Raw genomic sequence first — 72,089 nt, 5'->3', positions numbered from 1 at the left:
GTCTTGGGTCACAAACGTTTTGCATGTCCGCATAAAGATGACCAACGTGCATCTACTTCTCGTGAGGATGTAAATGATACAGATCAGCGAAAGAGTGAAAGTGAAGAACAGGGAACTGAAGATCAGGATGAAGGGCCTACAGAGGAGGGGAAGATACAGGAGGTGAGTGAAATTAATGTATGTGCTTTGAGTGTGGAGCAAGCTGGATGTAGTTCTGTCCCTGATAAACATGGAGATGTGACAGATGGGATTGAAAAGAGAGAGGCACAGAGTGGTGTGGAAAATGTGTGTGAAGTTAAGGATGTGGCACAGGCTGACAACTTAGAGGAAAATATGGTTGAGGAGGTGGATAGTTTATCCCAGTATACAGATGATGGAGTAGATGAGGAACAGTGGACTGAGGGCTCGAGAGGAACAGATCAAGATTTGTACACTGTTGAAGAAATTAATGCATTTCTGGATAAAACTAAAGGTAAAGCTGGTGTTGAAGTAAGTCATTATTTTCCTGATATTGAGAAATTTACTGCTTCCGTGATGTGGGCTAGGAAGGTGAATAGCATTGATGAGCTCTCACAACAGAAGCGGTATCGTCTAAAAATACATCTTACTGGCCTTAGACAAGGCATAAAGACAGGGAAAGCGAGGGGAAAAACGAAATCTTAATGGCTTTTAACATTTCTATGTCTTTCTGTTCTTTCCTCTTCTTTTTCCCTTTGCTTATGGAGATCTTGCGGGTGGGATCAATTAATGTAAATGGAATGAGGGATGGAAAGAAAATTAGTTTACTATCAGAAATAATTCGATTGAAAGATTTGAGTGTGGTTTTTTTGCAAGAAACCCATAGTAATCAAAATAATGAGGCTGATTGGGGTTTGTGGTGGGAAGGTGAAAGAATTCTTAGTCATGGGACTAATGTAAGTGCAGGAGTAGCTGTGCTTTTTTCCCCTGTTCTCAAAACAAAAATATTATCAGAACATGAAGTGGTACCAGGGAGATTATTGGCTGTAAGAGCTGAGATTAGAAATTTGAAATTTTTGTTTGTAAACATCTACGCTCCTAATATAGGAGAAGACAGAGTACAGTTTTTTATTAAACTAGAGCACTTTTTAAAACAGCAGCAGGATGGTGATGTTATTGTACTAGGTGGAGATTGGAACTGCACTTTAAACTCTACACAAGATAGGATTGGAGAAGAACCTCATCCAAAGTCAAGTATATCTTTAGCTAATATTATAAAAAAATTTAAATTCTCAGATGTATGGAGAGAACAAAATTCATCAGTACGGCAGTATACATGGATGAAAGTCGGTAATGGAAGTGTTTCTGCTGCACGTTTGGATACATTTTATATATCACACAATATGAGAAATATGATTGTTAATACAGCCATCACCCCAATAGTTTTTTCTGATCATAAGCTTATTACAGTTGAGTATATACTAACTGAAAGAAAGCATAGGAGTTATTACTGGCATTTCAATGCTAAACTCTTGGATGATAAGCTTTTTTGTGAGAATTTTAAATGTTTTTGGGAGGCTTGGAAAAGTGAAAAGTGTACCTATGAAAGTGTTATTCAATGGTGGGAAGTCGGCAAGGTGCACATTAGAGGGTTCTGTCAACAATATACATCTCATTCCTCTTTAGTTCTGAAAAAGACTTTGGAGTGGTTGGAAAAGGAAATCATGGACATTGAAAAGAAAATGAATGATAATGATGCTGGGAATCTACAAGATCTATGGATTGAAAAGAAAAATCAGCTAAGCTCCTTTTTAAATGAGAAAGTAAAAGGAGCACTTGTAAGAAGCCGTTTTGCAACGATAAGAGATATGGACGGACCTTCTTCTTATTTTTTTAATTTGGAGCGAAAAGCAGGTCAAGAAAAGCAGATGTACATTTTAAAGGACAACAATGGACATAATACTTCAGACCCTATAGTGATGCGGAAACTTGCTGTGGAATTTTATTCTAATCTGTATGATGATGACGACTCAGATGAACAGTGCAGAAATCAACTGTTTCAAGATCTTCCTGTTTTAACATTGGAACACAGACAATCTTTAGACACTGAAATCACTTTTGAAGAGCTCACTGATGCTGTTATGGGACTTTCCTCAGGACGTACCCCAGGACTGAATGGACTACCTGCTGAATTTTATAAGTTTTTTTGGAATGTTATTGGTGCTGATTATTTTGAGGTAATCAAAAAATGTATCATAGAAGCTGTGCTTCCTCTGAGTTGTCAGCGGGCAGTTCTTACACTTCTCCCTAAAAAGGGTGACCTGACATTTTTAAAGAACTGGAGACCTGTAGCAATCTTAGGTTCCGATTATAAAAATTTTTCAAAATGTTTGGCCAATAGGGTAAATAATGTACTGCATACAATAATACATAAAGATCAGTCATATTGTATAAAAAATAGATCGATACAAGATAACTTACATCTGGTACGGGACATTTTTGACTTTGCCTCTTACAGTAAAACTAATATAGGTTTTCTGTCTTTAGACCAAGAAAAAGCTTTTGACAGAGTTAATCATCTTTTTCTTTTTGATACCTTAAAAGCTTTTGGTTTTGGAGACATTTTTATCTCCAAAATAAAACTACTGTATGCTGGAGCCACATGCATGATTAAAATGGCTGGTGGCCTCAGTATTCCTGTGAAAGTAAAACGAGGAATTCGGCAAGGCTGTCCTATCTCCGGTCAGTTGTATAGTATAGCCATAGAACCTTTACTATGCAGACTGAGAAGACAGCTGACAGGTCTACAGGTCAATACATTGGATTTTAAGTGTCCTATCAAGCTCTCTGCATATGCGGATGACGTCACAGTTTTAATTAGTAATCAAAATGATGTTGAGTGTGTAAAGTTGGCTTTGGAATGTTATGGGAATGCGTCTTCAGCCAAAGTTAACTGGCAAAAATGTGATGCTTTGTGGTGTGGCCAAGATTTTATTAGTCCATCATTACCTGGTGGATTGAAGTGGGGGAGAGAAGGGTTTAAATATTTAGGTGTTTTTCTAGGGACAGATAAATATAAAAATAAAAATTGGGAAGGACTGGTGGAAAAAGTGTGTGCTCGGTTGTCTCACTGGAAATGGTTGCTGCCCCAGCTGTCCTATAGGGGGAGAACCCTGGTCTGTAATAACCTGATCGCATCATCGTTGTGGCATAAAATGATGATTTTAGAGCCTCCGGAAGACCTGGTAAGAAGAATTCAAAAGTGCCTGGTGGATTTCTTCTGGTCAGGACAACATTGGTTGAAGGCACCAGTGCTCTATCTGCCAACACAGGAAGGAGGACAAGGGTTGGTGGACATTAAATCCAGAGTCAGAGCTTTTAGACTTCAGGCGGCTCAGAGACTCCTGTATGATGAAGATGTGAGCTGGACTGGGACAGCCTGTGCCCTTTTGAAGAGAGCAGGAAATATGGGATTAGACCGACATCTGTTTCTGATGGACACTGAAAAGCTAAACCTGACAGGATTGACACCTTTTTACAGATCAATGTTAAATATATGGAATTGTTTCAGTTTCTCTCGAGAACCAAATGGTGTGAAGGGACTATGGCTGAGAGAAGAACCACTGTTTTTTAATGCATCACTGGATTTAGATGCTTTTAAATCAGGATCCCTCAGAAAAATGCTGTGGACTGCAAATATGACCAAAATTGGACATTTTGTTTCTGAAAAAGGATGGATTTCTGCTGAACGTTTGGCTTTAAAACTGGGTATGAGATCAGTCAGAGTGGCAGACAGACTGTTGAATCAAATCTTTGAGTTTTTACCACCCGATTATAGACTGTTATTAGAGACACCGGCTGAAGAGGAAGAGCTTCCTGTCTTCCCGGACCTAATTTTGTCTGCTGATTTTAGAACATGGGAAGAAATGGAAAATGGTCTGCTTTCTTTTAAGACACCCCAGCCGGGACTTTTTAGACTTGCTGGAAAGAAAAATCTTTATGGATTGTGTGTAAAGGTATCTCATCTTCTTCAACTTCAGAATGTGAAGGAGTCGAAGTGGCAGGAGTTTTTTGGGTCAGGTGTTTCCCCTAAAGGCTGCTGGAGGACCTTGTACAAACCTCCTATTGAGAAAAGAACTGGAGACTTACAATGGAGGATTGTGCATGGTATAATAGCCACAAACAGACACAGAGCACACCTCGATCCACAAGTCCAGGAGGGCTGTCCTTTTTGTGGAACTCAAGAAACTGTTTTCCACTTATTCTTTAATTGTGAAAGATTACAACCAATATTAGATAAAATTGAAGAGTGGTGTCAAGCTCTAGGGGAAGTATTAACACCTGAAAGGTTTATTTTTGGCCCAAAATATAGCAAAAGTAAAATGAGGAGTCATGTTCTATTAAACTTTTTATTTGGGCAAGCAAAGATGGCTATATGGTTGTCAAGGAAAAGTAAACTAAATGAAAAGGGATCAACTGATGCTATTTTAATATTGAGGGGATTAATAAAATCCCGTATTAGTATAGAGTATAGCTATTATAAGTTGATAAATGATCTGCAGATGTTTAAATATAAATGGGAAGTTAATCAATGCATTTGTGAAGTTGACTCTGATGAAGTTTTGATTTTTTATGTTTGAGGAATGTTTGTTTTAATATGCTGTCAAAAAAAAAAAAAAAAAAAAAAAAATTGATGGCAATTTATAATTTTTAAACTTTTTTTTGTAATAAAGAGACCTTAAAAGTCAAGTATCTCTGTCTCTCTCTATCTCTCTCTCTCTCTCACACACACACACACACACACACACACACACACACACACACACACACACACACACACAATCAACTTTTAACTATAAATTAGTCATCCCCCTTTTTTTCTTATACAATCAACATGTTATTTATTTATACATTTTTATTTTTTGGAAGCAACTACTTTATTATGGCCTAAATGCTATATCATTCTTACCCTTTTATGGCAGTGTATGTCACTCCAAGGCTCCAAAAGATGTGTATGTATTTCAGTGATGTCCAGTTTTTTCCCAACCGATTTGACACATTTCTCCAAACTCATGCTAGTGTTCTTAAAATAGTTAACACAATGATCTGAATAATTTGTAATTGTCCTAAACAGATTGTATGTTTTAATTAGTTTCATACAAATTACAGATGATTCAAATTTTCTCAAAACAGTGAGCTCTAAACTCCGAATGTCTGAAAATATATATATATATATAAAAAATAATAATAAGTGTTTTAAACAAAATCACAAAAATCTATCTACTGTCCGAACACAACAAACAGAACTCTGTGATTTGTCATTCGATCAAATTAACAGAGTATATTCTCCATTTGCGCAAAAGTGATAACTACTATATTTGGTTAACTATATACATAACACAGGAAATGCAGTTTTCCTAATCGTTTACACATCTATCACAATTGATTTAGGGTAATAATAAAATGGAAAGTATACAAAGAGCAAGAATAAATATGCAACATAACAAAAATAATAATAAAATAAATAATAATAAAAAACGGTGGTTGGGGGGGGGTAAAGAAAGAGGTTTAACATCTGGAGGTGAACTATCACTTTAAGTCTCATTCTTTAAATACACATTGTGTGTCTGCAGCATCTGATATGCAAGAAGAAAGGAAATAGAAGGAAGGCATACTTTAAATGGCATGACTTGTCAGCAACTTTGATCCTGGTCTCAAGCATGATAACTTCACATGTATCCAAGCTATGTCATTTATTGCTTTTTACAATCTTAGCTGGATCCTATTCTTAACAGGCTGTGTTGGTTCCTAACAACTCTTAAAAGTGCACAGTTAGTCACCTTTAGTAAATCAAATGGTTTTGTTAGCACCATCAACAGGTCTATTCATGAAAAATACTTTATTCCTCTTTTGTATAATATGACTGTCTGAAAAAAACAAAACAAAAACATACATACACCCACATACATGCATACTGTACATAGTGAACTGGACTTTGTTTACTGAGGTAATTTCCAACATAACTGCAAAAACATAAAAGGAAGCAGTTAAATAAATAAAAACAAATTATGAGAACAGTGCTTATATTATTTCATGAAGAGAATATTCAGTCTTATTCAGGAATTTTGTAAACTAATATCTAAAGGGGTAACTGTGGCCTGGTGCCATCACATAGTTATTTGCTGTTAAAAGCCCCGGGGCTGCTGAGAGGTGGAAATGAGGCAGCCACTGGAAATGAGTTAGTGTCGTGATATTTCCAACACACTCATTGCAATTTTGGCAATCCACAGTTGCCACTGTAATTTTCACTTTGGCAAACTGGTGGCTATTCCATATTAAAATATGCAATCTGTTCCACGAAACCAAAAGTTCTGTTTAGGAGTCAACTTTCATGCTTAGTTATGTACACACAAGTTCATATACTGTATGTATATACATATATCATTTTGGGTATCATGTTTGGGTATAAAAGGAGCATCTCAGTCTTTGCCAACAAAGCTGGGTCGTGGCTCATCACTTTGTGCCAAATTTATGAGAGAAGTATCAAACAAATTAAAAGTCACATTTGCAATGCAAAATCACAAAGAATATTTTACCAACAACCATATATAATGTGACAAGATTCAGAGAATAAAGAAGAATAACTGTCTGCATAGGGCAAAGCAAGAAAACTCAGGTGATATGCATGACATTGGAGCCCTCAGATGGCATTGTATAAGAAACCAACATGCAATGTTAAATATAGCCACATGGGCTCAGGAGTACTTTTGAAAACTGCTGTCAATTAACACAGTCTGCTGGTTAGTGAAAGTTGGTCAGTGAAAACACTGGAATTTCTTTCCTTTGTACTTTAATTAAATTCAGTTAAATAAAAGTTAAAGAGAATGAATAGATAACATTTAAAAAAATGTATACACACATGTATATAATGTATGAATTGGTTGGTACAATATGAAACTCTGTCTCTCTTTTTTAAAACTTTACACAAAAATCCAAGAAATGCACACACAAATTGCAAAGTGCCTCACATCCATTGCACTGCACTCAAAATATCTCAAACACATCTCAAAAGCAAACATGTTTAAACACTGTTGCCATAATATTAATTTATGTTAGATTTTTGTATGTTACATTGAGAATTGTGTGTTGAGCTTGCAAAAAGTGAAATTGAAAATTGAAGGCTGAGATGTGAGAATTAGTGTATGGTTTTGCAGATTTTGTGTGTGTAAGCAGTTGAAAACAAAAAAAACAAAACAAGCATCATATTTCTATACAACCCACATTGTACAAAAGAATCAAATATATTATAATTTTTCTTTTTTTTATGAATTCATATGCTCTTATTTGTATGGAAATGTAAAATAAAAAACAAACAAACAAACATCCCTAACTGTCAGTGTAGCACAAGTGAGAAATTGTATAAAGTATATGTAATATTAAGGAATTGCAATGAGAGGGTGTTAAAATTATTCACCAAAATAAAATAAAAATAATAATAATAAATAAATGATAATAATAATAATTTGTTATAGCAATTGTATATTGTTGTTCTTTTGTTGTTTTTGATTGCTTCCATTGTCCTCAAAAGTCACTTTGGATAAAAGTGTCTGCTAAATGACTAAATGTAAATGTAATAAAAGCATGTGCCACTTGCAGTGACATTTATATTATGTAGTATCTATCATACTCTAACAATGATTTTCACTCTATGACAAATCCAGGTTTCCTTGTCTTCTCGCATGATATTACCAGCTCATATTGTAGTGTGTGTGTGTAAGTGTGCGTGCGTGTGTGTGTGTGTGTTTGCAAAACTGCCTATAGTGTTCATAACCCTTAACAGTGGTGAACAGCCTGCAACAATGCAGATATGGACTCAGGATGTGCCAGGTCACAGTCTAGTAAGGAGGGAGGCGGCAATAAACAGTCTTGTTTAACGTTCAGGACTGTCATCATTCCTTACTTGGCCTAAATATGTGACACATCCTAAGACATATACAGGATAGAATGAGGACACTGCACAATTAGAAATAGGCAACAGATACAGCTTACTGAAGTGGTGCATTAAACACCTCAAAGTGAGGGAAAGGGCAGGAGTGAGGGGAAGAATGGGAGGGAGGGCAGAAGGGAGGGCTGAAGGGAGGGAGGAATGGAGTGGTAAACACTACCAATTCAGTCATAATGACCCTCACATATCACCTGCTGATTGCAATACATTTTAAAGTATGGAAGACGTCACATTTACAGTCTGTCTGGGATTTTGCTACAGTTGCAAAGCAATTCCAGTGAGGTAAGGATCACAAGCAAATCAGATCAGAAGGCTCAGGGCGAGAGAGAGAGAGAGAGAAGAATGAAATCAAAGCAGGTATAGAATTGAGAGGAGATATAAATGAGATGGGATTACTTTATCGAGCTTGGCAGAGGAATGGCCTTTTGTGCACAGGGCTTCATCAGACCTGTGTACCCTAAAGCCTCACTTCAGGGACTTTCAACTTTACTTTGCATCCCAAAGAAATACCCCCCTGCTCATCCAGGGATGTTAAAATGGTAGGACTTACGGTGAATGGAGTGGTTTTTTTTTTTTTTTACAATTATGGGTGTTATTTGATGATATGAGCCAAAGTCATTCCGTGATACGATATATGACAATATAATTGTTTATCTTATTTTATTTTATAGTTATAAAAAAAGAATAAAGAAGCAAATACAAACAATTGACAATTTAAAAAAAATATATATAAATATTTTTCAGGCACAATAGGTTTATTTAACTTAAGTTTGACAGTCTCCACTGTATTAATTAAATATAAACCAGTTCTATTTTAAGATACAAAAGCTATTGCAAAAGTGGTTTTCTCTTTTCATCTGTTGTTTGATTAACATTAATGACACAGAGAGCAACAGGTTTATTAGGCTGCAGTCACTTTAAGACCTGATGCACAAATCTAATTTACTGACCAGCTGGTTTTCAACAACTGTTAATGTTCATTTAAATCATAACCAATAGGCACATGATTGGCATTTTGACATAATTGTGTTTGCATTTGACCTTTCCAACCAGAGAGTTGAATGTGAGATTCCATGCTGTTTAAGGGTGCTTTCATACCCGGCACATTGTTTCAGAAACAAAATCAAAGTGCATTTTTTTTGTTTGTTTGTTTGTTTGTTTGTTTTCATTTTGTAATGCTGTCATATTCCTTATTCTTTGTAGTAGGTGCCTTTTAAACAAAATAGATTCCCGATGAATCCTGGACTCCCGCTCAAAATGAAAAATGAATATATAGACAGCTACAAAAAAACACAACAATAAGCCCATAAAGCGGTTTTAGTTCCCTCCTGACAGATGACAGCTAAGTGGAATCCCGGAATATACAGTAAACCGTGGAACTTTGACCAATGAGAGAACAGTTTACTGGTGTGTGATTTTGCAGAAACTTTTAGAAACTTTTCCCTGTGAAAGCGAACTGCAACAAGAGTAAAAAGCAACATTGTAATAATTGTAATCCATGTTTCAGAACAAAGCAATCGATCTAAAGGTGTGAAAGCACCTGAAAGATGACTTTATGTGAATACCTTTTTGGCATGTGTCCGTCAACCATAGACAGTAAAAGAAATGGACACAGCGACCCCATTGGAACTCAATTGAGACAAGTGAAGCCCATTTTTAGCGTTTTTTAGCACTTCCGTTTCTGACGCGCAGACTCAAACGAAGCTTGACGACGTCAGCAACCTGTCTGACAGATGTAAATCTTCTAAGTGGCTGTGCGTGCAAAGTTCCATCGTTAATCTTGCAGAGACGGCGAGCTTGAGCAGGATGTTCTTTGTCGTGAGTGAGCAGGAGTAAGTATTCTGATTAATTATTTTGTATAGTATTTTAAAATGTAACGCCAGTACGCCATATTAAGTTAATTGCCTGCAAGCTTCTCCTCCTGTCTGTACGGTAATGCGACAGAGAGACGAGTGGTTATGACGCAATCGTTAGCCTATTTTTTACAAAAACTGTTTATACGGGGCCATAATGTAACATTGAAGGTAATGGAGCCCTTTATACATTGTCGTGTATCTTTAGAAATAAAAAATGGACAAACGGAGTCTTTAAACGCCTCAGATGTTCAGTTATTCGCTGTCAAAGTGACGCCAAAATGAATGGGAGTCAATGGGAATGCTAACGCAAGTGAAGTTCTGCTAAAAGATGGCAGCCCCCACCCGACTTCAACTTCCGGTCGAGTTCCTTGCCCCCTGCCGTCAACACGAGAGCACTTTAATTATTTATTTATTTATTTTTTTATTTTTTTTTGCATCATGCACAAGTCGGTCTTTATTTTCTTATTAATGTGTGTTTCTTCATCATTCTAATGTGCCAATAACTATGCTACTGGATATATTTGCATATAGCAATATAGAAAAATCTACACACTTGATGATACACAATGATACACACTTTATCATCACACATACATAGGCTATAGTCATGCCAGCACCCAACCCTATTTACAACAATTGTAAATTCTTCCAGAGTTCACCATGTAGGTGTTCTCTGATGTGGTTTTAATGCTCTGCCTCCTTTAGGCAATGTGGTGTCCTGCCAAATATAATCCATCCATGAGAAACCTCCATATGCACCACAACACACGCAGGACTGTCTGCAGCCTGAGAGCATATTTTGGTATGTGTTGCAGACCATTAGTGATTCCATAGTGTTACCCTGGAGGGTGTGTGGCAGGAACGATCCATAACTTTTCATAATGCTAATAATAGCTGCCATTATCAGTAATGTTGCACACCCAGACAAAAATGAATCAAGCACTCTGGTCCAGTTTTCAGCCCCAGAATCATAGTTGCGAGACAGAGAGAGCTGGTGACATGTTGAGGTTAAGCCATAATTACTGCTTTTGATTATCATTCAAAAAAAAAAAAAAAAAAAAAAAATGCAATAATGATCATTAAAAGAAGGCATTAAAACAGTATTTTCAGTGTCGCAAGGCCAGGGTTTTTAGCCTTTACAAACTCAAGGACCTCCATTATATAAAGTTAAACTTCCTGCAGCGCAGTGAGAAGAAAAAAAAAAAAAAAAAAAACTAAACACTTTAATTAACCTGCACAGAGCCCTGTATATTCACATATTGGGTGGAACCAGTTTAAAATGCTGGCTTAATGGTCATGCACCAAAATAAAAGACTGTAGATAATAGCATAATGAAAATAGCTTTTAAGTGATTTAGAGAGAAGTGTGTTTGAGGCTAAGATTAAGAGCATTTAAGACAATTTACAGCTAATAATAAATCTAATGTGCTGATTTAATAAGTGTCCTTAAGTGTCTTTTCACACTGGGATACCTATTTGAAGTAGTCATCCGCTCTGGACCTTTCAAAAATATTTCTTCATGAATATAGTGACTTAAAACTGAATTGGCTAGTGAACCGTTGACTGAGCTGTAAATGTTCTAAATGGCTTTTCAAAGTCATATTTAAATCTTTCTTGACATTCTTGCAAAAAAAAAAAAAGGAAAAGGAAAGAAAAGGAAAAAGATTAAGACTAAAAAGTAGAATAATGGTATGAACAGAAATCACCCAGTACTGCAGTGATGAACTGTGTACTATTTACAGATATTAACAGATATACCTGATCCAGCTGTGTGCTTTGTAGGTGTCAAATAGTCCCTGGGCTAACAAGGATGTGCAGGCACTCAGCAGAGTGTGGAGTGTTGTGGATGTGTCCTGAAGTGGATGGAGTTATCAGTGCTATAAACAAACACAAAATGATTCTTTCCATTAGTGAAGAGGTCAGAATCAAGAAAAGTTTTTAATGTTTTATATAAAACAGTTTAAAATAGTTTGCAGAATGCAGATATGTCGATTTTGTGAGCGAGCTGGTATGAGCATAAAACTGCATCAATTAATAGATAGGTTTGTGAAACACTGTGTTAATCAAATTAACAACATGGATAGAAATACAAAGATCTTAGCATTGCCTAATCATTTCACAAATAAATTAGAATATTAACTTAAAAGAGCAATATTTTTATATAAATTTGTCCCAAATTAAGTACAGTGAAATCACACACAAAAACCACTTGTAAATAATGTTAATCAGGACCCCAGTGGGATTTTTTTTAAAGGGCTCATAAACGTTATGCCTTATTTCTTTGAATGAACATTTTGGCTGTGTTTTAAGAAGGCACTGCCAAGTCTTAACTTTCATAAAGAATATCTCTTTGGATTTGAGACTTTATTCTTTGCAGATCGTCTTTATGCACCAAGAGCTTTTAACACTCCAACGAGAAAGGAAAAATATGACCCCTTTAAAGGCATTAAGGCGTAATCTTAGTAAGTAAGAACCTTTACAGTTTACCTTCTATTATTACTGTAATTATATTTGTAAGGTTTATGCAGAATGGCATTATTAGTCCAACTGTGCAACGCTGTAAATAAACACAATTTTCAGCATTAATAAAATAGGTTATCTGCATGAACAATATAGCATATGGAAGGCTAGCTGTTAGAAAGGATGCATGTAAAAACTGTAGCTTAATTCCTTAAACCAATCACAGTAAATTGTATTTCTTTTTTAAATAAATGAAAAAGTGTCATTCAAGATTATTTAAATAGTAGGAAAGTAAAAAGTAGTCAAATTAAAAGCTATTACAAAATAATAATAATAAATCCACATTATTTGTGAGTTATCCACATAGTCAGACTACTGTGCCAGAAGGAACACTGAGCCGAATATAAGCAAAAATCTTTATTAATCCAACACATGGGTAAATCCAACAAAGGAAACAGGAGAAAGACACACGTACTGACTTGTAGACCTGACGAAACTGAACTGAAAGGACTAGAGTTTATAAAGACAAAATAACGAGAAACAGACAGATGCAGGACATCAATTAATCAACATGGGACATGGACCACATGGAAAACACAACCTAACGAATGACAGTACTTCCCCCTCCTAGAAGGTGCGACCTTGCACTGTGGAACAACAGGGAGGGGGGACCAAGGACCAAGGAGGGGGCTTCGGTGGAGGACGGACCCCCCGGGAGGAGGCCGGCAGACAGAGACAACAGAGGGTGGAGCAAGGGAGAATAAGATGGAGGAAGGAGCCTGGGAAAGGACAGGAGGAGCTTGGATCAGGAGGAGCCATAATAGCAGCCCAAGGTGGAGCCGACAGTGGGAGGAGCCATGAAGGAGGAATGGCTGCCGACTCCAGGGGTAGAGACAGAGAGCCAATGAGATGGGGGATGCCAAGGATCTGGGGGGGCAGGGTGGAGCAGAGGGCTCTGGTGACCGAGGTGGAGATCCAGAGATCTGTGGCAGAGCCAGAGAGACTAAGGACCAAGGTGGAGCTGAGGGGATGAAGGAGCCTGACGGAGCCAGAGGGACGTGGCGAAGCCAGAGGAGTGGAGTCCCGAGGCGCAGGATGGACGATGCCAGACCAAGGGGGATCCGGAGTGAAAAGGGAGCCAGGTGGAGCTGATGGATCGATGGTTGACAGTGGAGGCAAGGGAGCTAGAAGCCAAGGTGGAGCCGTTGGGACCATGGGCCGAGGTGGAGTCTGGGCATTGGAGGCTGGAGGGGGAGGTGAGGGAGACTGCCAGATGACAGCAGTGGAAGAGGCTGGAGCAGGTGGGAGGGCAGGCATTTTCGGAAGAGTGGGCACTAGACGACACTTTCTAGGAACAGGTACTGGAGTATCAGAAGCCCCCTCAGGACTGGATGAGGAAACCAAAGATGAGGAAGGGCTGGACGGGACCAGCAGAGACGATGGAGAGAGGAGAGGGTGCAGTTCAATTTCCAGTTCTGATGGGCACTGTGGTTGGCTCTCACACCTGGTCTGACAGGTTGGGCTCTGGCTCTCCATCATCGGTGGGCTCAGGCTTATGCTCCGTACCTTAGGCAGATGGTGGGCTGGGCTCTGGGTCAGAAGTGGCACTGAAGGAGGGGAACCATAAACACAACCAAAAGGAATATGCTGGCAGCCATATCACCCTGGAGCCCAAGACCGGTTGCCCACTGAAGCTAAGCAGGGCTGAGCCTGGTGAGTACCTGGATGGGAGACCTCCTTGGAAAACTAGGTTGGTGCTGGAAGAGGTGCTAGTGAGGTCAGCAGGGGCTGCTCATCCTGTGGTCTGTGTGGGTCCTAGTGCCCCACCGTAGTGATGGGGACACTATACTGTCAACAAGCACCGTGTGCAAGCAGGTGTGAAATCGGCATCCTGGCTAAATTCACCCATTGGCCTCCTAACAATCCCCATATCTGCTGATTTGCTTCATCACTCTGTAAGCTGACACTCTGTAAGCTCACAACCAGTAAGCTGATGTGTGGTGGGCGTTCTGGCGCTATTAGGCTGCCGTCGCATCATCCAGGTGAATGCTGCACACTGGTGGTGAATGAGGAGATACCCCCAGACTATGTAATGCGCTTTGAGTGCCTAGAAAAGCGCTATATAAATGTAAGGAATTATTATTATTATTATTATTATTATTAAAAAGAACTGAGGAAAACCGGAAAACAAACCGAGGGGAGACACTCGTTTTACACTGTTTTAGGTCGGGTCTTCTGTCACACTACTGTGCCGGAACGAACACGGACCCGAAGATAAGCAAATTATTAATCCAACACATGGGTAAATCCAACAGAGGAAACAGGAGGAAGACATACGTACTGACTTGTAGACCCAACAAAACTGAACTGAAAGGACTGGGGGTTACAAAGACAGGATAACAAGGAACAGACAGGTTCCGGAAATCAATGAATAATCAACACGGAACACATGGAGGGAAAACACAACCTAATGAGTCCAGGGGCGTGACCCATATTAAGTCAAGTACAATCTCAAAATGTCAAACAGGGACTCAAGAATGTTGTGTTTAATTAGAGTTCTGAATGAAAGCATGTTGTAATTTCCCAAAAATTTACATTAAAACTGAATTTGAGTGTTGCAGTCATAGGACATAAAAAATAAGAAAATCAGTCAGACATTGTTTTCTCTCAGTTGGCTGCATTTCCATTTTAACCATAGTTATTATTTCACTTCGCTATTTTTCCCTTTCTTCTTTGACCAAGCCCACCAGTATCCATTTGTCCAGTGATTGCAGATGTGAGCAGTCTTTAAACAGATCAAATCAGGGCTCCTATTGAAAGGCAAAGCCACTTCACAGCTGAAACACTGCAGGGTTGGCCACTCTGCTTTTCTGTTACCACATGCTGCCAACAAAAATGAAGAAATTCACGCTGCCCTAACAGGCCAAATCACTAAGGAAGTGTGACGCTCCAGCTAAATCCCTGTTCTTGCTCTGCTATCTGTAACAGTCTGCCGGTAATGACGACAGTGGAATCAATTGACGAAATCCCTCTCTGCTGCCTTGATCTCTTAAACCACCCATATTGAAAATGCAAATATGATGGGGGAAGAGAAAGACAAGACTTTCTGATAGCATTCAACTGCATTCAGAATTATGAGTGACCGCCTGATAAGGATAGACAGCTGCTTGGCCAATGGAAGATATGCTGATTGATTCACACAATTTACATGGATCAAGAAAAATCGAAAGTTGCTTTGAGCTTCTTCCATCTCCAATTTCCAGCAACAAAGAGACCATTCAGATCATAAAAACAGCACAAAGGGGAGTCTGAAGCATGCCAGGAATAACTAGTGGTTCACTACATCCACATCCCAAAAAAAATTTTCAGTGTATATTTGCATTAATTTGAGCATTGCAAAATAACAATGAAGTGATATAAATTCTAACACCATGTTGGTGTTCCAAACCTGCCGGACTTTTTATCTTCTGTGGGCCACAAAATAAAATATTCTAAATAAGGATTGTAATTTATGGAGAAAAATGTACAAACTGTAAAAATAGAAGGAAAAAAAAGAAAACCAGTTTTACAAACAGATCATTATTCACCAAAAACTGTCTTACTACATGTATACAATAAATAAATAAATAAATAAATTAGTAAGTAATAAAATAAAAAATACTGAAGCCACACATATGCAAAAAGCACATACTCTGGGTGGCCTTATTATCATGTTAAATAATTTATAACATGGTTATAATATATATATATATATATATATATATATATATATATATATATATATATATATATATATATATATATATATATATATATATATATATATATATATATATAATCCATGTGATTACTAGTGAATGAGACCCATTGTATGCTTTTCTGTCCATGCAATGAAAGCCAACAGGATACAAAAAATACAAATAAATAAAGTAAAACTTTTGCAACATGTTGAAATTCATTGTTTGAACAAAACTTTCTTCAGAATACTTATTTTGTGTTCATATGGAATTGTAGAAGTAATTGGCAAAATTTTCATTTCTTGGTGAACTATCCCTTTAAGAAGAAGAGAAAGAGAGAGTTAGAGAAACTAAAATCTCTCTGTTAGTACATCTTTCACACTTAAGTGAAAAGTTAATGGTCAGTATTATTACGACGATAATGCCCTTGAAGGCAAAATCCCAGAGCAGATCATTTGTCAGATACAATACCAAGCCCACATGACTGTTCTCTGTAGGGTGAATATGTTTCTGATCATATGTTAGTATGTGTATGGGTGCAGTGACACATAAAAATGTTTCTCCAAGCATGCACCTTGGGGCCACATATGCTTTCACTTGCCACCACGGTTTTGCCACCATTACAGTAAGCTCCCTGAGTTCATTTATCACCATCCTCTCAGTGACAGCACAGTGGCATATACACATTCCCCTGTGCATTTGTCCTCTTTCTTGTTTGGGAACTCTCCTGCACAATCCGTCTCTAAAGTGCTGTGGCCCAATCCAAGACAGTTAAAGTCTTTACGACCAGTCCTGGTTTTAAGGGCCTTCTTAAATAGATATGTGCATGCCTCAAATTTCCCTGCTGGTTAATAAAGCATCACTCTGTGGTGGGCTGCGTTTGAAGTTATACACTCCATATATATTGAACCACTCATAAGTAGTAAGAGAAAAGCTTGCCCTCCTTCATTCCCATGTGAAGGTTAGCAGGCTTTATGAGGGACAGCCATACCACTATTGAGCTCATTTTAACATTCACTATTGGATTTTATCCAGGCACTTGCAACTTGGAGGTTCTGCATGTATATTCCAGCAGTCCACTGATGAAAACACAATTGTATTTATGTATTATTGTTTAATAAAGGAACTACTAAACCACTGTTCCGTTAAATGAATATTCACATGTTTTTAACATCATAAACTTACTTTTGGGTCAACAGAATTATCATAAGTTCACCTTTTTGCATACAGAACGTAGTGGAGACTAAATGCAAGTTGGAAATTATTTCACTACATACCTTCAGATCTTGAACTGTAGATAGGTGATGCATTATTCAGCAGAAGGTATTTGCAGCCACGCCAGCTGGAGTGCTGTGGGTCTGTTGTAGGTGATCAAGCATGACCTGTCGAGGTGTTTATGAGGAAATGTATACATGAGGACACTGAGCTGAATTTAAATAGGTTACAAGGAGTCAATGAATCTCGTATGGCTCAGACACTGAAACATTGGGGTTTGCACAAAAATGATACCTGTCAAGCAAGGATTAGATTTAACCTTTTGAGTGTGGGTGACGACTATAAAACAGTTATTCTTAAGACAGAATCACAAGGCACGTGATTAAAATTAAAACGCCAGATAAAATTGAGAAATTTACCATCCATGCTGAATATATATAGCTCAGAGCAGGTATAGTGTGTGCATAAGGTGAAGATAGGTCACCACACGTAGCTGCATGTATATTTTGTGTGCTACATTATAATAAATAAATAAAAAAAGTCATTATGCAACATGTTTAAATTACCTGTTGAATATTTTTCTGTAGCTATTCTTACCTTGTGCACTGCACAGTAATAAGCCTCATTAGCATAATTAGTAATTGAGTGTTATTATTTAACTTACTTCTATTAGGGACTATTTTCAGTTTACAGTCTTATTGAATTAATTTGATTGGTTAACATCAGGTGGTTACATATCATTAATTATAAATAAAATGTCTGGTGCCATCTATACTATACTTGTCATACTTTGGCTATTTAATTTTACTGAATAATATTTTTTATTCAGCAAGGATACATTAAATTGATCAAAACAGTAAATACAAATTAAATAAATTAAATATATACTTTTACTTATTCAGAATAAAAAAAAAAAAAAAAAAAAAATGTCCTGTAATAAATGTAAGTAATACAAAATATTTCTTGAGCAACAAATCAGCATATTAGAATTGTTATATTAGAATTGTTTCTGAAGGATCATGTGACACTGAAGGATGGAGTAATGACTGAAAATTCAGCATTGCCATCCCAGTAATACATTTCATACTCAATATGCCATTTATACTTTCTATAAGTTATTCTTTATTTAAAAGGTTTATGCACCTTAAGACTGTAGACTTTAAAATACAATGGGTTTGGCATTTCTGTCCTCCTCACTTTCAAGAGTTCCACAGCTATTAAACGATATTGGCTTACAAATGTGACCTATTCTCTGATCTTTTTGTATCATGACACCAAAGGGATAGGGGTTCAGACTGCCCTGATGAGTATTATCAAAGACGCTTTAAAAATAGTACACCCAGCCCTCTGACCTGGCACTTAGCATTACTAAGATGGATTAGGGTAATAGCAGAGGTTATAGAAGGCTTATGTCCCTATCAGCACTCCAGACTTCAGCCTTGAGTACCTGCTCTTCTCACCACACATTCTGACCCATTTACAACATAAAATTGCAATGGCTCATTTTCCCGAAGCACATAAGTAGTACTTAATCTCTACGACAGGTTTCCCAAATCCATCGTTAACCAAGTAGAGTAAAAAAACATTTATAAATTAACTGGAGCCTCAAACCACTCAAAAGTGCAATACATACAACTTAAATGGATCTTTCTCATTGCTTTTACAGTTTATCAAAGGGGATATATATATATATATATATATATATATATATATATATATATATATATATATATATATATATATATATATATATATATATATATATATATATATATAATTTTTTATTATTATTATTATTATTATTTTTTATTTATTTATTTTTTTGCATTATATTTGGCAGTCTTGCATGCCATGTGATAGGCTTAAATTATGAAAAGGAATAACTTTATGTAAGTTTACTTAGATAAGCATCTAATTTCAAGCGAGATGACATATTCTTAATAATGATAGATGCTTCACAAGAAAATGTGCGAAGATAAGTTTGACATATTTGGGTCACATAAGTGTGCAGTACTTTTTACAAATAAACAAACATAAATAAATGCTAACAAAGTTAATTTTGAGTGAGAGTGTGGTAAATAAGCTTTTTCATTTTCTCTTCATCATCCTCTTCTTTCTACATTGTCAAGATGAAATATGTTCCTGTAGCCTATATGCAGCATGCACTGATGCCGTTTATTGCAGTGCTTTTCAGTGTGCACATCCAGGGCCGAACCCACCATTGATGTTCCAGAGGTCAAGACCTCCGTAGTTTTTCAATAACATTAGTTGTAAAATAATTACATCTACTTTGGTGCTGCAAGGATAAAAAGCCAAGATAACAGATCTTCTCATCTGAGATGCTTCAGCAGGGTTGTGCGTTATACATTGCCTGCGATAATATCACAATTGTTGTTTTAACGATGTGCAATTTGACATGATCAAGTATTTTCCAAAGACCATTTAAAACACCAGTAGGCTACAGAGTGCACACGTACATTACATGAAGTCTGGTCTAGTGCATGTGCGCATCAAAGTGCGTTCTTCAGTCTAGTGCATGATTAAGTCTATTAAAATTAATTTAGAATGGTCACAAATTAAGACAAATAAAAAAATAAAGTTAATGAATTTCACACGAAGAGTGCTGTTTTTCTCCAAAAATGACCATGATTACAAATGTTATATTAATATTTTACAACAACTAAATAAACAAGATGTTCATTAAATACTTTTTGCATATATTTATGAAATTACAGCTTGAAAACATTTACCCTAATTTTTAATTATCTATTCATTTATTTTCTTCACCCATCAATTTTAAGCATGCTCATTATTATACATTATATTTGTAAAAACCTAGACTTGGATTTTGGGAGAAAAAAAAAGAATCGTAGTTTTAAAAATGCATAATTCAAATGCTTAAGTTGTAGGTCTGGTACAGAGGTTTATACATAAAAAAGAATAAAATACTTCTATTAATAGAAACATTAGCCATAGGCTCAAAGTTGAAGAAACACCCACACATAAGAAGTGCACATTAATGATTTGACTAATTATTATTTCAGATGAATTTATATTATTGTTGCTTATATAATGGTTTGCTAAATGGTCGGCAAGTGCAAAGTCAGGCTTAGTTAACCCTCACACATTTGAAGCTGGTTGCTGAGATGACAATACTTCTGTCTGTGAAAAAGAGCTGGCGTGCTGTTTGTGTGAAAAGAGGTGACACTTTCAGTCTGACTGTCCATGTGAGATGAGCTGTCGTTTTGCTTGTGCGCCTGCATCAGAGACAGAGCCGAGAGTTAGTGGGTTGTCAGTGGGGAAACAAGTCACCCTGTGGGTGTCACATAGGATGAGGTGCGTCCTGCTGTGTCTCCGCCAGCAGATGTCAAAGCCGATATGTTATTGAGCCCATTTCTCATGAGGGGTGACCTATAATTCACTCACCTTTCTGTACTTTGAAATCCATTGCTTCTGACAGCTCACATTTACTGAGGATTTTTAATTAGCAGTGATGGTGGATTCAACTCACAAATATCAAACGATTTCATAACAACCAACATCTGTTTTTTCAGCTTATTTTCTCTATTACAATATTTTGTAAAGTTGATCAGTTTTGTATAGCCAAATGTTTTGGCAATTCTTTGCAGCTTGGGAAAGTTGTGGCCTAATGGGTAGAGATTTTGACTCCTAATCCTAAGGTTGTCAGTTTGAATCTCCGGCTGACAATACCATGACTGAGGTGCCCTTGAGTGATGCACCATACCACCAACTGCCACAGCATCAAATGTCTGCCCACTGCTCCGGGTGTGTGTTCAAGGTGTGTGTGTGTGTTCACTGCTGTGTCTCAACACTTTGGATGGTTTAAATGCAGAGCATAAATTCTGAGTATGGGTCACCATACTTGGCTGTATGTCACTTTCACTTTTCACTTATAGGCTATGAACCACCCACTTTAGCAGGAAGATCTAATTCACATTTAAAATGACCAAGGGTATCACATGTTGTTAGTTCTTCCCCAAAGTGCTCAAATTACTAGTAATTTTCTGGCAGGACATTATTTAGAAATTGTATGGACATTTCCATAAACCTTTAAACACCACAATGAAGTACAAAAAATATTAGAAATAAAAGAAAATAAAAGGAAAGGAAAGAAAAGAAAAGAAAAGAAAAGAAAAGAAAAGAAAAGAAAAATCTTTTCAAATGTATATAGTACATTGTGCTTTTTATATAGATTAAACTTTTGTTTATTATTTTTGCAGTGTATTTAGTTAAAATTAATACAATTCTGTCTGAGATAAAATATCCTAGGTCAAATATAATATGCATCCGATGTATTGTCTGTCTATAAGGGGTTAAAGTAAACAAATGTTGTTTACTTGTGTCCATATCACATAGGTTATCGGATAAGTTGCTCCTCGCTCTTCCTGTGGTACAGGATATACAGTGCCACCGCTGCTAGCCATTTTGGTTCCCTAAGCATAATTCCTTTATGATGCCCTCCACCCCAATATATATATATATATATATATATATATATATATATATATATAGACATTATTTATAAAAATTACCTCAAGTTAGCACCAGCAAGCTTGTTAGCTAGACAGTTAGCATCAGCTAACAATATTTACTTATTTTCAGTATGGATATGAATAAACATTCATGTCTGTCTACTCGTCTAGTTAATCCAAACAATATAACGTTACTGTTGATAAACAACAGCCTATAAAAACAGACGTCACATAGGACATGGTAGCATTTTAATAAAACTGTTAATATTATGGCAGCGGGGAATTTGAACATGCACAAGTTATTTTATTTAATCTGTGTTAATTTAATGTTTTTTTTTTTTTTACCTAAAACACAGAGACGCTGATTGATGTGTCTGCATTAGAGCCCGACCGATAAATCAGCCGGGCCAATCTTATCGGCCGATATGAGCTTATTGCATTTAAATCGGCATTGGCGTTTAGAACGGCCGATGAAACATGAGAAACAGAGTCTCATCCTTCACTCATGTTATGAGTGTTGCATAGTTTGCCCACCAGACCCAGACAGCACACATACGTTGTGCCGATGTCGAGCCGACCTACAAAATTCCATCGGGACGATATCGCTCAGGAAGCGTTTGCTAATAGGCAAGATGTCTCGGCGACGTCGGCCTCTGATCGGAAATGCTCTCTGGCCGATGCTGAGACGATACATCCCGGCCGCTCTGCGTGGACGCGGTTCACCGGCGTTTTGCTCATCGTTAGGGACCACCCGCGGCTACCGCAGCTGGTTTATAATAAAACAATACACACCACTCTCAAGAACAGACGCAACTTTATTAATATTTTCATTTATTTCATATTACATGTACAAATACAATAACATTTACCAGATGCTTTGATCAAAAGTGGATAATTCGGGATTATTTGTAGTCTTTTGAACATTAACCATGATTTTACTACAGCTTTTGCAGTAAAACCATAGAAAAAACAAAAGCAACCATAGTTTTACTACAATCACCATGATTTTACTACAGCTTTTGCAGTAAACCCATAGTAAAAACAAAAATAACCATTACTACAGTACTTGCATGGTTAAATGTTGTTTGAGTATAGCACCTTTTGACAATACTTATTTCAAAGTAGGTTTACAGGAAATGCATGTTTCAAGGTTACAGTTTAAAAAGCCAGAGATGACTGAGACTCACTGGGAAGACCATCTAGTTCATAATAAAAAGTCATGTGTTCAGTGCTGTCAGCATCGCATGCGAACTTTATGCCAAGAACTTTTTAAAAAGAGTTACATAAACACAAAATAAAACCAGGCAAACAATACTAATTAAGCAATTAAAATGTTGCATGATAAAAGTTCAAAAATATTTTCTGATAAAATCTTACTAAACAAGTCTCTAGTTTTGTATTCAGTTAACATTAACATTATCTTTCAACATTTTTAAAGTGATGCTTACAAATAAAAGGGGACATGTAGGTCCACATAACTCAGAGAGTAAATATTGTTCATTTACAGATATAAGAGACGTTACAATAAAGCAGTTTGAAAATCATCAAATTTACCCTTATAGGCAAAATAAGGATAATATTTGTTTTGTGTGTCCAATGTTTTGTGTGTTCATGTACAGTTGTCGTCTGTAGTCATTGTGAGCGTTGGTGTCATCTGAAGTCTTCACAAGTGAGTTTGGATTCAGTCTGGAGCTGCTGTAATCTCTAGAAACCTTGGGATGGCCATCCTGAGATAAAAACAGGAAATAAAAAGGAGAAAGTTTAGAATAGATGCTGCTGTTCATATTATTTCAGACAAAATATTATTTATTTAATCACATATAACTGGAGTGCATGGTTATTAGATGTGTTGTGTGAATACTAAACTATGTATTTTAATTTAATTTAAACAACAACAAAAAAAAGTGTGTCCGAGCCCCAAATATTATTTGGAAGGCTATTTTCAAAGTAAAATACCAATAGGTTTTGTTTCCTTTAGTGGACTTTGATAAATTCTTGGTGTTAGAATTTAGTGACCTCACTACAGGCCATGCACCATAGATGCTGCTGCCTCAATTTGAGCTTATTTTGCTATATATATATATATATATATAACACTGATAATAGTCAGAAATGTTTCTTCAGAAGCAAATCAGAATATAAGAATGATTTCTGAAGATCATGTGACACTGAAGACTGGAGTAATGATGCTGAAAATCCAGCTTTACCATCACAGGAATAAATGACTTCTCTAAATATATTCAAATAGAAAACTATTATTTTAAATTGTAGTGAACTGTTTTCATTTCATATATTAAACTGTGGTTGCCATAAAAGACTTTCAAAAACACAAAAAAACCATACCTTCCCAAACTTATGATACAGTTGTGTATGTTCAAGATTGTACTTAATGGTCCTGCAGTTTCTAGCATCTTGGAGATGTTGTCTGACAGCAGCAGTGGGCCGTCAGGGTGAGCAGGGCTCTGCTGGCCCTATAAAAAACAAAATTGTGTGAAAAAAGCTTTTAAAGACTATTTAGTTATCATTTACATTTGTGTAATGTTCACAAATTGCTTGTGATTAGTTTAGTTGAGGTTGACCTGGAATATCCTACATTAAAAAAAGTATATGGCCAGCACTACCCTTTTGATGAAAGAAGTCACATCTGATTTGTCACGAGCATTAATGACAGAATCATCAGCCAATCAAAATTTTGACATTCAATGACAGCACACCCTCTGGGTCTAGAGACGTGCCCAGTGCTACCCCAGCGTTAGACTGCCCTTTTAGTCAGTGATTTCCAAAGTAAATTAAATGAAAAGAAAATACAGCCTACAGACCTGGTTGCCAATCTACTAAAATGCTTTTTTAAGGTGCTATTTTGCAGACAAAAAGAGAATAACTGAGAAATGAAGACCTACAACTGAGAAAGGAAGACCTACACCTAAACTGAAGGCCAGCAACATTTGTATGCACCATTTCAAAGATTGCAACTACGAGTGCTATGAGTGGCTAACAGTTAACACCAAGCACAAGTTATTTTGTTGGCCGTGATTACTTTTTAATATGAGTCAAGGGACATGAAAAGAGTTCTTTATTATTTGATGAGTATTGTATCATGCACATTGTTATAACAGAGGTCGACCGATTCATTGGTTTTGCTGGTTAATCGGCACCGATAGTTGATTTGTAGAACTATCGGTTATCTGCAAAATCCATGGAGATATTTTTCCGTGTTGCGTTTGTTTTGCCATGTGACACTGTGCGCTGCACAGAGTGGGAAACTTCAGACGCGAGTTTAAATGCAGCCGCTCACATAGTTTTCTATTAAATAACATTATATTAATCTCAAATCATTGTAAATTTACATAATGACTTCACCCTAGGCTATAAATTATGTATTGTGCATTTTACAGCAAAACGTTGGTCTTTCTGTGGCTCTAATACAGTCTGTATGCTTCATATAGAAAGCTGTAATACAGATTGCGCGTTTTCTTTCCGTTTGCTCTTTTTTTTTAACACTGAACTTTAAACATATATGCCACATAGCTCATTCCTGAAGCAAACTTATGTCCGTTTGGTGATTAAATAAACAGTTTTAGACCGCTGCTTGAATTGAATGTGACGCATCCGGTGTGTGTGATAACTGTGACTTCTCAAAGACGCTGCGCATGATTAGATAATCATGCACTGTTCTAAAATAGCAGCAAATAAAATGTGATGCGTTCGGTGTGTAGGGTTGGGTATCGTTTGAATTTTATCGATTCCAATTCCGATTCTGCTTATCGATTCCTAGTTTCGATTCCAATAAGAAAAAAAATCCAATATAAAAAATTAAGTCAAACATTTAGATGTCAAACATGTTTCTGTCTTTTTACAAAGCATTCTGTTACAGCTGAATAACATGAGCAAAAATCAGCAGCTTACAAAACACTGCAAGAGGAATTTTGCCTGTGCTTAAAAAAAAAAAAAAAATACCATAGCAAAAACGATTAATTAATAAAAATATTAAAGTGTTAAAGACAAGTAACCTGTCAGTAGTAAGATATGAACAAACAAAATCAATTAGCAATATCCTAAATACAACTAAACAAAATTTCAGGTACAGAAACTGTAATTAAAAGTTTAAAAACACTGCATAGTTTTCTTTTTATAAATAAAATAAAGATTAATCAATTAAAGTTATTAAATATATTCAGTCGAGATCAGTGAATGATTTTCTTTTGTTTCTTTTGTTCTTTGATTAACATTAATGACAGACGCATTTATTAGGCTGTTGTCTCTTTAAACAAAAATACTGTACATGTGTGTTTTCTTTCTCATCTGTTTACATTCATGTAAGACAAAAACGTTTGTGTTTATGATGATATACTGATGTAGTTTTCTGTATATTGGTCGAAAATATGAAAGAAGTCAGTTTCGGCTCGGAACAACCTTTTCTACAGTTGAAATACATGGAATGGTCCGAGAATGGACACAAACCCGGGAACCCGCAGCGCGACCTCTGCTCTCGTTCAGTATCCATTTTGTTCAGTATTCATTTTAAAAACTATTGGTTTATAAATCGGTATCGGCCAGTGTGGTCCAAACTAGCTATCAGTATTGGAAAAATCCACTATCGGTTGATCTCTAGTTGATAATACTGTGGTGCTGTGTGGATGTCCAGAAAAAAAAAAGACCAAATCAATACCGGTGGCTACTGGTGATACATTGAGGTCTAATGAAGCGAAATGATCGGTATTTAGGAGAAAATGAACACTACTTACAACAGTATTACCTTTAATCCATAGCCTGGGCAACCAGCTGTCAGCACGTTCACAACTGTCTATAGAAACTGTCTATAGAACGTGACTTCTCTGTCGCATGACAACAGATGCACGGGCAAGATACTGGAGCTGATGACGCTGTTTCCGGCGCAGCATCGTGATGTCTATCAGCCATCGGCGATGGACGATGGCATCGTCAATCAGGCCAACCCTAACCAGGATGACATAATTAAACAATTGTACACAACTGTTGTACACAGTTTATATAATTTATTAGCTAAACAAATGCACAGCTTCCACCAATAAAAAAAAATAGTTAAAGCAAGAGTACAGCACCAACTACTGTTACCCGGATGAGCCTGTGTTATTACATTTTACAGGTTTTTATCCAGGGATAACATGCATCGGAATGTCGCAACTGACCAATCAGAATCAAGTACCCACAGAGCCATGTAATAAAAGTAATTAGCTAATGGTAAACTAATCATTTACAAAACATGACTATGTGTTCATAGATGATTAATAAGTGATGTTAATATTTTTATCTATGTTCTGTAGATTAAGTTATAAATAACTTACAAAGCTTTCTGCACCCACAATCTAAAGTGTAAACTACTCATCAGTTGTAAATGTAAACTTTCCGGTTACAGGTTGGTTGATTTTGTGTGTGTGTGTGTTGGTGTGTGTGTGTATATATATATATATATATATATATATATATATATATATATATATATATATATATATATATATATACACATATATACATATATATATACATACATACGCACACACAACTGAAAACCACAAAGTTTGTAAAACATTTACAACTGATGAGTAGTTTACACCTTAGATTGGGGGGTGCAGAAAGCTTTGTAAATGATTTATACTGTTTATTGAGATAATAGTACAATGTTGACATTTCAATGATTTATAAGTGATTCATAATATATTAACTAGTAACTATTAAAAATTAAGGATCTGTTTGATTTTTTTTGTGATTTTATTTTTTTTAAGATTGCTTATGAAAGATGTGTAAATCATATCATATTACTTAATCATTAGTGAATGTATATTCATGTCACTTGTAAATTATTTATAACTTAATCTACAGAACATAGATAAAAATATTAACATCATTTATTTCTATGAACACAGTCATGTTTTGTAAATAATTAGTTAATCATAATCTAATTACTTGTAAATTACTTTTAAAATGATTTTACAAAAAGTACACAAATTATTAGTATATCACTTATTAGGCGCTTATGAATGTTTTGTAAATGATTAGTTCATCATTAACTACTCACTTAAAAGTGACTTACAACTGAACTTTATTATAAATTGTTACCAAAAAGTCACCCACACCTTGGAAGACCTGAGGGAAAGTAAATTAACAGCAAATTTTCATTTTGGGGTGAACTATCCCTTTAACCCACACTAATCTAGCCTACTGCTGAAGTTGTTGATCAGCCCTGTCATTGTTGTTGAGAGCAGGTGTGGGGCATAATATGTGCATTAAGGGGCGGTCACACTGCACTTTTCATTCCACTGACTTCCATTCATACGCATGCGAATGCGTCAGACCGGAAACCCAGTCTTATACGAAAATTTTCGCATTTCGCTGTGTTCGAAAGTTCAAGTTTGGTGAACTTTGACCTGCGAATTCGCATCACGTGAAGTCGTAGTCAGTAGATGATCGATACGTCACTGCGTGACCTCTCTGTACAGAAATTAAAAAATGAAGTGCTAATTTTAGCCGTAGCGCAGCATCATATTTTATATAATACATATTTAAAAGATAATTAAAAAAGAAGCTGCATGGTTCGCAGTGTCAATGGAAACAGGAACAGATGGCACATTTGAATGAGGACACGTTCTATATTTTTTTTATTGTTTAGTGTGTATATTTATAGAGAGAGAGAGAGACAGAGTGCAATATAATAAGACGCTTTCAACGCCATCGCCAAAGACACAGTAAAAGCACAGATTAACCCATGTTGTGATAAGGGGAAACCGTTATATCTTGCTCCCGCCCATATTCGCAGCGGCGTCCGAAATAATTTTGCACGTTCAAAGGCTAGTGTGACCGCACCTTTACACATACGGCTGCGTTAGCTGTAACAGAGATGTGTAAGATGTGTACAGGTATCTAACAGTTGTTTACTGAAGGCCCTGACTGAAACCCCACGGTACTCACTGTCTGACAGCAGGTTCACTCAGACTCTGCTCATGATCACTGAAGAATCCAGGAACAAAACAAGCAATCTGACACAGAGTCAACAATATTAACTCTGCAGTTCCAGGTTCATTAGAAGGAAACAAGCTAGAGTAGAGGTGAAATGGAGATAAAAGACAGAATAATATGTAACAATTATAATAACATGTAATATACATATTCTACTACTAAAAATATAATCTTAAAATAACACAATCTATATTTTTAGTTTTAGGTTGAGTGTGACTTACGTTATGATGTCAGGGACTTCTTAAAATTGGTGAAATGTATTCTGAAAAAGGCATATTCATGTTTTTCATGAGCTTCTTCAGGTCACCTGTATTTCTAAGTCAGAATCTCCCTTCAGAAATGTTGAAATCTTGGAGCTTCACTTCTGTTCTGTAGAGTTTCTTTCTGTCCTCCTGAAATCATAGAACAATTTGTATTAATATCTGTTTATCATGAAATATCAAAACTCATGTGAACATGATTTCAACCGATTACACTCTCACTGTAAGTGACGTCATCGATTCAGTAAATCAGCCTTTTCCAATAACATACTGACAAATCACCAGCAAAACATTCAAAGTGCCATCAAAATATCTCATACACACACGAAGATTTGATTAAAAGCCCAGCGTTTCATCAACAAGAGCTCAATCTATATAGTTAGCCTAACTTACCTGAAAACTGCTAAGATGCTAACGGACTTTTTCGAAGAAACTAAACCGTTTCTATAAAATATATTTAATTGAAACATGTCAATAACAAGCAAGAAACGTGTCAGGAACATTTGTATGTAATATTTGTGTGATTTTAGCGACTAAACTTACCCAAAACAGTGTAAACTGCAGCGAGAGACGGAGATTACTGCTTGCCAGTAACGGTTTTTGTGTTGATGCCCCGTTTCCATGGCAACTCTGCTCCCCGCTTGCGCAGGACTCAACGCGCACACAGCATTTACACAAACAAACATCTAGAGATAAAACATTACATTTATAAAGTACAGTCTCATTCAATAATCATTCAATAATTAATTTAAAAATCATTTTGTTTTAATCATCAACAAGAGCTCAATCTATATAGTTAGCCTACCTAAAAACTGCTAAAATGATAACGGACTTTTCCGAAGACACTAAACCGTTTCTATAAAATAAATTTAATTGAAACATGTCAATAACAAGCAAGAAACGTGTCAGGAACATTTGTATATAATATTTGTGTGATTTTAGCGATTAAACTTACCCAAAACAGTGTAAACCGCAGCAAGAGACGGAGATTACTGCTTGCCAGTAACGGTTTTTGTGTTGACGCCCCGTTTCCATGGCAACTCTGCTCCCCGCTCGCGCAGGACTCAACGCACACACAGCATTTACACAAACAAACATCTAGAGTTAAAGCATTACATTTATAATGTACAGTCTCATTAAATAATAAATTTAAAAATCATTTTGTAGTTCAGAAGCAACAGCAACAATAGCTCACCATATTATTTCACAGGATTATTTCTGAAAGCCTGTAAAAGAGTGAAAAACACGGTGGAAAAGCAGTCAGGACTTCTCTTTAATAACCCGCTTTTACATTTCCCCTCCGAGAAACTTCTGAAAACGCATTAAGGCGTTAACATTAATGTTAAAAAAAATCAAAAAGTTAACGGTAACATTATTTGAAAATGAGCCAGACTCTTCAGCTGCCCATAGACTGTATAAAACACACCGTGTGCCTTACTAGTACTTTTTCAGTGTCACAGAATTAACAAAGTAGTATTTTTTGTCTAATTGAGCATAAGTGAAATCGTAACGTTACCTCAGAGCCACATATGTCGCTGGGATTATCCTCTTCTCTCTCTCTCTGGGTGGCTAAAAGAGACGAAATACTGGGCACGCGCACACAGAGAAGCGCGGCATCGGCCCGCGGTCGTGAACCAACTCAGGGCCGACGATTGATGAGCTGGAGAACAGAGCACTGACCAAATTATATCGGCCTCCGCCAGGCCGATGTTTCATAGATGTTTTAGGTATAGAGGCCGACGTTTCGATATTGGGCCGACGTCGGCCAGACGTACATGTGCTGTCTGGGGAGGGAGCTCCGCAGTTGCAGAGAGTCTGCAACTCCACTAGAAGAAAGCGATCAGCTAAGCCACAGAGATGTACTGTTTTCACGGTAAGTCTGTCGTTCGTCATGTGAGATGATTTAGTTCATACACTGTATATAAAAACGGTGTGGCAGTTCTAGCTAACGGTCCTATCATTATCACTTCTAAATATTCTGTAACATCACTTACAGCCACTAATGCATTGGTATATTAGATTAGCCACAAAGCTAATACCATGTTTATCAGTGGAAGAGCGCCAACGTTAATAAGATGTCAAACTATAACTTTAGCGTTTATCTTATTCTAAATATATCTGCAGTGTTTCCCACATAATGACCGCGTAAAGGGCCGTTCACATATCGCGCCTAAAAACGCGTGGAAAACGCTAGGCGCGCCACTTTTTCCTTCTCCAAAGCGCTCGGGCAGAAGCGCTCCTGAGGCGTCTGCCTTTGCTAAGCAACCATGACGTGCTCTCTCCATGAAGACGGGGAAATTTCAGCAAAGGATACATGCAGCACTAAAAATCGCTCGCAGTACCTCTGCTACTAAATTTATTTCAAAATGGCAATCCATATACAGCTATGAACAGCTGTTCCTTCATCTTGGCTCAGTTTTCAACGTTGTTACGGGAAAGGATGAAGCTGATTGGTTAGTTCTTGTCACATGACCCGCGGTGCGCTTGCAGCATTATGAAAAGTTGAGATGTTTTTAACTCGATGCATCGCACCGCGTGCGCGTCACTTCCCTGCACAAAGAGAAGATGAGAAGATATACGGGTCTGTTGTGAATGTGTCTGTGAGAGCAAATATAATGTAGTTACAGTAACTACAGTAGGTGCGTCAGAAATGATTAAACCAGAGAGGACATGTAAATAAATATGAGCTGAACACGCGCTTTTTTCCTTTTTTTTTTCTTTCTTTTTTACAGATTGTTTCAAAGCAGCTTTACAGACATAACAGCAAAATGTTGTAATAATATGGTTAAATATAAGCAGGTAATATGTCATACCTATTGCTTGACAAAAAAAAAAAAAAAAAAAAAAAAAAAAAAAAATATATATATATATATATATATATATATATATATATATATATATATATATATATATATATATATATATGCTGTATGCTGTATGCTGTAGCAGCAAAGGGTGGGACTACTTCTGCAAATACTTTAACTTTAGTATTATAATTTATTTACAGTACACACACACAGACTGTTAAAACCAGCTTCAACTGGAAGAAAGTAAAAGTGTTAAATGTTTAAAATCAGACTGTTTTTTGATCATTAAAAAACATATACTTTTGATGTGCAATTGTTTAGTCGTTGAGACTGTAATCTAAGGCTTTTTTTAAACATAAATCTCTTCTGGAAAATGGTTTATACAGCCCACATACATAGAACAGGCAGATATTTTGCTATTGAATGTTGTGTAAGTGCAGTTTATAGGAAATGGGTCTAATATCCAGTTTATTTTCAAAATATCAGCTTATAAATCGGCTCTTTTCGAGTTAATATCGGCATCGGCCCCCAAAAATCCATATCGGTCGGGCTCTAGTCTGCATCGTCTGCACTCGAGCATTTCAGTGGGTTTAAATAGATCAGTCTTTACAGCGGATTTAGTTCCCAAACGACTGACAATTTTGACCTAAATATGATTTTCAGTTACAATAATTAGTCCTAAATTTTGACATTAATAACTTACTTTTAGCAACATCAGATGCACACGCGCTCACAAGATCTCCCGGTTCTTACTGACTCGCACTAAACGGTTCATTTGAATCAGTGAGCAGTCGACTCCAGAACAGCTGCAATCGGATGATTCTAATTCGTAAACGAATCGTTTGGTGCGATTTGCGATCCGATTTAAAAGTTTATATTGGTAAGACTCAGTTCGTTCATGATGAATCAGACACCCTGCGTGTCGGAGCACGTGATATATTATAGGGAGTAAGTGCTGCTGCTAGCCATTTTGGTGCCCTAAGCATAATTCCTTTATGATGCCCCCAACCCCGAGAAAGAAAATTTTTTTTTGTTTTTGGCAGTTTAACTTTTTATTACCAAACATAACTCAATACCAATAACACACAATAGCAGCATCACAGTATAAAACTTAAGAACACTAAAAAGAGAAAGAAAATCTTCGCAGCTTTGCTGACTTTGTAAACAGTCAAAAGAATAGCAAAATAAAAAAAAAATACATCAAAATAATCCAGACTTTTTTTTTTTTTTTTTTTTTTGCAAATTCAATGTCACTTTGAATAAATTAAATTAAATAATCATCAATAAGCACTAGGGCTGTTACTTTTGTGAAAAAATCATTTTCGATTTTTAAGACATAAGTGTTCATTGAATCGATTGTAAAATCGATTTTTAATGTCTAAAAAAAAAAAGACGTTTCCTTTTTCAACGTCAATAAACGGACGAACGTAAAGAGAGAGCTGGAAACACTCAAGTCAGCAATATTTCTTATTTATTGGCATGAAGTTTCATGGCAAAATTTTCGGGTCCAGAGAAGAGCGTTATTTATTCACTAGTATATGTCCAGCTGTTGAGAAGATGTCCCAGGACACTCAGGTAGGCTACAGCTGCGCAAGGTGGGGGTATTACTGCCAATTTTCCACCACAAAAGCCGGTCGCTATCAGCTTGCAATGGTCCTTTTCATAACTCAGAATCTCTTGTAACTAGATGCACGAATGAGGCGAATTCGCGTCTACCGTGCCGCGAAGCCTCCAGACGCATGGAAACACGACTTTACATTGTAAGTTATAATAACATAGTTTGCTGATGCTAACATTAACGTCAGGAAGTTCGAGGCACATTACGATTAGCAGCAGCACGCACAGGCAGCACATTTCACTTAATTTCTAGACTAGACCGGACTAGAGCAATTATTAAACATCTTTCTTGTTCCCCCTTTTTTGTTACATATACATGGCTAAATTGTGCCTAATATTTCTATAGGCTAATGAAATAATACCGGCATTTAAAAAAAAAAAAAAAATCATTAGGCTATTTTTGGTGCCCCCTCAGCACTTGGTGCCCTACACACAGTGCGTGATGCGCGTGTTGGGAGCGGCAGCGCTGGGAGTAACGATATGTTTTATGAATTGTAGTGAAGTTAAAAGTACGATATTATGCTATGTAGTGAAGTAAAAGTAAAAGTGACTCAAAATAAAACTACTCCAGTAAAGTACAGATACTTGAAAAATGTACTTAAGTACAGTAACGAAGTAAAGCTACTCCATTACTGTCCACCACTGTTAAATATATATATTTATTGTTCCCCCTTTTTTGTTACAAATACATGGCTAAAATGTGGCTAATATTTCTATAGGCTAATGAAATAATACCGGCAATTAAAAAAAAAAAATCATTAGGTTATTTTTGGTGGCCCCTCAGCACTTGGTGCCCTACGCACAGTGTGTGATGTGCGTGGTGGGAGCGGCGGCGCTGAGGATATATATAATATATTGTGAAATCAATCCCAAGGTTGGTGGAGAATTCGCATTATCTTTGGTCTCTCTAAAAAGTAAAATGCACTTCAGGTCTTCAAAGCTCTGGATGGATCTGTTTTTCTCCTTCAGCAGCAGATAATTGAATTGGATTTGTCAGATGAGCTGATACAGTAACAGCATCCATGAGTATTGATCCCTTAGCAATAGGCTGGACCAGAACCGATATTGCAGTTAAGTGAACTGTAAAAAAAGCCTGAAAAAAGTAAATGCCTTGCTCTCTTCTGGAGAAATGGATGGGTATCTATTTGTAGGCTTAAGAAGGCTATCAATGCCTAAATCCAGATGTCAGATTAAACTAACATAGAGCAGGATGAAGACATTCATAGATGCTAAGAGCACTAATGACCCAAATAGAAGTGGACAAGGAAAATGTGACCATATAAAATGTCCTTTCCTTAAACATAAATAAATTAATAAATATGTAATTTTATGTCAGCACTTTCTTTTCCTCTACTATGGGCACTTTTATGTCCCAGGGGTTGTTTTTTCATTATAACAAACACATTTCAGTTTGCTGTCATTTCAATTACGGCTACTAATTTTACCATTAATAAAGTTTATCAAATATTTATTTACCATGAAGAGTGCCAGTAATAAACATTTTTTTGATTAAATATAACACATATATTTGTTTTGTGCATCAGATGTAATTTTGACAAATTATTCAAACATTGCGAAAATGGGCAACTTTCAGGAGGACAAGTCCACAATGCTAAAAGTGTCTATAGATAAAGAAACATATACTGCAGTAAAAAGTTTTTTTTTTTTTTTTTTTTTTTTTTAATCAAATAACACCTGTTTCCCAAACCAGTATGTAGACTCCTCAGAACTGCATGAGTCAGGTCCCCCAAAAATATTAAATGACATTAAAACTTTGTTCCTATCACAAAATAATATGAAAAGGCTGCCAACTATGAAAATCTTTCATCTTGTAAAGTGGTATTAAGCGATTTTTGCCAAATGATGTTGAAATTTGGAAGCACAATTATTATTTATTTGTTTATTTATGTATTTTTTCTGACCTACATGTGTGTAGTTTAAGATGTTTTAAGGCTCATAAATCAGATAATAATATAGCTTTAAAGCCAAGTCTGTGGGCAGTAGGAGAATAAATAATCTTTCAAGATAACAGATTCTTAAACATGAGAATAAGATTAAATGTTTCAATGAAAGATCCATGCTACAAACTGAAATAGAGAAGTTATAGTTTGTTTGTGTTTATGAATTTAATAACTCAGTTATAATTATAATATGAACTTTAACTCAGTTATAATATAAATAATAATTATGCTGGTAGCCTTCAGTAAAATCATGTGTCTAAAATGATTAAACGTTAATATTATTTATTTATTAAATTTTATTTGCACTAATGGAAATTAATTTATTAAGTTTAAAATGATCTTTACTTTTTTGTGGTCATTCTTACCTTTATACAACTTACCTTTATAAATTTCTTAGATAATAATAATAATAATAATAATAATAATAATAAAATTAAAAAAAGAAAACATACAATTGGTCTTTTACCAAGCAAATGAAATCAACAAAGAATCTGCGTCTGAAATAGCATTTAGATCAGTGGTTCCCAAACTTTTCCATTCCACGACCCACCTAGACAAGTGCAATCTATTGCACGACCCACCAAAATATTTGAGAAAAAAAAAAAAAAAAAAGATATTACTTTAAGCCTAATTTTACTTAAAAGTTTGATGAGAGAAATTAAGTATTTAAGAAAAAAATAAAAAAAAAACATTTTATTTTAGAGTACATCTGAAAAATTTCACTACTAATATTTAAGTTTTAATTTTTTTTTTATTGTCATATATATATGATAAACATATGTGTCTCGTTTTAAATAAACCAATATATATATATATATATATATATATATATATATATATATATATATATATATATATATATATATATATACATATATATATATATGGATGACATTAAGTTCAGGCAGAAATTTATTTTTGCAATGGTTAAATAAATGTTCAGAAATATCTTCAAAAGATTTCTGAACTTTGGCAATTTTTTCTCTAAAAAGAGATGATACGTCAGGGAGTATTGCAATTTTTTCTTTACATTTTGTTATGTGGAAATTTTTAAATCTTGTAGTGTTACAATTAACCCTGTGTTTGTGCCCTGCTCATCCTGTACATGTGAAATGCTTTTTACAAACCGTTTCCCAAATGAAAAAAGTGCAGTATTCAAACGGACTATAGAAATGAAACATGGCCAACTTGAAACTGTTTTGGCATTTTCGTAACATTTGAATTTTCTGGTGTATCCAACCTCATGCAGAATATAGTGTATTGAAGTGAGCAAGTTTTTTTCTCTTTTAATAATGTGGACCGATTGAGCCTTTTAATGGCATTGCTCTTCACTATTACAGCTTGTGCAAGCCCGCGCTTCAAAACACGCAATGCACGCAGACTTCGAAAAATCACAATAAGGATATTGCTGTTCGTTATTAATGTTGGTGGGCTATATCTTTGTGATGAGTGGGTTCCCGGTTCCCACGTCCGTCTTCCCATGATTGTGAAGTTTTTAATGTGTTACACTGGTGCCGAAGCCCAGGAGGAAGGAGGGACGCGCTGCCGAAAATTATGTTTTAAGAGAGTTTATTTTCTAAAAGCTTACAATGCCAAAAGTTTGCATACTTGAAGAAACAGCCAGTTTTCAAAGTGCTTTGTGTTTTCCGCCAGTGTTCTTAAGTTTTAGACTACTACAGCTCCTTTAATTCATCACACATTTATACTTATTGAAAGGACAATGTACTGGGGCAACCAGTGGTTAAATAATTCTGTCAAAGTTAGTTGTATTAGAGCATAATGTCTGGGCCTTGGATAGCAAAGATTGACTATTGCATTAGCAAGCCTTGGGCTTGAACAGTGGGCCAATGCCCTGAATCAATCACTTATTGCAAAGAAAGTCTTACAAAGTTGTCAATGGGTAAAACTCTATTAAATCCAATAGTGCTAGACCAGAATATCTGACTTACACAAACCTGTGACTGAACCTTTACAATTCGCATTGTCAAACTTACTCCTATGCCACAATGCTGTCTTCACAAAAAAAAAAAAAAAAAAAAACAGCAGAGCTGATTCTTTCTTAAACAACTGTAAAATCACTGTGGAGTTCAAATATTCTGATATGGCAAATCTGACAACACAAACAAAGCTTTCGTAACCAGTTTGTCTTGAATAAAACCGTCACTTCTACCGTTTCATTTCCGGTGAGTGGCTTGCGTCCAAACCGAAGACGTTTTTAACACACACACACACACACACAAACAAACACTCACAGACAATGATAGCTATACTTCTGACTACTTTCACACACTCATTTTCCACTCTGCGGTCTTTTCTTGCACACATGTGGACACTTGGAAACACATCAGTTGATATGAGCGCACTCGTATTGACATACTGACAGCCGTACAATCACACACTCGCATATATACACACAGACACAGCTGCCTCAGTCAAATAATGTAAACAGAACACAAAAGCAGCCTGCTTCCATCCCACCTCCCACCCATCCACCCACACACAAACACAGCAATGTCACATATTAGTCTGAGTGGCTGGCAGCAGCCAAGGGTGAATCATGGTCTTGCCTGCAGCTGAGGATTATGGGGGAGAGATGCCAGCGTTCTTGCATTGCACAGAGGCAGGAGGGCGGACACAATCCCAGCAGGCCTAGAGGCTCCTTCCACACATTCAACACACCCACTCCCTAAGTCCTGGAAATTCAAACATCACAAACATACAAGTTAGTGACAAACAAACAAAAAATGGGCTGCATAAATTCAAATTTCAATGATATACAAAATAACAAAATCAATGTACACAGATATCAAAATCAATAGTGTAGGATCAATGACCAAATAAACATATTTGGACAGCAGATCATCATTCATAACTATAGATGTATTGTGACAAAAAACAAAAACAAAAATAAAATAAAAAATAAATTAAAAAGTTGCAACAGTTTTTTATTTTATTTTAAAACTAGGCTGCACTAGAATGGCCTCCACCTGGCCATTTCTTTCCCATCAGAAATCTGAAGAGACTTTATTTTAACAGGAAACAAACTGGTGCAAAATGTAGACCCTCAGAATGAATTAATTGAGTTTTAGTACTGGAGCCTCCTCTAGATTAAATTCATAATACACACATGCTGCATGCTGCATCCCAATTTACAACTTATAATATGTCCTAAACATATATATGCTTTTTTGGGAATAAAAAGTTTAGCTTTTTTGAGAAAGAAGCAGAAGAGAAGCATTGCCAGCACTGGAACTATACTGGGACATTGTAAAATTGCACTGTGTCACATGATACCCGCATTCTTTTACCATAAACCGGCCTGTCAATCATTCTGTGAAAATTAGCATCCTTATACTTTACTACATTTACACCACTGAAACAATTTTTCCTACCTTATTTGAGAGAAAACAAGCACCAATTTCGGCCAGATTTTTATACAGATTTTATACTGGTCCAGGAGTGTTTATGGTTGGAGGTAGTCTGTGCAAGACAGTGACCAGGATTGGGTTTCTTCTAAAATACAGATTCATTCATGGGCTAAGCACCTTTACTGCTTGCAACCTTTTTGATACAAAGAAACATGTTTTTAAAAAGTGACAAAATAACAAGTACTGTATGTTATATATCATTTTTGTGCAGTTCTCTCTCTCTCTCTCTCTCTCTCTCTCTCTCTCTCTATCTATCTATCTATCTATCTATCTATCTATATATATATATATATATATATATATATATATATATATATATATATATATATATATAAATTTCTATCTATCTATCTATCTATCTATCTATATATATATATATATATATATATATATATATATATATATATATATATATATATCTTCTTTTAAAATGGATATTTATGGTCCTTGATTATGATTAGTTGAGCTACATTCAGAGCCATTGTAAATTTACACCTAATGACCTAATTACGTCGGTATTACTGCACCCCTGTGTCTGTGTGTTGCTGCTATAATACTGCGCTAAGGAAATTGTCAGATTTGTATTTAAAAAGAGTTTTTTTTTTTTTTTTTTACAGTGACTTTAGAACAGATTAATTATCCACTCCACACTGTGTCTATTTTCTCTAACAATGTGCCTTAACTATTCTAAATTCACTGCAAACCATGGCTTCTTGGGGCTTATTGCTTTATTTAATGTTACTCCTGAAACATTTAAAATTCTGAAAGTAATTTTTGAAAGGACACTAAGCACATTTTCACTCAGTTTAGTCATACTGACTACTCCATACACTAAAAACAATATCTAATTTATCTCAGCTTTCTAAAGGGTGTTACTCCTACCATAAATACCTCACAAACTAGGTAAATTATAAACAGCCTGAGTGTGTGGGAGAGGATAAGATGTGGCCTTTTATTTAGCTGTCTGAGAAGTCTGCGATATTCCACAGCCAATGCCTCCACTCATCTCTCATCATTTTGCAAGGGGAGCCTCTGCTGGCTCAGGTTAGCTTTTTTGCACCTGCTTGTTTAGATTTTTTTTTTTTTTTTATTGTTGTGACATTACCTGACCCTTCCAGCAGTAAAGCCAGCATTCTTCAGCTTTCTGTCACAGAGTTACTTTTAATGTGTATTACTGCCTCACCCCCAGGCCAAGGTTTGGAATGAGGTCATAAATGTCATCCACATTCCCCCACACCATGCTGCCCATGTCCCATAAAGACCTGTAATGAAGGTGCCCAGCCTTCATGAACTTCCCATAACTCTTAACACACCAAAATGCATTAAAGCAGGAGTCTGAGAATAAAGGCAAATTATGTTCACCAAAGCAAGGGATTAGGGTTTCATCATGGCTGCATTTCTGAGATAATTAGGGTGGATGGTGAATATTCAAAGAGCCTAATAAACAGAAAATTTTCATATAAAGGCAGAGGCTATTTACACTGCAAATAGAGAAGATGGCAGTTATTTCCTTGCACTAGTAGCTACATGGTGAATAATGGCTCTTTTAAATGCAGCACTGAGTGCTGAACCAAATAATAATAATAATAATAATAATAAAAGGTAATTACCACTTTTCTACTACTACAATTCTGAAAAGACATTTATTCTCACTCTGAGAGAAAATAAAGTCAGATTTGCATGATATTTCTATTTTTAAAAACATTTGTTTCACTTAATTGCAAGCTTATTTTTCTTAAATCTGAGTTAACTGTTTATCATACAATTCTGACTGTTTTTCTCAGAAATGCAAGACCAAAAAAAAAATATATTATTTATGATATAAAAATTAGTAATCACCTTTTACATTTAAAAGTAATTATTGTTTTAATCAAATCTTGCAGAAACAAGCAGAAACTAAATTGGCGAAAATAAAGAAACATTAAGTTAGTGCTAATGCATAATGAATTTAATTTTGAATAAGTAGCCCTGTAACCATTTTAAAAAATATATATTTCGTCCCCTTTGAATTATAAGGTTCTATTTGACATTTTTGTCGAAATTGAGTTATTCCCATATAGTTATTCTGTGACAATTATTATTATTTTTTTTTTTACATTATGTGAAAGATTTGTGTGTGTGTGTGTGTGTTATACATTATAGGATTTCTATTTAAAAAACAATAAGGTTTTATCTACACAGTCGAATGGAATGCAAAAACTTTGAAGCTCAATATCTCAAAACTACTTGGAATGCAGATAGAACCTTTTAATTCCAAGGGGACACTTTGAGAACCCTGGTGTACAGAAGTGTTTTTCTTGCCATCAAATTAGTCTCATATTTACGGTGCCCGTAAGGGTGACATGTTCGGTTCACTTAGTTTTGTCATGGCCACAAGATATTAAAGGGATATTTCACTCAAAAATAAAAATGTTATGTTTATCTGCTTACCCCCAGGGCATCCAAGATGTTTTTTCTGTCGTGATTGTGGAATATGTCACCATTGTTTTTCATTCATGCTGCATCAAGAATTGCAAAAGTAACTCTGATCATCGTTCTGAGAGAAAACTAAATCTACGATTCTGCTTGGCCATGAGAAAATGTATATTTCATAATATATTATATATTATAATAATTATACTTTTTCATAAAAATGTTTCCAATTAAGAAATTTACTTACTGTCAGCGTGTTAAAAAAAACACTTTATTTGGATAATCTACCATACCAACACTGTCTTCACGCTAATCAGATCAAAGTAAACAAAATTCGATAAAATCTATCATGCAAAGCGATAAAATAGCTTTTCTTCCCTGCAAATGATCCAATGAAGAATGTGAATATTTAACTAAAACAGAAGATAAGTAGGTGTCCATATTAATTTCAGCAGTTGTAGCAGAGGGTGATCCTCTCAAAATGAAGGCTTCGCCCCAGCATGCAGTGCGGCGTGACATAGTTTCACACTTTCTATACTAGCATAATTATACAATACATTAACTAAGTATATAGATATGAATAAGCATTATCAACAATAAATATAAAAGTATAGCTCTAATAAGTTAATGTAATAATAATAATAATGATGATAATATACAAATATTTAATTAAAAGTTTAATGTTTGTTTACGCATTAAACTTGTGGCCACAAGAAAAATAGGTTGTTCCCTCAACCTAAGAAGTCGCAGCCACGAAAAATGCATGTCGTTCTCTCAACATAGCTGTGACGAGTGGGGTGGGGCCGAGAGCCGTGGGAACGGAGCGAGGCTGGTGGAGTGATTTGGAAATGAGTGACACCTGCGCTACTCACCGGTCTCGAGTCCCACGGAGGAGCTCCGGAAGTATAAAGAGGAGGAGTTACGACAGAGAAGGAGGAGAGAGGACCAGGCCTGATGTAGCTCATTTCCAAATCACTCCACTGGCCTCGCTCCATTCCCACGGCTCTCAGCCTTGCCCCACTCGTCACAAATATCTCGAGGCCATGACTTAAGGATGTTGTTACCTCCAAAAAATTATAATGTGGTCACAACATAATACCATGTTCCCAAGAGTTAATATGACATTCCCACAAATTAATATCTTGTGGCCACGACATATCAAGTTCCCACAAGTTATTATGTTGTGGCCACAACAAAACTAAGTGAACCAAGCATGTCACCTCCCAGGCACCATACATATTTGTATTATGTAAACCCTGATGTGTATTATGTGACTTGCCTGGAGTGAAGCTGTAACAACCTCTGGAAGAGGAAGTAATTATACCTGACTTTGCTGGAATAGATACAGAGACACAAATTCAAAGAGGTTTAAAAACCGACTAATTACTGTATATTCAATTAAAAGCAGTTGTTTAATCAAACATCAGCAGAAATGTGTAATAATTGTTTGTTTGTCTTAACTGGAATAAAATCTTCAAAAGAAGACATGTGTTACATTTTCTTTTATCTATAACAAGGTAATTTAATTACTTCAAACACTCAGACTCCCCACAGCCTGTTTTTATCACCATTGAATTCTCGGGGAGAAAAATATATAATACTAAATGATTTAGTGTGACCACTCTCTGGTGTTACTTTTAGGATGAATTAAGATGGCTTATATTACTCTGTCAGAGCCAATAAAATCCCCTGCACATTGTTTAACCCTTTCCTTTTGACAGTACTCATAAATATACAAGGACTGCTTGGCAAAGACTGTGATTTACACCTGGTGTAACACAGCGTAGGATGGCCTCTTAAAGTATTGTGAAGCAGCTCATAAAATTATCCAAATGAGCTCCTTTCTGCATCATGAGTAAAGTTAGTTATGGTAAAAGTAATCTCCAGGACTATACAACAGTATTTTTTTGAAAGTGTTTTACATATAGTGAGACTCTGCAATAGATGTGCCAGAGGATGTAGTAAATATTCTCAATGATATGTTGCTGAAGACATATGGCCTCTTGGACTGACTGCTAATGTGATCAGTGTTGGGAAGGTACATTGCATATATATCAACACTAGGTAAATTCCTTCTCATTATTATTATTATTATTATTATTATTATTATTATTATTATTATTATTTTAACAATGTAAGTTTAAGGTACTTTTTGATTAACATATGCACTGAAATAAATACTATTTATAAGCAGTGTTTTAGACCATGTTTCTTAATAACAATGTCTCTTATCACCAGTTTCCATGTCCAAGGTTACAAACAACTCTTCCTTTAAGGATGTTTCCCAAAAATGCACTTAAAGAATTAATGCTCAAAGACATAAGACATTTCAGTTTCTTCAAATATAGATTTGACAAAATCTGTGAACAAATACATTATGTGTTTTATGGTCTTTTATGACTTTTTGGTTAGACTTCTTTTTACTTTTTAGAACATTTTATATTTTTCACCAACCATACATAAGCATTTTCTCAAAAACACAAACATGTACATTCATGTTGCTTACATTTTTGTGCAGAATACAGTGTAATCTGACTTTAGAAAAAAAATATATATATTTTTTATTTTTTTAGATACTGAAAAAAACAAACAAATATTAGGGCATGTCAAAACTTCTCCAGAGCCCCAAAACCTCAGATCTTAGATGGTTAAATTTCAACCCCTTTTTGTAAAAGGTAAACCAGTATTCCCATAATTTACATGTTAGTCTGTTTAAATTATGTTTTAATGTGTAACCATCACACTGCATTAACTGCATGAACTTTATGCAGTTTTACAGTTGCTCTGTAGGTGACTACATTTGCCTTATTGGCTTACTATGGGCTCATTCATGGATTTACAAAGAGCATTAACAATAAGCAAGTTTAAAAAATTTAAGGAAACAATCCATAATAGAAATATGGTTTGTACTATGGTTTAGAATCATAACGCATAATTTAAATATATCAGTGCTTGATATGTTAAGTGACTGACAAAAAGCTTATTACCAAATTATGAAAAGTAAAGACGAGTACCATATATTATGATAATCATACTCTAATTAATAATATACTGTACTTTTAATCATAGTTCAATCTGCCAGAGTTGACTTCTGTGTCAAATGATATTGGGCTGAAGTAAGAGAGAATGGGCACAACTATAATACATTACATAATAAATATTTTGATGTATACCTTGTTAAAAAAAATGCCTTAACCACTGTTGCAGTCACCCCCTTAATTATTTCCTAATTCAAAGTTTTCGTTAGTATAAATACTCTAAGGACACTAAAAGATAATGCAAAATTAAATTAAAAAGGCCTCCTCTGTAATGTAGATGAGCAGTTGGTTAAGTCAGTCTTTTGTTAAAAATTTTCAAACAGATGTTGCCTAATTTTGACAAAGCTGCTTGCAAATGGGATGCATTGCCCCTGATCACAAAGTAGTCACCCTGTAAACATTAGTAATGTATGTGTTTTAATGTCCAATCAATAAAATTTAAAAAGCACCACACCATAAAATATTAATTAGTAAGCAAGACATAGAAGCACTGATGAATGGTAATAAGACATCAGCTTGATTTTGTAAACCAAATGTTTCTGTAATCCACCCACGGTCCAAAGCTTTGCAGTGTCATGGAGCACCGAGGTCTTAGCCCTTCACTTCACCCTGAGCTCATTTCGAGGAGGCATCAACTGACTCCCCTTCTCATCTTACTATCACTCTGTGACACTGGACAGAGCCGTACACACTGAGCCAATTTCACCTCACAGATCATACATATCACGAACCCCCCATGAAACCATCCTGGTCCTCCTCGAATTCATACTTAAATTTCATGGAATGGAAGTAAGGAATCAAAACATTAGCACAGGTGAATTTTAAAGGGCAGTATGATGCATTATGATAATTGCACCTTGTTCTTATGAATGAACAAATTTACATTACAGCCTACTCAGATTTTAATGAAAGATGTGTGAGGATCATTATTACCGGCATTTTTATATACTCCCATTGGTAGAAGCTTTTAATAAAATGCATACATTCACCTCTGACTCTGGCTGAACATCTATTAATACATTTATTTAGCATTAATGCTTCCGTGTTTCAAGGCAAATGAGAAACATCAAGTACACAATGTTCCTGATTTACTGATGAGGTCAATCACTGCTAAATCAATTAAGGCAAAAAGGTTGCTATGTTACACCGTGGTTATAATTAGAAGTTTTCAGATGCAACAGAATTGAAGTAAAGGCATACTGTACATCTAACGTCTCAGTTACGTATGTAACCCTCTTTTGGTCATGTTGGTGGCCGACCAATTGGGATCTCGCTTCAGGAGTAAATGAGCAAATACAGTAAATGAGCAAATGCACATTGGCATCCAATTCTTGCATCCAGCTGCAGCTGATCACAGCATGAGCATAAAAAGGCAGCAGGTGCAATGCGCACCAGGTTTTCGCTGAGGAACTGCCCACCTAGTGAGACTGGATAACACTGGGAAAACATACCCATTCCATTTGGAACAGGGATGCTGCGGAAGCCCCGTCCTTCCTGTCCTCATATCAGCTTTAGGGACCGACTGTATTGCAGCCTTTGTCAGCAGGACTGCAATCTCCACACACAAGACAGGGGCATCGGCAGAATTCACTGTTGTGAAGTGGATGCTGCTGAACTTGGGGGGAAGCTGGTCAAACTGAAATGCATAGCCGAGGCTGATGGTCCACAGAAGCCAGCAAGGTGGGCTGGGTATTGCTAGTCACCCAGATACCATGCAAGCAGGACCAACAGAACCACCGCCCGCAGTGGGCCAGCGAGGTTTTGAGCAGACCGGAAAGGGGTGAGTATGTGGTGCAATGCTTACATGGTTCAAAAAGTTGGCAGAGGGTGCATGAGTAGTGCCTTTGATGATGCTTTCAAATGCCTTCATCGTCCCCCAAAGAGCAGCTTTCTCCCTTTCTGGGTCACCCGCCCCGGGGCTCTTTTGCTCTTCTGCTCACCACCAGGTTTGACAGTGGCCAGGATGGGTTGGGCGGCCTGCCTATGCCCAGCTCCCCGGCTATACTTGCTGGAGGCTGCTGCCGATGTGACGCGAGAGCGGGGACAGCCATCAGCAACAAAAAGGCTGGGGTGCTGTGACCGGCGGATGGGTTGGAGGCAGCAGCTGCCTGCCGGTGTAGAGTGTGTGCCTCTGTCTGCTTCTGTGCAACCGAGAGCTGCTAGGCCAGGCTCTAGACCATTTTTGTTGAAAAAAGGCTGCTCTGGGACACAAGGGCATTAAAGCACCAAACTTGTCGGCGTCCCTCATATGGACCAGATACAGCCAGAGATGGTGCTCCTGGACCACAAGCATGGACCCGGAGAACTCGCAGTGATTCTTTCACTTGGAACGTGAATTCAGTAGTGGTTCAGAGCTCTTTCAGAACTTCTGGATCTTGACCACCCTTGTGCAGGTCTTTCAGGGCCTTGGCCTGATGAACCTGCAGTAAAACCATATTGCTGGACAAATGGTTAAGGGTTTTTATGGTCACTGTCAGCTGGATGTAATAATTGTATATCAATGTTTAGTTATACTCAAAGTAGACTGGCCTCTCGCAGCCAGATCACAATTCGTCGGTCACCACCGTGACATCGAGAGTGATTGACTGAAAGGGAATGAGATATGTATTAGGAAATAAACACAAATCCTTAAATGTTTTGACCTTACGAAGTGAGTAGTCTATTTGAGGCAAAGCTTTGAATGTGTGCAGTTTTCCAAATGCCAGCATCCAGAATTTGAATTACTGTCACAGCTGAATTTAAGGAAATCCGCCCATTGCACACAAAAAAAATCTGTAAACATGCTATCTTTCACCTGGGGGAAGAGCATGTGTTCTGCTTCAGAGAATTCATAATGAATTGGGCTGATCAAGGCAAACGGATGGAAGGAAGCTTTAGCATAGCCTGTAGTTAAACAAACAAGAAATTGTGTTTAAAGTGCCAACCTTTTGTGAGGCAGTCTGTGAAAAGCTTGTCCCCCAGGCATATTTGAATTTCTCATGCAGTAATTTGGAGGGAGGTGAAGAGAATAAAAGCAATGCCTGCATGCTTAAGTGCTGGGGTCGTGGGGGGAGTCATATAGGAGAACACAAAGTGAGTTTTGTTTTTAGCCTTTTGAACAGTCGTTTCCATCGTACATTATGTTTAAATCATTTCCTTTTCATTTCATTCATCTCCCTGCATGCTTGAAGAACCGATATAAAGGCAGAAATTGAATATATACTGGAAGTGAAGACTGAATTTTAATATGTACTGTAGTTTCCATCATATACAGAAACTTTTCTTGACTAAAAAAAAGGCCTTTTATATAAATAAATAAAACTTAAGAATTTACTTTAAAAAAACATGTCTCTGCATCTCTGATTCATTTGCTGGAACAAAATGATGGGCCGGGTGACCAGAGGGATCAAAATATTCATTAACATATCTGTGAGGCTTTTACAGCAGCCAAGTCAGTTAAGCACGTAATTATGAAGCCACCACAGTACCTTTAAGCTCCCCTGTTTTTCTTTGAGTTCAGCGAGTGCTAGCGTTCAATGTCAAGCTTTCCAAAGCATTCTGTAGAGGCAAATGAAGAGGTGAAGGATGTTATGGATTTGTACATGTATGGTGTGAATGCATGTACTATGTAAGAAAATAAATTCATAGATACTCTCGTAGCAGAAAGTCCTATTTACAGACATTTCCTTCAACCCTGAAACACAACATACAATATGTAATTCAAAATACAGCAGTATAAAATCAATAATAAAATGTTACATTGATCAACCTTTTTTTGGACATTTCTTAATGTGTGTGAAGGTACTGTAATTACAAACACTATAGGATATTTCTGGGTGCTTTTGAGTGGAGTGTGCTTAATCAATGCGCTATGGTTAAGCACAGTGCCATCCCATAAGTATTAATGTGTATTTTACATAAGTTCTATCACCTTAATTTACTTGTATATATAAAACAATGTGTTGCAGCACCTAAAACTATGGTATTTATCTTGATTATTAAGATTACGTGTTCAACTGCTTTTGTTTTACGTGTTCAACTGCATTAAGATTTGAGAAACCCTGAAATACACAATGGTAAATATGACTGCACAATTAATTTCTGTAACCACTTAATCATTACTTATCATGTAATATGTATTTTGTTTGCCATGTGATAACTTACATGTTGCTCTGTACCTCACAGAAACTATTGTAAAATGACAGAGAGGATTGTGAAAATAACACATCATAATTTTTACTTATTTGGTACTGCTGTCTTAGGATCTAAAATATAATGTTACAAAAGTAATTATGTATGATTATATGTGCAAAATAAAAAGATTTGTAAAAATGTCATGTATGTTTCAGTATCTATCCCAAAAAAAAAAAAAAAAACATACTACATTACATTTTTGCTACCTGTAATTGTTACATAGGAATACCTAAGTATAAATATAAGAGCAGGCTTTTAGGAGAGACTTAATTCTACTTCATTTTCTTGTTACTTGATCATTTAATGATCAAGTAACAAGACATTCATGGATAATTTCTTACAGTTACAGTGATTCTTTGTTTTATATATATATGATGCTGTATTTATTCCTGCTGCCAGCAGAAAGAAAAGGTTAAACATCATGATGTCATTTGACTGGACCAATGCCATGTTACATATCACAGAAGTCATCACAATTCTCAGAAGACACTGCCTTAATTTTCAACTCACTGTGCTTTGCCTCATACATCAAAATATTGCCATGTCATTTATGTTTGAATTATAATTTATCAATAATTCATTACCCATGAATTATTCCTACAAATTAGAACAATGGAAATCATTTAGTTATTAAATTCATGAGTGTGTCAGCTTTCATGGCTACATTATTATCAGCCAAATGTGGGCCCTATTTGTCTGAATGAATGCTGTTTAGGAAACAGAAAGATGTCAAGAGGATCAATTTTCACTTCCCCTTTATATATCGCCTTTATAGCAGGAATATGAATTTGAACTCATACTTGACAAAGTAAAAAACCTTGCAGATTGTTTTGGCATTGTTGCTGAAGCACTTGAATAGTTAAATAAATTACATTCATCAACATACAAAGGCCCACTGGCCACAACAGACTAGTACAGCATACTGATAAAGAGCAATCGATAAGCTATGGTTTAATAAGAGTGTGTTTTGACTTGAATGCGATTGGCTGGGACATGGGCAACACTTTAAATAAGTGTCTTACATTAATGGCTTTTACCTCAGGCAATCAGCTGTCCATCAAACTTCACATTACAACGATACATCATCTCTCATTTAAAATCCATTGGATAAACTTTTACCTCAGGATACTATTTCTGATTATCACTTTTCCTACAACAGATGTGAAAACCGTCTAGCAGATGAGCGGTTTTGGGGAGGGGTGTGGCTTCGATAAATCTGACAACACTGCTTATGCTTGGTATGAAAGAAAAATACCTATTTACACTGCTAAGATAAATGAATCATAATCATTTTGTTGTTCCCCAAGGTCATTTCAACTCTGAAAACCAATTCCTCCATCACTGCTTCTAATATCCCAAGGCTGCTTTTAAAAAATGAACTAGTCTGCTAACAGTTTGGTAGATATGAGATCTGTTGGCTTAAACCCCAGTCTGCTCAAAGGCAGTTCTAAAGCCAGGGAAAATATCCACAAACCTGTCCAATTTGCTGCTTCAAATGACCTCCAAATGCCTTTATCAACTTCTTTCTTTGAGTTTGAGTGAATTATATATTTGTTGGTTTGTGACCAGGCATGAGACTGTCATCAGCCGCCCGTCTCCAGGGAGGAGTCTGTCCATCTGTCACACACACAGGGACTGACTTGGTGAATATTCATCACTCATGTCTCCTCTTTTTCTACAACTGCTATCTGTCCCTGTGAAATGATAAAATAATCACCTTGGAAGGCTAATGTCAATGGCATATTTCCCTCCTGAATTTACCACACTGACTGTTTACTACTATTCCTCACTTCTCCTTCATATCTCTGACTTTCTGCAGCATCTTCCAGCTTCATTCTACAGATAAGTGTATTGTTTACTCAAAAAGAGCTGGTTACTCTTTTTATCACTTTTACTCAGATTGTTATTGAAAAGGACTTGCATCACTCTCCACCTTCCACTACGCCACATGTCACTGGAGACAGATTAGCAAATGTGTCTGGCTTTGAATGTCTTGAAACGTAGAAGACAAATTCAGTGAGCTGAAATTATTCATAGAAGAATATGGAGATCTGATCCATTGTGACCCACATAAAGACTCATTACCCAACTGCTAAGCAGCAAATATGCATATATTTATCATTAGCCATGCAGAACAATGTTTTTCCCCAAAAGTACTGTGTGTGATTATTTAGAGGTCTTAAGGGTAAACAAATACATGAGGCGAAGATGTTAATGTCGGTCTGGTTTGCATTGCATAAACAAAATAACAGAGCATCATTATCATACTGAGTATTCTGGAAGATAATCAAGTCTCATTTTCCAGTTGTCCTTCTTTATGGGTAAGTGGTATCATTTTAACACAAATCTTTATATCATTTTAAATGAGTTAATTATTCATAATCCTTAGAATGTTTAATAAAATATATATATGTACATTAGTGCCAGAAGTCCTGTGAGATATACACCTGATTCTTACAACAGTTGAAATGCAGAAGGACATGCTTTAAAATGCTTGATTCATGCAAATGTTGATTAAAAAGAATTATTAATTTTTGTGCAACTAGCTTTTCTTGAGGATTGTTTCTTGATGCCTTTGTGTGGCATTAGTATTCCACATGTCTACCCTTTGGCATGTGTGTGTGGTGCTCTATCTTTTACATGAATACACATTAAATAAAAACAAAAGGTTCTTCTTCTTCTTCTTCTTCTTCTTCTTCTTCTTCTTCTTCTTCTTCTTCTTTTGCAAAGGCAACTTTGATGAAGTTTAATGTTGGCTTTGCCATATTCCGGATAACTATGTCCATAGCCTCCAGGCACCGAGACTGATGTTCAGATTTCATAAATTCATTGTAGATGGAAGGTTTTAAGAAATTAAAAAAAAAAAAAAAAACATGACCTCCTTTGATACTCGCATAGCCTATAGGAACTCATTTACAAAGGTTTCTCTGTTCGTGCTGATCTACATAGATGACTCCCTCAAGAGTGTGAGCGAGAATCTATGTGCATGTGTGCATTTTTCATAAGCAAGGGGAAATTATGTCCAGATACTCCATTCCAGATAAATGACACAGACTTTAATTACAATTAATTGAGTAGATCATTAAAAGAAATGAGTTTTACTAAAAGAGCTGAGTTTTTCTGAGTTCACAGTGTCCAAATACAGTCAGAGAAAGAGAGAGAATTTGTGTGTGTGTGTGTGTGTGTGTGTGATCTGTAGCATCTGTGCATGTTAATATATGTGAGAGATGGATTAGGCATCTGCCATTTTTCTACCTCAGTGGCAATGTTTACATGCAGCCTAATATTCTGTTAATAATCCGACTGAACATGAACAGAAAAAAAGGTGATTGGATAGCGCTTGATCTGGAAAAGTTATTGAAAGAGGTTGTGCTAATCTAAAATAGTTTGTTAAATTGAGGAATAAATATCAAGTACAAATTAAATCTACGTCGAAAATCGGGTTTGAAAATAGTTTCTCATTATTATGGAAACACTGACACTACATTTGCATGCACAAAACCTTTGTTTGGAATGTAATGTAATATTCAAATGTATTATGATATTTCCATCAAATTACAGAGTTTGAGAAAAACAGAAACATTGTAAAACAATGTGGTGCGTTTCATTCGTTGACACTGGAGAATAGAGTCCTGCAGTATACATCAGTAACAAAAGTAATAGAGTCTAAATGGAGAACAATGAGTCTCAGAGATTATTAGATGGATACTACAATCTTGGACCATTAGTCCTCCCATTAGTAGAACATTAGTTCATGCTCAGCATCCTTAATGGTCTTATTGCATGAAAGCTAAAAGGTGAAGTGTGTAATTTCTGTACCAATAGCAGCACTAAATGGAACTGGGAGAAAGCAGATCTTTTTCTGAACTCACAGCACTAGCTGAGCAAGATGAAAAAGGTTTTGTTTGCACTTCTTCTGTAAGTCATTTTCCAAAATGATCATGACCATTATCATTGCACTGCAAAAGCAGAAGTCAGACGGAATCCAGAAGGTATCCAGTTAAAGATGTAGTTTACCCAAAAATTATAATTTGCTGTTAATTTACTTATCCCTAGGGCATCCAAGATGTAAATGACTTTCATCAGTAAAACATTAAACATGATTAATTGCTTAATCCATGGTCCTTAATGACTTAATGAAATGGAAATAAATAGGTTCCATCACTTTGAGAGTCAAAAAAGCAACCACATGAAAACTGACGACATTTTTGTTAACACACATCTACCCCCTCTGTTGTAAACAATAACAGCGTCTTTGATTGACCATGCATCAGAAATGCATCCGAGAGCTTGGGCTCCAGGACCGTTTGCCTGAGGCTATTGATTAATGTTGGAAATAATGTTTAGTTTCCAGTGCAGACCAATTGTTTCACTTCATAAGACTTCCAATATATTTTCGTGAGCCACAGGCATTATTTTTTTAGTTTCCTGAACCTGGCATTTGTTGTGAATATTTCACTAATATTCATGAATTAGACAGAATGCTGCAAATCTTAGTGGTGGAAAGCAAATACAATTAGTCAAAATGCAATATATTAATATTAACACAGGTTTCAGAAGTGGAAATCTGAAATCTCCTGTGAGGCTCTGCTGGTGCAGATTCTCTGTTGGTTTGTATATGGTAGGTATTCTTAAAAAAATTAATAAATAACAGAGAACATGTGAGCTCAAGCTTCATTAACCACTTCAACCCACTGCTTGTATGTGTGTGCTTTTCTGAATCATTTCTATGGTATCTCTGGGTGGTCTTTTTCCCACCAAGAGGTTTTTCTGAAGCCCTGTGTATTTATTTATTTATTTATTTAGTTAGTTAGTTAGTTAGTTAGTTAGTTAGTTAGTTAGTTAGTTAGTTAGTTAGTTAGTTATAGCATTTTAAATGTAGATATGTCTGTGTTGTCTCTGAATCCTGTGGATTGTGTGTGTGTGTGTGTGTGTGTGTGTGTGTGTGTGTGTGTGTGTGTGTGTGTGTGTGTGTGTGTGTGTGTGTGTGTGTGTGTGTTCATACAGCTCCCCTGAATGAATCTGTGTAGCTCTTGTTCTCGGGATAACTTACATTAAAACAAAAGCTGTAGGATTTAAACTAATATCTTGTTTGATCTCTTGGCACATGCTTAGAAATAGCTCCGAGGCGCTTTCTCTTTCTCTCTCTTTCCCTTTTCTCACTCTCTCCTGCTCCAACCTCTGTTAAACACTCTGAAAAAGAACCCTTCCAGTGATCCGTGAGGGTTTGATATAATCTCATTCAAACATCGACCCCCCAGGCTGTTAGCTTACTTGGATACAAGACTGCTGTCTGGGTATTTTTCTTGTGGCTGCATTTTTTATAAAGCCTTTCCTTAAAAAGAGTTTTTGTAGAGTTTTGTAGCTTTCTACCTCTCACCACACAAGCACATACAAAGACATACACACACATTCCTTGGTAAATGGGGGAAAAAAAGTAAAAAAGAAAAGGAGGAGTAAAATCATTCTGAGCCACCTATTGTTTGCGATACAGTGGCACAAGGCTGTTGAAATAAACATCTATCATTTTTAGCTGAAGAAAATGAGGCATTTAGCTTAAAAGAAAGAGAAAAAAAGATGGCCAGAGGAAGGGTCTGCTAATCTTTTTGGACTCAGCGGGAGGGTTCAGGGGTTGAAGGATCAGAAATAGTATTTCCTCTTTAAAGCACAGCAACACTGAACATGATGTACTCTAAAATCATATTGGTATGGAAATTGTTTCTTACTGTTTCTCATGCATGGCTCCTCTGTGATAAAACTCATGAGTTCAGATCACAATTATCCACAATGGAGGAACTCCCAAATTAAATTCTCACATGGTCTGTCATGTAAGTTTTATTTAAATATCTAATTTAATAATAGGAAAATTGATGTAAATGGCTTTGTCTTGCATTTTACCTTTTAAATGATAAAAGCCATTTTAAAAACGTAGACTATTAGCAAAATAAGTTAACACAAACTCATGAAGTTTGCATAAAGTGAACATTGATCCTGGCTACTAGTGCAATTTACTAAAGAGTACATTTACCACCTCTCAATTATAGCTCTAGTGCATCTTGCTTAGCTTTTTAGGTCAGTATAGTCTCTTTTGACTTGCATCAAAGTGTGCTCCACCACGCAGCCTACTCTGTCCAAGAACAGTCCACTTAAAGAGACAGTCTGACCCAAATGTAATGTGACCAACCACATTTCTTATGGTTAATATTTTTAGGGCTGAGTAAACCTGAAATAGACAAAAGAATGGGTCACATTGTCAGCACCTAGGATTCACAATCACATTACTTTTCTAGGACTCACAACTGTATTTTTGATAAAGCCCTGCTGTGTGAATGTAACCATAATGAACAACTAGTGGATTGTCAGATTATACAGTGCAAGACAGCCATTCTTCCAACATCACAAAACAGAAATGTGCTCTGTTACATCTAAAAGTTTACTGTCTTCCACCAGAGCTACTCTAAACAGTTTTGTTCAGACTCAAATGCTCCACTCTTTACTATAAACTCCCGACATTTAATTTTGAATTGACGGATGTAATCATGTCTCAATTCAACTTTAGTTGTGTAGGGCCCAATTGTGTCCACTATGTGGAAAACGAATCCAGAATCCAGTAATAATAATGGAATTTATGTATAACGCAGAATGTCACAGATTTTTCCAAATTTGAATAATGTCATAATACTAAACACTCTAAAAAATGCTGCGTTATTATTTAAGCCAAATTGGGATATATATATATATATATATATATATATATATATATATATATATATATATATATATATATATATATATATATATATATATATATAATTCATAAATTAGTGTGCTGTAAATTGTATTATTTTATGCAACGCAACATAGGAATGTGATCTCAGTCAGCTGCTTCAGCATTTTGCATGATGGAGAAGCCTTTTGCCTTGCATAACATAAATGGATTTTATTCATTATAATCCTGAGTTCAATTTAATTTGATGTTAAAATATGTTCTCTAATGCATTTTTTTATGTCTAAAATGCTTTTTAAACTTGTTTAAATATATATGTAATTTTGTAATATATGCTGCATTCACCCAAATAAATTAAATTTATCTGTCCATGTGTTCTTGCTTAATGATAAATCTTTTGATTATTGCTGTTGCCTCTAGAATTTTTTTTAGTCCATTTTAAGCCAGCAGCATAAAAAATTGTAAACAACAGTTGATTTAAATAAAACAACCCAGCATGTGTGCTAAAAATAATTAACCCAACTAGCTTGATCAAAATAACCCAGCATCGGTTTTTGTCTAATTTTTACCTTGCAACTGGGTTGCCAAATAACCCAAGCAGTGTTGTTTTTAACCCAGCAGTTTTTTGAATTTTTTATTCTTATTTATTTTTTGGAGTTTAATAAAATATTTTTTAATGTTATTTTATACAAAATAATCACATAGTTTTGCAAAAAAAAAAAAGAAGAAAAAAAAATAATAATACAAAAAATGTTGTTTAATTGTAAAAGTTTCATGATTTCAAGACATTTAGTTTTTTGTTTATAACCTTTAATATAACCATTAAAATGTAGTCCAGCTAAAAAAATTCAAATAAAAAAAAAGAAATTCAGAAAAAGCAATTGTCAATTCCAAACGCTGACAGTAGGAATGCAGCCGTAATAGCAACTAGAATACTGTCTGTATGAACAAGTAACAGAAGTCAAACAACTATTTGTGACATTAAGTATAGTAACATCAAGATGGCAATGTTGTAAAAAATGTGGCTGTGACTCCTAAAAAATTTAAGATTGTGATTTATTAAAGTATTGTGGCATCAGTTTCAGTTTCAAAAATAACTGAACTGTGTGTATTCTGCTTGTGAAACTAGTTTGCTGGCTACCAAGTGAACTGTAACCTGAATTATGAAGTGGAATGTTTTGCACATACAACCGTTATTTTGTTGTTTTGTTGTATATTGTTCTGTTGGAGTATTTGTGTTGATTAGTTTCAGAGTGATGAGACATGCACACGCTAAAAAAAGCGCATTTGGGAAAAAGTGAGTGTGCGTGTTTGAGCACTGTGGATGCATGTGTGAGTGAATTTCACAACCCTCAGCGAGACGTGGCAAAAGCACAAATGAAGGCCATTTATCTTGTCTCTCCAGAGCCAGTTATTTTTCATTTCCAGCTTATGGGAGAGATAATAAGACATGTTCAATTTATGTCAACTGACAGAGCTTCTACTGTTAACAGACATGCCTTCAAAATATTGCCTGGAAACCTAGAAGCATGCTCTCCACCTACACACGCTCAATTTATTCTGCATCAGCCACCCCAACATGCGTGTGTATGATTAGTCTTCTGACCCAAAAGCCTGTGGTGCATGAACTCCTCCAGTTCCTTATTCTCAGCAGAGCTCAGTTCCACCTGTCAGGGACGCAAATGAAGCGATCCATGAGTGATGAGCTTTGGGCAGAACATCAGACAGCACTATCATGAGGCGGAGCACGGGTAAAGGAACAAACGAAAGATAACAGGATACATGATAGTGAACTATGGGGTGTGACCCAGAGATCTTAATTCTAGCATGATGGATTGCAACCCTGCAGTTTGGTAGGTACGTGTAAGAGATATCACTGCTTTGTCTCTCTCTTAGGATTGCTGTTGAGCTTGGTCATTGCTTGATGGTTAGGATATGACCCCTTGACCCGTGATCATTTTTACAGTTTCAGTCTCAGCCTTAAGTCAATATTCGTATATTTTTCATGTTGTATTTATTCAATTAAAACAGTCATTAAAACAGATTTGCCATTATAATGACATTTCAATATATATATATATATATATATATATATATATATATATATACCTCATCAAATTCAATAATCTTTATCATTTCCATTACAATTTTGTTATCATCATGGAGCACAATTTTTATTTATTTTTATTATTATTATTATTATTATTATTATTATTATTATTATTATTATTATTATTATTATTATTATTATTATCGCTGATCAACAAAAAATTTTTTGCAGCAATTCTGTTGACAAGATTAACATAGCCAGAGTGTTGTCAAATTCACTGTGGATATTAATATTACATTGTGGGTGGCCAAAACTCTTTTCTGTTGGCAAAAAATCAGCATCAAGCTATCCTTCACCACCATACTGCTCACACATAAGTTTTATATATTTATAAAACTCTAGTAAGAGCACAAGGAAATTGGAGTAATAGTTTTCAGAGTTCTAGACTAATGTAAAGTACAGTATACAACTATTGACCTCATTTGTCTGAGGATCTTTTGATGTGCTTTTCAACAGATCCTCAGGACCAACAAGCAATCATTGACCTGAACAGCCAGTAGATAAAGCCGAAGCCTGAAAAAGATTCATAAGCTTACAATGTGCTTTTTGTGAAGATGCTGTGGCTTTAATTAAAGATGTTTTGTTAACGTGTCAAATGTTAAGGGCTTTTCAGTGCGTCTCCTGCAATCAGCCAACCAAATAATCAAAACAATGCACTTCAATGTGTGCGTTTTTTTTTTATTTATTTTTTTTTTTTTTTTTAGTTTATGTATGTGTTTAAAGTTGCATTGTCTCTGTTTGTATAATTGAATGAGCCCTTTAATTGTAATTATAGACACACCACTGATCAACCGAGCAGAAAATGAGGGATTTTTCTTTCCTCTGGAATTGTCATTCGAAAGTTTTAAAAGCAGTATTAATTGCTCATCTGTTTTTCCAAGGGAAAGGTTAATTAGAAGCATAATGCAAGGTGGTGGATGGGAATCGCTTCATTCCTGACACAATCCTGTGCTCTGCATGAAGCCTACGCAATGCCACAACATGTAATTAACAACACAGTGATTTCCAACCTTTGACACAACAAATTTGCATTAACGCTGATGTTGTATTTATGACACACTGTGCACTCTGGCAAATGGGGGTTAAAATAAACACCAAATGCACGGTTATGGGAATGTAGTTACGTGATAAAATAAACATTTGGAGCTCTGCAAAAACTGAACATCATACATTTCTGTTGAAATGTCAATACCCTGATGAAATTTCCAATTTCTATCCAATTAAAATTCTTAATTAATGAATTAACATGTTCAAAGTCTCTGAAAGGCCTGACACTTGGGGAAAAGTAAAATTGGCTCGTAAAAGCTGCCCATGTAGCTTAAACATAACAATACAAATTACTGAAGATTTTTATTGTACTTTTTTCCCATTTTCAAATGGAGTTACTTTTTAATAGGCATCAGTCAAATCACTCTAAAGAGTGCTACAGTACTTAAACTACTTGATCATGTTACAATCTTTAAGTACCTTTGTATAAGACGTTTAACTAAACACACACACATACACACATATAAAAAGAAAGAAAGAAATGAATGTTAAACTGGAGAGAGAAATTTCAGGGTCACATGCTCGTCTCTGTATGGCTCCTATACAATAACAGCACAATTACAATAATGAGTTTTTAGTATACACCCACACAAGGCATGTCACACTGACTCATGTGACACACTGACACCTAACTTTTTCTCTTTTTTTCACATTTTTACACATTACAAAAAATAGGCTGTTTTTGAATGGCCAATTTTCCTTATTCACTCTTTTATTATCCTCATTAAAACCTAAAAAGTAAATAAAGTTCTGCATTGTGTGGTAGTTTGTTAAAAATATGGTAGAATTATTAGCATATTTAAACTGACAAAACTTGGATATTCAACTTACAGAGAACAAACAATGTGGTCACACTTTATATCAGGTGGCCTTAACTACTATGTACTTACATCCAAAAATAAGTACAATGTACTTATTGTGTTCATATTGTATTGTAAAACACTTTTGCTGCTATTGAGGTGGGATAGGGGTAAGGTTAGGGAGAGGGTTGGAGGTATGGGTAAGTTTAAGTGTGGGTTAAGGTGTAAAGTATGGGTCAACAGTGTAATAGTTTTTTTTTAATATACGTACAATGTAAAAAAAAAAATGTATGTACACAATAAGTATATTGTACTAAATTATTAATTAAAATGTAAGCACATAGTAGTTAAGGCCACTTAATATAAAGTGGGTCCACATTGTTTGTTTTCTGTAATAGTTGAATATCCAAGTTTTGTGAGTTTTTTTCTAAATACATGTGAATACAGTATATGAATTAAAATACTTTTGGTCCTGATGGTGTAACATGCCATTTAAAACTGTTTATTAAAAAGCATGCTGCTAGTTATAATATACATATTGCTTTTGAGACTTAAGAGAGACTTAATTAATCAAAAATATGTATACTTTTAAAAATATATTTTTTTTCACACCATTGGATCATTTAAAATAAATTGCTGAACTGCTGACCAAATAAATGCAGCACCTTTTCCCTAAATTATTCACTGAATCTATAAAGTATCAAAAAAATATTAAATGTGATACAATATCTATATGTATTGGTTACTACTTTCAAGTGATTCAATCCAGCTCATATAAAGATTTTGTTTATTTATTTTTCTTGAAACTTATTTTATTTTTCCTGTTTTGATTGAAACTACACCAATGGATCAGCTCAAAGTAGTCTTTAGTATACTTAATGACAACCAGTGAATGTAATGACTGTGAAGGCAATCTGGATTACTGGCCAGATAGAAGCAATACAGAGAGAGCTTAATCCTTTTGTCGGAATAAGTGCTTAACATAGTCTTCAATTAAGACTCATTTCAGATTTTAACAGACATTAATGTGCTCAAATTTGAGCCAAGCTTTTAAAAGCTGGAGATATTCAATCACACTAATGCAAAGATGATTTTACTTTCAGTCAATGAACACATTAGCCACAAAGTGCAAGCGGTTGTCTCATCATCTTGCTGTCTCATAACTAGTTGTAAACAAAGTTATGGTATATTATTAGCTACGCTGACTAGAGCAAAATTTTAACAATGCTGTTGGAAACAATCATAGTGTGTGTAATTGTAAAGCAGTACTAATGCACTGACTGATATAGACCACAAATGCTCTCCAAAAACTGCTTCATGCATCATGGATTACATCATATGAAATGACTATGAATTATATACCGATCTGCTCAAGAAGCATTCGAAATGTTAATATATAGTGCAACGTCTTGACACACCCCCACACATGAAACATTAAACAAGACTTCAGTTTACATATGGAAGTAAAGTAGAAAGAGGCATTTCAGCAGTATAGTTATTCAGCTCTTTTTATGGCCCTGGCTCAGTGGTTGCAGGAATAACCTAATCCAAGAGGGTCTGGCTGCAGACTTGCACTTGCACTCTCAGACTTACATTCTCGGACTTGTACTCTCAGACACTTGAACTTCCGCTAGTGACATCACTTGCAGTCTTTATTTTTTATTTTGTTTAATTTTTTTTATTACTTTTTTGTTTGAATTTCCCTATATTTTATAACAGTAGCCAGGTGGTGAAGACAAGAAAAAAAAAATTTAAATTACAATGTCACTTGCAATCGCTACTTGTGCATGTTGCCAATGCAGACAAGAAGCTGTGGTGGTGATTAAACGATTAAACCTAATTTAATACTATAACGTACAGGGTCCTGCAAGAAAATGAAATTCGTGCAAATCCGTGGCCACAGAACAGCAGAATATGAACACTTGCGCATAGTCTCCTGCGAAGCGTTTTCCTCCGGTAGAAAAAACATAAACACTTAACATGGCTTAATGTATTAAAATGCTATTCAAATATCAAATTAAATATACAGTTCATTATTTTAATGAATACGTATATAGTATTTTCCTCACATACCGCAAAATGTGGCATAATGGACTAAGCTGATAAAGGCTAAACTCAATATGCTTCTCTATACTATTAAAATACATAACTTAAATGTACAGGCAAGCAGGTGAGCCTAGAATAAACGCAATACACAAAGTTTCACGTTAATCATTTTTCCATATTGAATAAACTGTCTACAACTCGCTGTCTTTGCCTATTTAGCTACATTATGTGTTTTATTTATGATGATTTTCTATATGTGAAAAACTTTTATGTTAAATTTAAATTCACAGGTAGCGGAGAGTGCAAGTAGCGATTGCAAGTGACATTGTAATTTAGTTTGTTTTTTCTTGTCTTCACCCCCTGGCTACTGTTGTAAAATGTTGAGGGATTCAAACATTCGTCCAGAGCAGTTTGACCAATAACATGCAGCTATTGTACATAATCGACCAATCGTGGGGCTGCGTGTGAGAAGTTGAGATCTAGAGGGAACAATCAAAGCAATGCAAATATGTGCACGTGTTTGTTCGTTCGATTGACTTGAAGCCTCGCTGTGCACAAATATCCCCAAAAAAGGAAAGTGCACCACAATGCTTCAAGTAAAATGAACGAACAAACACGTGAAAGCGATTCAAAGCATAAAGAGCCATTTGCTCTGCTCTTTCTAGCTCTCATGAATGTTACACAATGATCAACCTGCACAGTGCAAATAGCCAAAACCTGGATATTTTAGGCAATATTAATATCGTGTCCCGTATGAACGGCGCATATGGTCACCCTATCACTAGTGGAAGTGCAAGTGTCTGAGAGTCCAATCTGAGAATGCAAGTCTGAGAGTGCAAGTGCAAGTCTGTAGCCAGACCATTCTCACCTAATCGGGTTCTGGTATACACAGAAAAGAAAAAGTGCAGAGACAATTTTCAAGAAATTATTTTAAAATTTACAACTAAATGGCAAGTAACATAGTTTTAAACATTAATTTTGAATTAGAATTAGAAAGACTAAAATAATTTCCCCTTCAGGAATGAGCTGCGTTGAGAAACACTTTGAGATGCTTTGGGAATGGCCCTGCATCGGGAGGGACCTCCTCTCTCAGGTGGGGGGCACCATCCTTCACCCCTGCCCAGAATTGTGGGTTTGGCCCCTGAGGATGCACAGTTCTTAGCATCTGGTCTCTCCAAGCAACGCTCAACACAATCTTTCTCCTCACTATTTCCTCACTAAAAAGGATCGGGATCTTCAGGCAATTTCTGTTTCTGGAATTTGCCCTGGGCATGGTAAAGGTATGTCCCTAAGGTGCCCACCGATCCAAGAATTAGGCCAAGAATCCGCTCTGTCCAGTATGTGCACTAGACACTTATGCACACAAAGCTGCCCGTGGAGTAAGGCAGATCAGCTGTTTGTTTGCTTTGGTCCACCCAGGAAAAGATCTCATGCGACCAAGCACACTATGAGTAGGTGGGTGGTCGAGGCCATCTCACTAGCCTATGAGTCCTCTGGCCTCCCATCACTGCACTTGAACAAGAGTATGGTGGCATCCAATGCTTTCAACTTAGGTGTGGCCTGGACATTTGTGGCCAGGACATTTGTGCTGCAGCGGGCTGGTCCTCTCCATACACACTCCATACCTGGAAGAGGCATTTACCCCATTGTCCCATGTCCTTTCGTTGTGATGTGCTCAAGAGATACACACACAGACAGGGACTTAGTATGGCTCCATTGGACTTATTTTACACGTACTTCAGAACACAGTCATGCAGGAGCGTACCCAAATTGTCTCAAAGCATTTCTCAATGCAGCGTCTCGTTCCTTCAGGGAACCATGGTTACATACATAACCTAGAGACAATTTATTGTAACACATACGCCAATTATATTTTTGTTTACAACTTTCTTTTTTTTCACACACAGTTGTCACAGTGTAATCTTCAATGCAAATTCTCACAAAATAACCCTTTTCTAATCACCTGTATAAAAATCAAGTTATTAACCCTTTACAGTCAACCCATTATACATGTGTTCCAAAGACACGTAGAATGCGAGTTAAAATACCATGCTGTTGCGTTTCATGCCCACATCTTCCCCACCCGTGAAAGAGGAGTACCCTCCTGATCAGAATCTCCAGCGAGAAATGTCAAAGAGGGACACAAGATCCGAAAACCGTAGTCAGGCTGGCCAGCATGGGGCTAGTAGCAGCAAACAGACCCTGTCCTGGTGTACTCTCTCCAGAACTCAGAGGTGCAGAGCAATCAGGGAAAATGTGTAAAGATGAAGTCACGGCCATATCTATACCATGACATCCAGCCCAAGCAGGTGATGTAAATAGATTCACTACCACCTGGCCAAACTCCCTCTAAGGTCCACCACTTCTGGGTGGAGCCTCCATTCCCCGGACCTCAGCCACTGTCTCGACAGGATGTCTGCTCCCTGATTGAGATTCCCAGGGATGTAGAATGCTCTTAGTGAGAGGAACTCCCCCTGAGCCCACAGGAGGATCTGGTGTGCCAGCTTCCAGAAGGGGTGCAAGTGCATACTGTGGGGCGAAACAGTGCACAGTCACCGTGTATAAAACATTATGCCAGATTTCCGATGAATCTTTTTAGCATTCAAAACCAACCTGCAAGATTGGAGATTCTGACATGTACATCGCATTCTGTGCAAATTGTGGTGGTCGTTTTGATGATATTACCTGATTTGCATAATTACAGTAGTGAATCTACCATAAAACAATGAAGACAGCAGGTGCAAATACACAACAGTAACAGTGGGTGCAATTAATTTGTAGCGAATTGCACTCACAAACAGACTAAACTTCTTACTCACAGCATCTGTTAAACAAATCATTTGTGTCTTATTCAGTAGAGCCTAAGGCATATCATGTTGCTCCTGACTGTCCATTCAGCAGGAGAGGCTGTTCCATCTCCATCCAAACCCCACTGTGCACCCCCGTGGGACTTGATTCCTGGCATTTCCTCAAACATCAGGAAAGCAGACCCAAGCATCAATTAGTCCCCCACATCTTTATGCCTAGAGTGAAAAGCAGAAGATTGTTTTCATTGGACAGCAAAGTTAAGTAGTGCTTGAGGAAGAATGTTTGCTGAATAATGCATGCGTAGTCATTTGCAATGAAAGAAATCATACATTTACATTGCTTTCAACATCCCACATAAGTTAAAACCATAACATGTTTTCACTTATGTCTCAGCCTTTAAATGTTTCTCTTCATTACGTTATATTACTTTAGTATTTATTTATTTTTTTGAAAAATTGATAAAATAACAGACTTTGCTTAATGGTTTAACTATATACATCAAAGTAAAGTGACACCCTTTTAAGTTTTGTAGAAAAAAATAAAAATGCAATACCTGGTAGGATCTGATGACATTTTGGTACTAAAATCAATACTGTATGATTCATGTGACAGCATTCACTTTTCTTGCTGCAAGTTAATATGGCCTTTAATGATATGAATAAATAAATAAATAAATACCTTTCCATGGACTTTGCTGTCCTTGCCAGTTCTTGTCAAATAACTTATTCTACTGACAGTTATTTTAAGATTTACAGCTGATTTAAATCAGATGAAAGACAGCACAGAAAGGAAAAATAGAGAAGAGTAAGGAACTGAGAGAGACAGATGCATTTTCTTACAGACAGGACAGTCAGAGCTTATGTTTCAAAAAGAATGCTACAGGTAGAAAATGGCTAAGTAATTCCTGCATGGAGCTCTCCCATCATGGGAAACATCCATTTTCATTTCCATCAGATGTGTGAAGCACCTCAGGCAACATCAGCTACTGGCCAATGCCTCTGACTTGAAGATTTGAGGCTGATAAATTCTCTCACCTAGTCCAACCACTCTGAGCTGCTCAGATCAACACACTCGCTCCATGTTCAGCGAGAAGTCCTCAGCTTTCTTGATTTATGCTGGTGTTCAATTCAAATGCAAATCGCTGTAGGCTTATTTTTCCACACACTTAAAAGGGATCTTCATGATCTAGAATTAGAGGAGAGGTAGCAGCTGCAGAGACAAAGAAAAGCAGCAAAATAAAACAACAAATGCATGAAGCGTAGTAGTAATAAACATTCCAAGCAAATACACATATGTTACTCTGCTTTAAAGAGCACTGATAAATCACACAGAAAACAGATTTTATTTATTTTTTTCCTTCTTATTCTAAACTTTACCAAATGCATTAACTAAATAAACATGAAATATCTTATAAACTCACCTTTAAAGATTATGTTGATCTATAGTGGGCGATTGTCAAAGTAACCTGATAATGTAATCTAGTCTTTTTATTTAATTAACAGATATGGGTGTCATGCCATAACATATTTCTTATACGACTGTGTTTATATTTAACGTGAATTTAACGTGGCGAGATAATTTGAATAAAAAACATTGCAGGTTACATTGTCAAAGAACATTTTCACTGACAGTCTAGATTGAGCACTTTCAAAAACTCCCATCAAAATCACTGATGCTGTTTACTCTGTGAAAGTGTGCCAGCCAGCGGACGCAGATTTGAATTCGGCAGCCGATGATATGACGCGCTGAACGATATGATCACACCAGTGTGATTGTATTCAAACTGTATTTAATATAGAAAATATTAATCTGCTATTGTTTTGTCTTTTGGAAACTGCATTTAGGATCCACTTGGCTCAAAAATCTGAGTTGGCACTTTGAATGGGCATGATGCCTCAGGCTACAATAATCAGAATGTCATCATTTTGAGCAGAAAATAAAGATATCTAGCAATTTTGAAGTTTAAAGGGATAATTCACCCCCAAAAAATATGTTTAGCTGCTTACCCCCAGGGCATCCAAGATGTAGGTGACTTTGTTTTTTCAGTAGAATACAAACAGAGTTTTTTTTAACAAACTGTTGCACTCTGTTAGTCATATAATGCAAATTGATTGGAATAACGTCTAAAACATAAAAAAAAAAAAAAAAAAAAAACATAAAACCAAATTAAACCCCGTACCTCGTGATAATACATGGATGTGCAAAGACACAAACGATCGATCTGTGCAAGAAACTGAACAGTATTTATATAGTTTTAGTACCTCTGATGCACTGCAATTCCTGAACTCTCTGAACTGTATGAGCGCCTCCTCAAAACACAGCCTGCGGGTGAGGCATCTTCTTCTTCTTGCTTTACAGCAGATCGCAGACTTATAAGTGCATTACTGCTACCTGTCTCTCAAATGGACCATTGACACTCTATCTACAATCTCAATTGACCATATGGATGATTACTTCCTGGTTTTAGATAAGCCAGTTCAGTAATTTCCGGTCAACTGTACTGTGCCGTAAAGGGAGAGCCCTTTGCTCGGTTTCTCTACATAATCCATTCACAATTTGGACAAAAGTTTTGTTTATCTAAGATGACCAAAGAGAATCTGTTAAATCATGCCGTGAGTCATTGCTGTGATTGACAGTGGCAATTGAATGAGCCATCTGATGAGCCGATGTCAAAATAGAGCTGTGCTTAAAGTGATTCAGACTAAGAAAACAAGTCTGTGTTGGATAAAACTTAAATTATGTTGTTTTTAAATTAAATCCCAACATTTAAAAATATTCAATACATTATTTATTTGTTATATTGTTATGTTACGTGTTTAACTTGTATTTATCTATTTAGGTATTTAAATAATTCAGAATTATAGGGTGTTGTCTGGGCTTATTTCTTTTTTTATGACAAGTGACTTTGTGACTTCCTTACCACTGGGCTATGGTGAGTGATAGATATCCGTTGGTCCCAAGAGCAGAAGAATAACAAGCAGGCTTTGTCAATCAAACAAAAGGGTTTTACTGTAGGCTCCAAGTTCCCAAAGAACAACATAAAAGAATCCGTGCTTCCTCAGTGAAAATACAAAACAAAAGAAGAACTTTAACAAAACCAGAAGTTTAACAAACTTGACTTCCTAGGCATGGATTACACATGATAGGTTAGCTCAAGATTGAACACAAGTCTAAGGAAGAGGCACACTTAAATAGGCAGAACACCAACAAGATAATGACCAGCAGATAGTAGAAATCAATCCCTAATTAGTGATGACCCAGAGAGTTCTACAATGGCTTGGCCACCTAGTGGATGGACTCTCTGTCCTGGCCTGAAGGATGGTCCAATTCTAAATCGGTCTTCCACCACCAGAATTACAGAGTTACCTTGAGACTTGGGTAGACCAGTTACAAAGTCCAAAAATATGTGGGACCAGGGGCGTCTAGGGATGGGTAGTGGGTGCAACAGGCCATGAGGGTGGCTTCTGGGTTCCTTGTTCTGGGCACACACAGCACATGCAGCAACAAAAGCCCAAACATCTCGTTGCATGCTGGGCCACCAAAACCTTCTCTGGATGAGTTTCAATGTCCTTGTGCTCCCAGGATGGCCCGAAGAAAGAGAAGCATGGCCCCACTGTAACACATCAGAACGCACAGTATCAGGTAAAAAAAAAGGCGCCCGGGTGGGCCATTACCTGGGTCAGGATGTTGCTGTTGGGCCCTATTAACTGCGGTCTCAATTCCCCACTGAATAGATGCAACCACTCTGGAGCTGGGTAGGATAGGCTCGGGTTCGCCCTCCACTTCTGGTGGATCGAATTGTCTTGAGAGGGCATCAGGTTTGAGTTCTTAGAACCTGGGCGATATGAGAGGGTAAAATCAAAACGATTAAAGAAGAGGGCCCAACGAGCCTGACATGAAGTTAATCTCTTGGCCTCACGGATGTAGGTGAGGTTTCTGTGGTCTGTTCAGATAAGGAATGGGTGCTTGGCCCCCTCCAGCCACTGTCTCCACTCCTCAAGTGCCAGCTTTACTAACAACAGTTCCCGGTTACCAATGTCTTAATTCTTCTCGGCTGGGGAGAGTCGTCGTGAGAAGTAAGCACAAGGGTGAAGTTTGTGGTCATTTCTATCCCTCTGTGACAGAACAGCTCCTACCCCAACGTCCGAAGCATCCATCTCGACAACAAATGGCAACTCGGGATCTGGGAGTGTCAGAATGGGTGCGGACGTGAAGAGCTGCTTGAGTCGGTTGAATGCCTGATCTGCCCTCTCAGTCCACTTAAAAGGGTTTGATGTCTTCTTGGTAAGAGCAGTCAGGGGTTCGGCAATAGCACTAAAGTTCCTAATAAACCTCCGGTAAAAATTGGCAAATCCCAAAAAGCGTTGGACCTCCTTGGCGGAGCATGGTTGGGGCCAATTAAGAACTGCCTGGATCTTGCCGGGATCCATCTGGACCTTGCCACTAGAGACTATAAAACCAAGGAAAGATACAGTGGGGACATGAAATTCGCTCTTCTCCAACTTGACAAAGAGTCCATTTTTCAGAAGTCGGGACAGGACAGTACGGACATGTTGAACATGTTATTGATAGGAACGAGAGAAGATGAGAATATCATCAGGATATACAAACACAAACTTGTCAAGCATATCCCGTAGCACATCATTAATAAGTGCCTGAAAAACTGCTGGAGCATTGACTAGTCCAAAGGGCATTACCTGATACTCATAGTGTCCTTTAGGTGTGTTAAAAGCATTCTTCCATTCATCTCCTTCTCGTATCCTTACAAAGTGGTAGGCATTCCGAAGATCCAATTTAGTGAAAATGGTTGCCCCTTGAAGGAGTTCGAAGGCAATGGTCATTAGTGGCAGTGGATAACGGTTCCTTACTGTGATGCGATTAAGGCCCCGGTAGTCAATGCACGGCCGAAGACCACCATCCTTTTTTCCCCACAAAGAAAAATCCAGCCCCTGCCGGTGATGTAGATGGACAGATAAATCCATTGTTAAGTGCATCACTGATATATTCTTCCATGGCAGCTCTTTCTGGGGCAGAGAGGGAATAAAGTCTCCCTCGAGGAGGGCAGGTACCTGGAAGCAGATCTATTGCACAGTCATATGGTCTGTGGGGTGGCAGAGAAGTGGCACGGGTCTTGCTGAAAACTTCACAGAGGTCTGCGTATTCTGAGGGGACTCGAGACAGCTCAGGAGGAACCACTGGGATGCCGGAGGATACAGGTCTTAGCTTGGGGATCGTCAACACCTCTGTGGATTGGGCTGGTGGCTTGAGAGGGATGGGCAGCAGCTTGGAAGTGGTTGGGGAGTCAGACTTCGCCAGCAACTCGGAATAATAACAGAGAGAAGACCTGAAATACCACAATTAGTACCCCAATCAATCACTGCCCTGGCTGTCCAATCTATATGTGGATTATGGAGGGATAACCATGGGAAACCAAGGATTAAGGGGAACTCTGGTGAATGAATCAAGAAAAACTGTATCCTCTCATTATGACAACCGATTTGGAGATGGAGGGGTGTAGTGCACTGACTCACCTGACCAGATCCCAGAGGTCTCCAGTCCAATGCAATTATGGTCAGGGGTTCTTGAGCGATGGGCTGAATTCTTAGGTGTCTGGCTAAAGTATAATCCATAAAATCTCCAGCAGCCCCTGAATCTAGAAAGGCCCAAAGCTTATGATGGTGGTTGCCCCATTTCAGTGACACATTGAGTGAAACCCCAGAAGCTGTTGGTTGGGGGAATGTGATTACTCTAGTCCCAGCCCCCCTCTTCTCGGACGAGAGTTGTCTTTTCCCATCAGCTCAGGGCAGTTGGACCTGAAGTGGTCTGGCTTATCACAGTACAAACAGCACTTCTCCCTCATGCGTCGTTCCCTCTCGGCTTGTGACAGTCTGGTCCTACCCAGTTGCATGGGTTCCTCGAAATTCCTGGGTAGTGGAGGTGCTACAAGCTTGGGGCTCGGGCAGCCGGACCTCCCCACAGCGTTCCCGTCTGCGCTCTCGAATGCGGTTGTCCACCCTGATAGAAATGTCAATAAGGGACTCTAGGTCGGGAGCCGGATCCCGGAAGGCCAGTTCATCCTTGAGTTCAGGGGACAGGGCGTGGTGGAACGTTGCTCTCAGGGCTCGTTGGTCCCAACTGCTCTCAGTGGCTAACGTGCGGAACTCAATCGCAAATTCAGCTACACTCCTTGTCCCTTGAGAGATCTGAAGCAGCCTGTGATCAATTTCTCCCCCACTAGCAGGGTGATGAAAGACCCTCCTCATTTCAGCAATAAATTGGTCACAATTGTCAATAAGTGGGATTGTTGTTCCCACAAAGCCGTAGCCCAGTCCAGAGCTTTTCCAGTGAGCAGAGTGATGATGTATGCAACCTCACTGCTCTCCGTAGGGAAACTGTTAGGTTGTAATCCAAATACTAGAGTGCACTGAGTGACAAAGCCCCGACATCTCTCAGGATTCCCATCATACCTCTCTGGTGCAGGTAGTTTTGGCTCAGACAGAAGCCCAGGAACTGGAGGTGCGGGTCTCACAGCTGGAACATTAAACACTGGGGAGGTTCGAGACTCAGCTTGCTCACCTAAGCATTGCAGGATCTCAGTTAAGATCTGCTCATGTCTGTGAATGGTGGAGGCTTGGCCAGACAAGGCAGCTAATATACAATCCACATTGGAGGCAGGTGGGGCTCCTTCTGCTGGGTCCACTTCCATGGTTCAATCTTGCTGTAATGGGTGTCTGAAGCTGGAATCGAACTCAGGTCTTCTAGTCAACTGAGCTCCATCTTTACCACTGGGCTATGGTGAGTGATAGATATCCGTTGGACCCAAGAGCAGAAGAATAACAAGCAGGCTTTGTCAATCAAACAAAAGGGTTTTACTGTAGGATCCAAGTTCCCAAAGAACAACATAAAAGAAGCCGTGCTTCCTCAGTGAAAATACAAAACAAAAGAAGAACTGTAACAAAACCAGAAGTTTAACAAACTTGACTTCCTAGGAAAGGATTACACACGATAGGTTAGCTCAAGATTGAAGTCAAGTCTAAGGAAGAGGCACACTTAAATAGGCAGAACACCAACAAGATAATGACCAGCAGGTGGTAGAAATCAATCCCTAATTAGTGATGACCCAGAGAGTTCTACAACGGCATGGGCAGCAACTAGAGGCTGGAGCCTTACACTTTATGAGTGAGATAATCTGTGTACAGCAGCAGAACAAAACATTTACAATTTACAGCATATGCTGCTCAGTCAATGTCTCCGTTATGTAATGTCCACAGTTTTATATAACAGCATTACATCTGCAAGGGATGAAGATCAGCTGACTGTATTTTATCCCAACTTTTTGCACAGCTTCTTACCAAATAAATAAATGAATGAATGACTGTGAAATATTAATTATATGTTAAGAAAGAGACCACAGTGGTATGTGTGTGACTATCACAGCTGAGGACATTTTGACAATGACTATTTATACAGTTAAGTGGTCATTCAACAAATATCTGAAAAGGGAATTAAGTGATTGATCACAGTATCAAGTTTATCATACAGCAGTTTAAAAAGTGGGAGAAGACTCTCTTTACCAAGTGGCAGCAGTTCACTCTGTCCTTCTGTATACTTTATTTGTTCTAAAGTTGGGATGCTGGTTTGATCTTTCTCCCTTTGTCTAGAAACACACACACACACACACACACAGATACAGTATAGTGGTCTTTGAGTGAGATGTGAGACTCTTCAGAACTCGATTCCAGTAGAGTCAATAAACATGATGGGTCGTATTCCTTATCTCCAATCCAGTTTCGTCTGGGTGTGTACTATTTTTTTATTTCTTTTTCATGCTTGGGGCCCAAAAGCTTTGCCTCAGATGTGGTCCTCATTCTTATTACATCTCCACACATTTAGCTCACATCAACTGTCAGATAACAGCTACACCGACCCAGCTATACTGTGTTTTCACTGGACAGTAATAATGGGTAATGGGGTTGGTAAATGTTTGGTTACGTTAACAGAATAACTAATATTGCCTCAATAATAACTGCATATGGTGTTTTAGAGAATACTTTTATTTCTTTTTAATTAAGCCAAGAATGATGTGATGATGCAACGCTTAGTTTTTTTATGAGCGCTTTCATAAAACTGGAAAACACT

At 36.8% G+C, this 72,089-nt stretch overlaps 1 long non-coding RNA gene across 3 annotated transcripts; it reads right to left on the bottom strand.

Moving 5' to 3' along the window:
- Positions 1–24,081: 24,081 nt before the first annotated feature.
- Positions 24,082–30,194, bottom strand: LOC127961707 (uncharacterized). 3 transcript variants are annotated; one of them, XR_008154494.1, is made up of 7 exons: positions 29,932–30,192; positions 29,782–29,832; positions 29,520–29,662; positions 28,938–29,108; positions 28,669–28,794; positions 26,480–26,679; positions 24,082–24,194 (listed from the first exon to the last, which is right to left on the bottom strand). It is a non-coding gene; the product is annotated as an uncharacterized LOC127961707 (long non-coding RNA). The 3 variants fall into 3 exon arrangements; XR_008154493.1 differs by having other exon boundaries at positions 24,098–24,194; positions 26,469–26,679; XR_008154492.1 differs by lacking the exon at positions 24,082–24,194 and adding an exon at positions 29,370–29,420 and having other exon boundaries at positions 25,813–26,679; positions 29,932–30,194.
- Positions 30,195–72,089: the final 41,895 nt, after the last annotated feature.

Source organism: Carassius gibelio, chromosome B7, assembly GCF_023724105.1.
Source record: "Carassius gibelio isolate Cgi1373 ecotype wild population from Czech Republic chromosome B7, carGib1.2-hapl.c, whole genome shotgun sequence".
NCBI classification, from domain to species: Eukaryota; Metazoa; Chordata; class Actinopteri; order Cypriniformes; family Cyprinidae; genus Carassius; species Carassius gibelio.
The sequence above is the reverse complement of the archived record's forward strand: the minus strand, read 5'-3'. Positions and strand labels throughout refer to the sequence as shown.